Source organism: Azolla caroliniana, unplaced genomic scaffold (assembly GCF_043228905.1).
Source record: "Azolla caroliniana isolate FFs.n. ecotype wild unplaced genomic scaffold, voAzoCaro1.0.p SCAF_21, whole genome shotgun sequence".
In the NCBI taxonomy this organism is placed as follows: domain Eukaryota; kingdom Viridiplantae; phylum Streptophyta; class Polypodiopsida; order Salviniales; family Salviniaceae; genus Azolla; species Azolla caroliniana.
Window position 1 is genome coordinate 12,950,876 of NW_028230456.1, and position 71,857 is coordinate 13,022,732.

Sequence of the window (71,857 nt, forward strand, 5' to 3'; positions counted from 1 at the left end):
AGCAATCGACCTCCATGAACACATCCACCTCATGCTTTAGCAACTACGAAAGACAACGATCAATAAGGCGCCATTTGGATCCGGAGCTAAAGTACAATAGATCACGCCAATCGTACATGAGGAAGTTGAAGACAAGAGCTATTAAAACCTTCAAAGCCTAATAAACAGGTTTCAGGTGGCTTGTTGAAGACTAGATCTAACAGTCTTTTTGACTGAGGTAGAACTATGTTCGTTGTGCACTATAGGGGAGATGTCATCCACGTGGACAATGGCCCTCTTCCACTTATGGATGGAGTACTCGCTACCCCCTGAGGTCAACAATCGGTTTCATATTGTTGATCCATTATGGGTACAACTAGCAAAGCAAAGTGATAAGGTAGAAAACATACTCACTCGGGTCCCTGAACGAGAATGTCTTCATTCCAATATTGCACTCAGGGCATTGGGTGCTTTGGATGAAGATGCGGCAGACTCCTACATGTTTCGATGTCAAGAAGGTGAGGAGCCCAATTGTTTTTTGTGATCCGCTGAATAATCATCCAACTGCCAACATGAAGACATTGGGTGATTTGGTTGTACAACATATCTCTAGCGACACGCACGACCATTGCATCATCAGCAACGAACGGTTCCATGTATTGCATATCCCGGCCCAACCTAATGGGACGGATTGTGGGTATTACGTGATGCAAACGATTCGGATGTTGGTTGAGGTGTTCATTCAAGGATTTGAGTCTAATGATTTTGTAAGTATCCCTTAGGATTGAATATGAGCATTTGTTTTTGTAAGGGCTTAGGATTGATGGCATCTTGTGGTGTAGGGTAAGGAGCAATGGTTTGGATTCGAAGACGTGGAGCTCCTTCGGAAAATCATGGCAAAATGGGCATGGAGGACTTTGTGCTTAGGGTTATTTTAATCATTCGGAGTTGTACTTTGTAACATCAAATATATGATTTTGATGTACTATCTAATGCGGTTGCCATCCTTTTTTGTATATTCTAGAACCAAGGCTGCCAACTTTTTTGTATTTTGGAATCAAGGCGGCCAACCTTTTTTGTATATTCTTGGCCATATCAATATGGTTAATTTTATAATATCAAATCAATATTTTAATCTCATTTTAGTTTTATATGATTCTATGTGAATCTTATTCAATGTGGAGTGCCATGACTTGAGGAGTTTGAGATAATGTTTTAAGCCTTCTATTTTTGAAGCTTTTAGATTCATACGTATATAAATTGTGTATGCAATGCTTTCGTAAAAGCATGTTTCTTGGTTGGGGGTCTTCTTAGATGAGCTTTTTTATCGATTTATGATATTAACGTGGGGGAGCAGATGCTCTCCTAGTGTTGAAATCATTCTCAAAGAGCTGAAATCATGCTCTACTACTGTTGTATATGCCCTAGTAAGTCAATAATGAAGAAGATAGGCTCTGTGAACACTGCACTAAGGTTCAAAGTAATCTACAATAATGTTATATGGGGAGTTGAAGATTATGTTTGAAATCCTCAAAAATCAAGTCGCATTATAAACTTGCTTGAGAGTTATATTGGCAAGGATTCCCACAGTGAGGCCAAATGCGATAGTGATTGATAAATGTTGGACATCATATAATGCCATAACTAATGTGGTTGCAACAGACCGTCAATCTTGGATTGTTGTAAATGGGCAACGGTCGCAAACACATTGTCGACTTTTGTTGTGTCAGTTTCACACCAAAAAATCATGGGTGGACAACTTGTTGCCAAAAGTAATTGCAACTGAGAGAAGCCATCTTTATCAATAAATGTACCAACTGATGCAATTCATTACTAAATCCGCATTCAATGTGATGTGTGAGGAGTTAAAGGTAGAATATGCAAACAAGCCCGATGTTTGACAATATATAAAAGGAGGATGGCGTGGTTTGACAAGTGTGTGGAGGAAACTCTGGGCCAAGTTTGGTAGAATGTTCAACTACGTACATGTTGACACTACTAATATTGTGGAAAGACGTTGATAGTTTATCAAATATACTGCCTTGAGAGGAAGAATAAACCAATCAATTACCAACGTTGTGCATGTCTTAATCGGGGATAGTGAAACATGGAAGATATGACTGAGAAGGTGTATCGTGTTGGTGCACCAAGATCAACCAATGAAGAAGAAGGCAGATCAATAAGTTGTAACCAACAAATCGGTGCCAAAAGAAGTGCAACAATAGACATATCGCAAGAACTTATTGGCAGCTCCCCAAACACTTCTAAATCCCACACCGGAAAACTACAAAGAAGTGCAAGTCGGGCTAGGAGGCGATTGCCAATATGTGACCATGAGAAGGTTCAGTGTTTGCGTTGCGATGGCTTGACCTTGACTTCAAGAGACTCGATTGTTACATGTTGTAAAAATTGTGATTGCATTTTGCCATCATCTAAACATAAGCCACAATTGTTATATGTAATGTGTGTATCCATATTTCATTTTAGGGTTCCAAGGCTTGGCTTATTCCCATTATCAATATTTGACGTTCTAATCTTTTATGTTAGACTTTTTATTTGAATCTTTAAGTTGATTTATTATTTGAAGCTTGGAGATATAAGTTTGTGGGACTTTTGAATGGCAAATATTTGTTGTACACTTACAATTTTTTGGATTTTTTGATGTTTGTTTCTAAGTCGAGCTCCTGGTGACAGAGGTTGTCAGGCAGCGGAGCTCCTTTTGACAGAGTTGAGCTCATAGTTACAGAGGTTGTCAGGCAACGGAGCTCCTTTTGACAGAGTCAAGATCCTAGTTACAGAGGCTGTCAGGCAGCGGGGCTCCTTGTGACAGAGTCAAGCTCCTGGTGACAAAGGTTGTTTGACAACGAGGCTCCTTGTGATAAAGTCAAGCTCCTGGTTACAGAGGTTGTCAGAGAGTCAGGCTCCTTATGACAAAGTCGGGCTCCTGGTGATAGACGTTGGTAGCTTTTTATCCACATTGGACGGTGGAGATCGAATGTGTCATTGACACTGCGACCTGCACCGTCAACGCCAGCGATTCCCTCACTTGCCCTCTTAAATTTTTGGTAGTAGTTAGTCACAAGCGTATGGTATGCTATGGTATGGTATATGTATGTATGTATGTATTTCTCTCAACATTTGTAAAACCATAGATCTTAATAATCAAACCTAGAGCTTTTATTTTCCTAGTATGGTTACCCATACATATATTTATGATCATAATTTGCCTTATAGCCCCATTTTGGCCTCTAATATACTTCACTATGTATATCTTTCATTCCTTCTTTCTCTCACTCACTCTTTGTCACTCTGATTAATGAGACCCTAATATTTGTTAGATCTCATAGGTCATTGTGGTTTTCTAGACACCTTACTATTGCTTCCTTTTATATTTCTAGAGAGACACAGAAGACTACAAAAAATTCATCATAATAATTTATGAGTGTCAATGAAGACTGAGGATAGTACAAAATGAATATGTACGAAATGAATACAAAAGAAACAAATGAAAGAAAAGTTGAGAATGCCCGCGAGCCAGTGTAGCGTGTAGAGTCTAGACTATGCCTCGGTTTTCACATCTAAGATGTGAGAGTAGAGGCCCTTTCATATACATATGTATGTACAACACCATAATGTAACCAGATAGATAGTCACGAGGAGCCACTATTTTTGTTTATTTCAATGACTTGTTTTGTTCTTATTTGCATAGGATAATCATTACACCCAAAATTCCTATGAGTGAAACTGTTCTCTGGAATGTTTGAAGCTCCATCTTGCCATGGTGTCCGATTATGCAGAAAGATAGGGTTTCAATATACAGGAAGGTTGTCCAAAAACATCTGATAACCCTTTGGTATTGATGAAAAATTGGTCACCTTCCAAAAATCTTTATTCCGGCAACTCTCGAGAATTTCTTTGTCCTACATTATGGACATCATTTGAGAGTGAACAATTTGTGAGACTTCAGAAACAAAGAATTATGAATCTCTCCCTATCCCTATCCCTCAAGGGAAAGGAATCAAGATTTAAACCTTGAATAAGACTTGCTCCCATAACCGCTCTAATGCCTGCATTTCATTCATATGATTCTCAGCCTGGAAATTTTCATCTAAGCCTATATTAAATAAAATATTGCTGGTGATAAACTGCACTAAACCTTATCAGTATTTGATGATGAAATCACTACTGGCGATAGCGCTTTTTTCGTTGTTCATCCACTTCTTTTTCTGCCTAACAAGGACCATACAAAAGAAGTGGTAAGTACTTGGATCAACAAATCTCCACAAATCATCACATATACTGGTAAACTTCACAAATTCCCAATATTCTAAATCAGAGCAGAATCTATGAAGACAGAGAGACCAAAACAATAATCCAACGTTGGATTTGAAGAAGCTAGTATCAGGAACAACTCGCTTAATTTTGGCGACGATGAAATTGTTTGGTCATCAATCGGTGCAGAAATAGTAGCTGGTCTGTCTACTTCTATCTTCTATCTCTCACTATTTTCTTGTTGCACGTTCTTTTTAGTATATTCCCAAAAAACAGAAAATAGTTATAATAAGGGTTATGTTTCTAAAAAACCCTTATTACCCCTAAGAAGAACCTATATATGGAAACGTTATTTGGGTCCTTTTTATGAATAAAGTTGAGAGCTTTGCTGTCTTTTGAGCTCTGCACTTCAACACTGGTCACATCAGAATAACCTATCTTCTTTGTTACATCAGAACCACCTCTTCCACCATCAAATGCATGGTACGCTCTGCCATTGATTCTCTCTCTCTCTCTCTCTCTCTCTCTCTCTCTCTCTCTCTATGTGCTGCTAGACAACAACTACCCGTATATACCTAATCTAGATCAACCTCTCAACTCTGATACCATGTTAGAAATATTGAGAATCGATTAGATAGGTATATAGAGTTACAACCACAGAGATGGATCTATGAAAACAAAACTTCTATTACATATGAGAGTAGCTCACAATGGTAGTTCACCCATGCACTCACACATTAGAGCTTAGATGGGATCAGGACCAGCTCACTACAAAATTAGTGGGGACTGATGATCAATACTCCACTGTGTAAGAGAGTGGATTATATTCTCTGTTTGGTCTAAGTGCAACATTAAATGTGTATGTCAATTGATAGTAGTGGAGATATTCCTTTTCTGTCAACTGACTTGTCATTTAATATGACCCAACTCCCTAGATACATGCTAGTGCTAGATAGTACTTATCTTGAGTCAATGGCACATACTTCAAGACTAAGTTATTGCAACTTGCCCACAAAATATTCTAGTTGACTTGATTAGCCAATCCTATTACCTATTTCGCTCTTTCCTAAATCCATTGTGTCCTACGCATCTACGGTTTCCTAGATTAACATCTTATCGACCCATATGGTCGAGTTGCACACTAGATGCTCCTCATTTGGGGCGCTATCACAAAATGTGCACTCTAAGAGCACATATGGGGATAGATTTACAACTTGGGGCTGATCATTGATTATATCTAACAGAAGCTATATTATCTTTTGAGCTACTTTCCTCACCATCTTCTAAAGCACGCATTTTATGATTCTGGCTTCCTTCAGCATCATATACGTCACTGGCATTAACATCGTCGATTGGAGTGTCATAATCACAATCGGTTCTAGACTATTCTAACCTACAGGGATGAATTATTCCCCTAGTTAAAAGGGAGAGAGCCTCTTGTGCAGCATAATCTCTGGCTATCTTCTTAACCCCTGCCTAGTCAGTATTTATGAACACTTCACTACCAAGCCACACTTCAAGCGTAGCTATTGACTTTGAACCATATCTTTCTACCTTCTTCCATTGGAATGGTATTTGCCTTAATTTTCTCAAATCTTGAAGTTCTCTAATGGGATGAGGATACAAAGTCAAGGGTGTTACTAATGGAGATAAAAACCGTTCCATCACTCCATACTTCTTCCAAATCGAATCCATTGTCCACTAATATTGCTCCAGCAATACTCTCAAAAATGTCTCCAAGAACTTTTGGACCTTCAACACCTTCCCAACCAAACAAACACTCACCTGCTTTGTAGAGGCTTGAGTAGCCCTAACAAAATTTGTGATTGGGGAGAGCAACTTTGATCATGCATGACACAAATATCTCTAAAGGTTGTGTTTGATGATGGCTCGAGAAAAGCAATGGTTATTCACAGCTGTTGAACGACGGTCCGAGAAGACACCTAGAGAAAGGCCAAGGTGAGTAAAGAAACGATGGCGCATGATGAGAAAATCAAGCACAACATCACCAAGGAATTCTAAGCATTGATAGCATCATCCTCCACGCAGATCATGATGTGAGGCATGGGTTAATGCCTCAACAAGGAGTGATTTATTGCCAAATTCGTAGCCTAGTTACGCTTTTAGACCAGAGATATTCACTTTGTCCAAATCTATCTGATGAATATTGCATCTATTCCTTGCCATTTCATACCACAACAGGTCGAAATCTATCTCAAGGCCAATCCACTTCATAAAGCCCACTGCAGGGACTACTAAGGCTCCAATCAAAGCATCTATTGCATTAGAAGTAGTTTTGAAGGAAATCCATCAATGCCCTTTACTACAACTCTTTCCAATTTTAAAAACTCTATTACTTTTTTCCTCTTGATGAAGTTCATTTTTCCAACATTAAAAATTCCCTAAGAAGCATTTGCATGGAATTGACTGAGCACAGAGCATTTCAGGAACATACCAATAATCAAGTTGGAATGGCTCATCTCGTATGTGTCCACTCAATTGCCTTTTCATAGCTAGATTATGAAGATTCTCATTACAGATTTGCCAACATCTCCTTGTCGTCAGTTGCCCTTTGTGTTTCTTATCAAATACAAGATAAAGATACCAGCTAGTTGCATATTTTAAGAAAGAATCACCCAGCAATTCCAATTCTTCAGATGCTGAGAACTCCAAGCAGCTCCGAGTCGTGAGAGCCTCCATCGCAAGTGAAGGCTGAATAAGAAAGCATTCAGGGAATTCTTTTGCAATCTTATTCCTCAACTCTGCAGCTGAAATCAATGCATTGAACCGATGCATGACAGATGGTAAAAGATACAATGAGTGCACGACTGCAATTGATATCCCAGTCAACAAACACAATTTAGGTGGAATCTGTACACTGTAATTTTCCTTTGTTTCTTTCACCTTGTTCTTAGAAGGATCTTTTTCTGAGTAGGTTATGTATTCCATGACAGGTGATCATAGCCATACCTCGAACCATCTGATAGGATGCTGATTTATATGCCTTATGCAAGACATCTTTGCCATGACAAATATTCTTTTCATCTGAGGAAGCATTTGTATTTTGGTTTTGGTCACCATTACAAATAGCAAAAAGATCAGAGAATATACTTGCAGCCATTGCGGTGTTTCTTATAGCTTCCCAATCAATAGGTATAACATCAGATTGATCTGAAAGTTCCGTTAAACTCAACAAAAGCAGCATGGTATAAAATGCGTCATTTTGGCCCGCAGCATGCTGCAAGAGAAGAACATGCCCAAGATCTATTGGGCAGAGGCAGCAGTTACAGATGTGTATCTCATCAATAGGTGCACGACCAAGGGTGTCCATGACATCACCCCTCACGAGAAGTATTTTGGGACAAAGCCAGACCTTTCACACTTGAAGGTTTTTGGCAACATTGCATTTGTGCATGTACCCGAAGAGAAGCGGAGAAAGCTTGACCCAAAATTGGAGAAGATGATCCTCGTCAGTTACTCACTTGAGAAAAAGGGTTATAAGTGTTTTAACCCCATCACTTGACAATAAAAGAGTAAGCCGAGATGTGGTATTTGATGAGGGGACATCATGGTATGGCCCGGCATCAGTGACCCCTGTCGTGTTCGAAACAAGCAAATTTGGAGCAGATTCTAAGAGTGAAGAAGAAGAGATGTTGATGACCATTATGGGTGGAGAACCCGCAGAGAGTCTGCCCGCACTCCACCTGACTAGACCTGAGGTGTTGTCCAGCAATCAGAGTCTTCACAGCATGAAGAAACCTCTGATGTGGTGTCACCTTGGTGCTACACCCGTAGAAAGAAAAAAAGGGCAAGAGGCCAAGGCACGACATCCGGTGAAGACTCAGATCATTCACCCCAATTGGTCGACAAGTATGAAATGAAGAAGGCCCCGGTGGTTACCAAAGGAAAACTCCGTCAATCGAACCGACAAAAGAACCCGATAGGTGCAGGTACAATGAGTACATGGCGCACCACTATGCATTCATGATGAAGGTCACAATAGACCAAGAACCCGAGACTTACAAAGAAGCTGCCCAAGATCCCTGTTGGATCGACGCAATGAGGGAGGATATGCGCACTTTGTTTGACAACGTTACTTGGGATTTAGTCCCATCCTCTGAAATGAAGAAAAAGCAAATTGGTTGCCGCTGGGTGTTCAAGATAAAGCATAATACGGATGGCACGGTCAATCGGTTCAAGGCTCGGCTAGTCGCCAAGGGGTATGCTCAAACCCAAGGCATAGATTATGAGGAAACATTTACCCCAGTGGCAAAAATGACCGCCATGAGGATGGTAATTGCACTCGCAGCAACAAAAGGGTGGCACTTGCATCAAATGGATGTGAAGAACGCATTCCTCCAAGGTGAGCTCAAGGAGAAGGTTTACATGATGCAACCCCTTGGCTTCGAATCGAGCAGACATCCACATGTAGTTTGCCAATTGAAGAAGCCACTCTATGGACTGAAGTAAGCCCCAAGAGCATGGCATTCAAAGATCACATCATATCTTCACGACATTGGCTTCCAAATGTCAAAATCTGATAACTCGTTGTATATCCGGAACAATCCCAAAAGCCCTATCTTCTTAATCTTGTATGTCGATGACTTTGTCATCGGTGGAGAAAGCCTCACCGAGACACAAAAGATTAAAAAGCTGCTTTTACAGAAGTTCGAGATCAAGGATCTAAATGACTTACATTATTTTCTCGGCATCAAGGTCATTCAAACTCCAGAAGGGTTTCTACTCTCACAACACTATGTGTTGAACTTGCCCTACAAGTTCGGAATGACCAAGTGTAAGTCCATCTCGACACCCCTTGATCGAAATATGAAGCTAACTGCAGATTCTGGCAAATTTTGCGAGCCGACACAATATCGTTGTCGTAGTGTACTTCGTACACTACATGAAATATGTACTGGGTACCCAATTAAATAAATATAAACAAATAGAAGAAAATACTAAAATATATGTTACATGCATATATGTACCTCCATGTAAACAAACCCAAACCTTACCATTGTACCAACTCATCATGAGTGATATAATTATGGATTTAATATCTAGAAAAGTTATTCTTAAAGTATAAATTCGAGAAAAAGCTACTCATGCACATCTAGCGTGCATGAGCATTATAATTAGAATAAAAAAGCATAACAGAAAAAGCTATTCATGCATGTCTAGTGTGCATGATGCTTGCCATGTGGTAAGCTATACTTAGCCTCTCCCATCACTATATAAGGAGAGGAGAAGGATTTATTGGTGTTTGGATTTTTTGCTATAAGGGTTGATTAATACATTATACACGTGAGATTCACGAGTTTTTGATCACTTTTCTCAATCTACTCTAATCTATTCTAAACTATTCCAACTTATTACTAGGATTTTAAATATTAAGTAAAACTAATTCACTACTTGTGGGATTCACAAGTTTCTATCTCTCTTTCTTACAATCTATTCATATTCTTATTTGCCTCAAATTCTTCATCCTCCTAGTCCAAAACCTCGGCAATTCCCACCCGACTCACGCAACAATCCGGCGCCGAAAGGCACGACATTGCCAAATAATCAAGAGTCTTATCTACTTAACTATCACCCGACCAAACCTCAACTATCCGATCGGGCTTCTCAGCCAGTTCATGCAAACCCCGCGCAACACTCACATGGATTATGCTAAGCGAGTGTTACGCTATGTTAGTGGAACACTTGATTATGGTATCTTCTATAAGCATGGAGTACCACTTCAACTCGAAGGCTTCACGAATGCTAATTGGGTGGGCAATGCATCTGATAGGCGATCCATTTTGAGATTTATGTTTTCACTCGGTAGTGGAGCAATCTCATGGAGCAGCAAGAAACAACCAACAGTCGCTCTATCGCGCACTGAGGCGGAGTATAAGGCTGCAATTGTAGCTGCTTGCAAAGTTGTATGGCTTAAAAGACTGTTGAAAGACTTCAACAAATTGGTGAACAAGCCAATACTGATCCACTGCGATAATCTCAATAGCATCCAGCTCGCAAAGAATCCGGTGTTTCACGCCCGGACTAAGCACATCGAGGTGCACTATCATTACATCCATGAGCACATATTGGTTGGCGACATTGACCTCCAATACATTGGCACCAACGTGCAAGTGGCTGATATTTTCACTAAGCCACTAGGTCTCGACAAGCTACAGCAATTCTTAGTGGATCTAGGCCTTAGACCACTCGATATGCGGAACTTGGGGGAGAGTACAAGTACAAAGAGAAACGAAAACATGGAGAATCAGCACCATACAAGAGGAAGAGTGAGACCGGCATCGACAAAGTAAGGCCGGGACATCTAATCCGACTTGACCCGACAAGTTAGAGGAAGACTTTCCAAAGCCCGGAATTTTTTAAGTTAGAGATAAACCTGCCTTGTCAACACCCTTGACAAGCTCAAAATTTTGGATCGACAAGATCAACATTGCTAGATCAAGATCGGGTACATAGGAACAATGGGAAAACCACGGTCTAGTAGTCCAACAAACTGCAATCGAATCTTCAACTACACCAAGACAACCAAGCTTAAGAGGACACACAATTGACCTTGAGGGGGCGTGTTGAGAATCAAGCTCAACTTGTGTGAACATATGCTTATGAAGAAAAGGACGATGTGTGAAAAAGTGTGTGACCACACTTTATTGTAATCCGTGTGGTTGTCAAGTGTTAATGTGGTCAAAGAATATTAGATATTCCTGTGACAAAATCATACTCAAGTGGATATCTTGGTTAGATTCCACCAACACATTTAATATGACAGTCCCTTGAGGACTTGTATATAAAACCCCCTTTGCCCATTCTGTTTTGTTCATGATCTTTAGTTAATTAATGTAGCTCTCTTCTATGCATAAGTTGTCATCCCCCTACTGTGTATTTTCTTATTCTTTTCTAGTTATTCTCTCTGATTTCTTCTCTTGCTTATACACCCACTCTCTCTCACACACACACTACACTTCTGAATACTCAACTCTACTAGAGTTAGATTCTTTACAGGAGCGAACCAGGCCCCTGCTGGTCCCGTCAACAATGAACCCAAGAGACCGACCTAGTGGGAACCTGTGGCATAACAACAGGGCTGTAGGCGGATGATGGGGCGGATTTGATTAAAGAAATCGCATAGTCATGAGAGTGTTCCATCGAACTTATCGGGAAGGCTGACCTTGGGTTCATAATAGAGTTCTTGGTATGGTGGCAATGGGTTGAGTGTGATGGTTGGGGTAACCGAGGATGTGGCAAACTAAAGCTCAAGTAAAGAGGGGAGTCAATATTCAAACATTGCTTTATTGTTTGAAACTGGCATTGATGGCGATATATTGAACCCTCAAATTCCTCTTTATTTGACGAATGATAGAACTGTAACTGCAGGAATATATGCATCTGGCACCTACTCTTTGAATTCTAGTCAACTTCAAGAGGCGAAGACATATCAGCATTTGATATTCAATGGAATGCTTGGAAGATTGATTTCAGCTGCAAAGTTGAGGGATAAGATTGCAAAAGAATTTCATGAATACTTTCTTATTCAGCCTTCACTTGCGATGGAGGCTCTCACGACTCGGAGTTGCTTGGAGTCCTTCTCATCTGAAGGATTGGAATTGTTGGTTGATTCTTTCTTAAAATATGCAACTAGCCGGTACCTTTATCTTGTGTTTGATAAGAAACACAAAGGGCAATTGGTTGCAAGGAGATGTAGGCTAATTTGTAATGAGAATCTTCATAATCTAGTTATGAAAAGGCAATTGAGTGGACACATATGAGACGAGCCATTCTAGCTTGATTATTGGTATGTTCCCGAAATGCTCTGTGCTTAGTCAATTCCATGCAAATGCAACTAAGGGAACTTGTCATGGAAAAATGAACATCATTAAGAGGAGGAAAAAAGTAACAAAGTTTATCAAATTGGAAAGAGTTGTGGTAAAGGACATCGATGGATTTGCACCAAAACTGTTTCTAATACAATATATGTTTTGATTGGAGTCTTTGTAGTTTCTGGTGGTGTAGGCCCTGCAGTGGGCTTTATGAAGTGGATTGGCCTTGAGATAAATTTCAACCAGTCCTTGTATGAAATGGCAAGGAACAGATGCAATAAATATTCATCAGACAAGTTTGGACAATGTGAATATTTCTGGTCTAGAAGCAAAACTAGGCTACGAATTTGGCAATAAATCACTCCTTGTTGAGGCATTAACACACGCCTCACATCATGATCTGCATGGAGGATGGTGCTATCAATTCTTAGAATTTCTTGGTGATATTGTGCTTGATTTTCTCACCATGCGCCATCTTTTCTTTGCTCACCCTGGCCTTTCTCCAAGTGTCCTCTTGGACCTTTGTTCAGCAAATATGAATAACCATTGCTTTTCTCGAGCCATAATCAAACACAACCTTCAAAGATATTTGCGCCATGCATAATCAGAGTTGCTCTCTTGAATCACAAATTTTGTTAGGGCTACTCAAGCCTCTACAATACAAGGTGACCATGTGTTTGGTTGGGAAGGTGTTGAAGGTGTTTGGTCCAAAAGTTCTTGGAGACTTTTTTGAGAGTACTGTTGGAGCAATATTAGTGGACAATGGATTCGATTTGGAACAAGTATGGAGTGTGATGGAACGGTTATTATCTCCATTAATAACACCCTTGACTTTGCATCTCCATCCCATTAGAGAATTTCAAGAGTTGAGCCAATTAAGGCAAATACCATTCCAATAGAAGGTAGAAAGACATGGTTCAAAGTCAATAGCTACGCTTGAAGTGTGGCTTGGTAGTGAGGTGTTCATAAAGATCAGCTCAACAGGAGTTAAGAAGATAGCCAAAAATTATGCTGCACAAGAGGCTCTCTCCCTTTCAACTACTAAGGGAATAATTCATCCCTATAGGTTAGAACAGTCTAGAACCGATTGTGATTGTGACACTCTAATCAACAACATTAATGCCAGTGACGTATATGATGCTGACGGAAGCCAGAATCATAAAATGCCTGCTTTAGAAGATGGTGAGGAAAGTAACTAAAAAGATAATATAGCTTCTGACCTTGGTGGTGGTTGTAATTAGCAATGGGCCCGATTCGGTTCGGTTTCTTGCCCGTGAAACCAAACCAAACCATTTATTAATAATAAAAACCAAACCAAACCGTTTAAAATTTATGAAACCATTTAAACCAAATTGTTTACAAAAAATTTAAAACCAAACCAAACCATTTTTTATTGATATTAATTATCATATTTATTATAAATTTGTGTGAGAAAATCATCATAAATTTATTTATCATACTTATCATAAATTTTGTCATCATACTTATCATAAATTTTGTCATCATACTGATCATAAATTTTATCATCATACTTATCGTATTTGATCATCATAAATGAAAAAGGATGTTAGATATAATCAATGATCAGCCTGAAATTGTAAATCTATCCCCATATGTGCTCTTAGAGTGCACATTTTGTGATAGTACCCCAAATGAGGAGTGGCTAGTGTGCAACTCGACCATATGGGTTGATAAGGTGTTAATCTAGGAAACCGTAGATGTGTAGGACACAATGTATTTAGGAAAGAGCAAAATAGGTAATAGGATTGGCTAATCAAGTCAACTAGAATATTTTGTGGGCAAGTTACGATGTACTTAGTCTTGAAGTATGTGCCATTGACTCAAGATAAGTACTATCTAGCACTAGCCTATATCTAGGGAATTGGGTCATATTAAATGACAAGTCAGTTGACAAAAAAGGAATATCTCCACTACTATCAACTGACTTCACATTTAATGTTATACTCAGACCAAACATAGAATATAATCCACTTTCTTACACAATGGTTGGATTGATCATGAGTCCCCACTAATTTTGTAGTGAGCTGGTCCAGATCCCATCTAAGCTCTAAGGTGTGAGCGCATGGGTGAGCTACTCTCATATGTAATAGAAGTTTTGTTTTCATATATCCATCTCTGTGGTTGTAACTCTATATACCTATCTAATCGATTCTCAATATTTCTAACAAAGGAGACTCTACATATAATGCATATAAATTTTAATAAGTTATAACTAGAGTTTAAAATTAAAAGTTGAAAGTTAGAGCCTATAGGGAAAATTTATGAGTATTTTTTAACCTATAAACCTATAAACCTTTAAACCGAACCACATAAACAAAAACCGATAAGCCGATAAACCGCTAAACCGCTAAATTCAAAACCGAACCGAAACCAATTAGTAACATTTGAAACCAAACCAAACCATTTATTTATCTTCGAACCTATAAACCGTTAAGCCACGGCTTTTCGGTTCGGTTCGGTATGCCAATGAAGAGAGTAATTCAATGTGTAATAATAAGATCCAAATGTTAGGAAAGCATGTGATTGCGGGTGAACTTGATGAAATAAGGAACATAGCCTCATTTAAAGATTATTATAACACCACAGAACCTAGAAACCATGCATTTGATGGTGGAGAAGATGGTTCTGATGTAACAAAGAAGAGAGCTATTCTGATATGAGCACTCTTGAAGTGCAGTGCTCAAAAGACAACAAAGCTTTAGTGCTTGCAAAACAATGTTGGGTTGTCCCCTCCTACACGGAGGAAGAGGTCCAAAGATTTAATCGGGTCGATGATTTCCCACATTAATATGTGGATATGTATATTTTAATGGGTTCAACTTTATGTAGAAAAAGGGCCCAAATAAAGCTTCCATTTATAGGTTCTTCTTATGGGTAATAAGGGGTTTTCTAGAAACATAACCTTTATTATTACTATTTTCTGTTTTTGGGAGATATACTGAAAAAAACGTGCAGCAAGAAAATAGAGAGAGATAGAAGATAGTGGTGAGACCAGCCACTATTTCTGCCCCGATCGATGACCAAAGAAAACTTCTCTCAAAAAGACCATTTACCTATACATTTTAGCAAAGGTATTTGGGGTTTTTTCTTGCAAGCACATGGGAAGAAAACACTACATAGGAAACCAAGAGACTGATACCTTGCAATGTAGAATCAGCCTGGTTTTCTTGGAAGAGATGATTGAGAGTCTCACTTCGAAAGAGAGAGGAGAGAAGCTTGATGAGCAACTTGAGAAGTCGGATCCAACATCTTGCAGACCAGTGGAGAGAGAGAGAGGGCCAGTTCTCTGTCACTAACCGAGCCAAGCCAGCGCCTCGTACTCCATGCCGATACAGAAGGAGGAGACAGAGATGGAGACGAGATGGAGGTGGAGGTGGAGATGAAGATAGCTGAGGAGGAGGAACAAGAGCCATTTGTGAAATGAAAAGATTTTCCTGTTTTCTGGTGGTAATGCACACATTCTCAAAGTTACTTTCTGACCAGTGGTATTATTTAGTTTCCCCTAATATATATAGATTGTTTACCTGCTCTTCAACTAGAGCCATTTGGATAAAGCACTGAGTAAGCTGCAATTGCCCATTTACTGACAGCATCTACAACATCTTTTTCACTGGAGACGCTAGGTTTCCTCTCAATTACTATGACATCACCATCACGTACAGCTGTATCAGATGATATTGTAGCCAAGTTATCCTTCGAAATGTGGTTGTGAGGGATATCAGCAATGAGCAATCCATTCGAATCTTGTTCAACGTTAACAGATTATAAGCCAGCTGATCTTGCTGACAACCCAGCCAGCATTTCTATTGGCATCGGTGGATAAGTCAAGTCTATGGTGAAACCCGCATTCCCACCTGGACCTGCTGAAATGCCTCTGCATCTCTTCACCTTCCAATGCTGCTGATGCCTAGCTAGCGTTTAGATAATTCAGTACAGAAATGAATAGTGTTAACTTTATTGGGTAAGGAATGAAATTCATTCCAACTCTGCAGTAATATACCTCATAAGGGCTCCATAAAATATGGCTTCTCTATTAACGTGTTGCTCCAATGCTTTTGCAGTTTGTTTCAAATATTTTCCAATTATCTGGAGACAAATAGAAGCAATGAACAGTGAATCTAGGTAAAAAATGCCCATTACAACCATCATAATAACAAATATAATATACTTATGTGGAGTATAAAGCTATATGGCTGTATAGTTATATGGAATACATAGTACATTATATAGTGTATGTAGCTATATATAGTTCTATAGAGTATGTCGCTACATGTGTACAGACTATGTCACTACATAGTTGCATAGGTGATGTTATCGTGATGATCAGAACAGACCTGACTGAAGATAGGAAGGGAGTTTTTATGAGAATTGATAATAAAAAAATTGAAATGAAAACACCAACCTTTACATTTTCAATATAATTCCAGTCATAGTGATACGAGATGTTTTCCCATGTTCATAAAATAAACAAGCAAAATAGGTTCACCCAAATGGAAGGGAAGGAGATGCTGACCGAAAACTACCAAACAAAATCCACTGCAACAGCTGGCCACTAGAAAAAGCCTCTGGTTCTTGTAATAGTAGCAATCTCCCATGGAAGGATAATGAAATGGGGAATGTTCATCCTTCACCACTGTTAATTTCGAATTTTGTTCGGCTTTTACAGACAGAATGGAACTTATCGAGAAACACAAAAGGACATAATACAAAAACATATTGCCGAACTTTCCTTCCCCCATTAACAACCTATCTCTTCCTTTGTCACATAGTTCACACAAAGGGCAGGCAAAGTTATAAAAGAAACAAATAAAGATTCTAAAATATATAATTGTACAAGGCAGATTCAGAAAATATCCATTGTAGTGCAACTCACGAGGAGAGTAAATAATAACCAAAACACTGCATGTGTACATGTAATGTCTATAATCTATATTGATAAATACAGTGTACAGTGGATTCCAATACCTTAAAGCTACGCCGTTTCGAAGCTGCCCGCAATGGTAGCTCTGAGCAAGCCTCATGTAATAACTGTTTTGGTTTCTGCATACTTGCCATTCAAAATTTTAAGCCATTCACAACCACAGTAGAATCAAAAGAAAGAAAGATACATTAACATCTTCTTAGAGACCAAAACAAGAGATTACATCTGAAAATGATGTCTTAACTTGGAAAACAACAAATATAAACACAAATAAATTAGTAAAGCATCGTGAAAGAGTGATTCTCACATGAGTAATGAAGTCTAAAATATAAGAAAGTTCTTGTTGGGCCATTTGCAGATTCTCAACAAGTCCCTGCCATGGCCATTTTGAAGATTCCTGTGCAGCAGCTTCGTTGGTAGTTCTAGCTTTCTGTGCTTAGTAAAGGAAGCCACGAAACAAATGGACAGATCAACCCTGGCACACATGTATATGATGCAATGAGATAGAGACAGATTTTAATAGAGACAAATACTCCATCCAGAATGAATATACCCAAGCACCCATCGTAACCAAATATAGTGCATGCCATTAAGATCGACAAAGTTTGTTAATGCTTTCATACATCACCATATGATGCTATCTACATATCTGGTGTTCCACCTATAGACTCGGCACCGAAGAAAAAAGGTTGGAACAAACCCTCAAAATCTCTATAAGTGGATATCTTTACCTAGGGAGAAGTTCGCCACATGCACCTACCGCAACGAATACAGATCCAATAACTGAAGCCAAAATTATCATTTCCACCACCCAATGGCTTCTACCCTCCGAATCGCCTGCAAGGTACAAAGCACCTTAAAAAAATATCATATTACCGAGAATTTCTTAAAGATCTGAAATCAACAGAATTTTATCAATATCTGGGCTATTTTTTTAGAGTTGCACTTTTGGATTGTCAAGCAAGGGGACAGTTTTTTCTTGTTGGACATCTTGTGATGTCACATCGGATGGGAAAAGATTGGTGAAAGTAGGGATTGTCAAGGGTGGCATGGCATCAACAGGAATAAGAGGTGCATTGTCTGGGGGCATGTACCTAAGAATGAGAATTGAGATCCCCGCGATAGCAAATGCAAGCAATGTGCCCACACTTACCTATTGCCAAAAAAAGTCGAATTGCCTCTAGTTTTATATAGAGATTCATAATTATATGTAGTTTTACATAGAAACTTTGAAACCTTACAAAAACATGATAACAAAGACTATGAGAGCCACCTCCCACTACATTCATATTAGTTGTATGTACAATTTTTCTAAAACGTTGTCTCCACTTGTTTTCATAATTTTGCATTTCCTCAGATATTAGCACACACTTGTTTCAGATCATCACTCTCTCAAATGCTACTAAATATGTACAAACTTGGATTTCCATGATTATTATTAGGGATTTTCAGACCATGAAACAACATCAAATTGATGTTTTCTAGGGTACTATTTAATTAATTTAAGAGAATTAATCATTCAGAACTTTAACCCTTTTGGGTAAAGAATAGAACTATTTAATAGATTACAGAATTTTTAAAAGCATCAAACCTATGAAAACATTCTCACTTTCAGGTAAACAAACAAAACTTTCAATTCAAATCTATTTTTATCTATTGTATCTTATAACTGGTTTATGTTATGTGAGGCAAGAATTTAAGGCATTTAGTATCTTCCTTTCATAATAGCGATGAAATCTTAGTTCGACCAGTATGGCTATAAAGATTTTTTTTCTCTTCTTACCATGCCCGACAAGTCATCCACATCCATGAAAAAACACAAGATCATTGTGGCTAATCCCATCACGATTAGATCTTGCCATTAATGGGAACCCATGTGCTTTGGCTGATAATCTGAAACAAACGTGGGAGTAGTCCATCAGAATTAATGAGAAAAAGGGAATTCATCTGTCTGCCTACAATCAATAGGCACATAGACACACATACCAATTATGTGAACTGTGCACATCAACAGGAAAACATTTGTTTTAAAACCAAAGTAGTCTGGCTGGCTTCTAAGATTACAAATCATGTGTGTGAGAATCTAGGAGAACGAAAGAAAGAAATCTTATTACATCTTAAAATGTTGTCTCGACTTTGAGCGCACCAAACCAACCAAATGTAATTAAACTTGTCGATCTTCTGTGCAGGGAGAAGAGAGGGGGGGGGATGTGATTTCGAAATTCGAAATAGTTTGAAGATTGAAGAGAATGTTAGAGACTGCCAAGAGAGGAAGAATGTCATTGTTTTTTGGCCCTTATTAAAACCCTAAGATTTAACTGATTTAATGAGCTATTCGCATAGTTTATATTACTTACACATAATGGGCTTAATCTTCATCATTGGAGCCCATGATGATAATCATCAATGCTAATAATTAATAATAATCTATCATCATCTCATCATTTATGGGGTTCATAATGGGGTAATCATCAATGAAAATCATCATCATCATCATGGGCCCCACTATTCAAAACTTTCATCGTGCATTCGTTTGGGGCCACATTGTTATAGTGATCTGTTGAGACAATGCCCTCATCCAACGAACCTACATCACACACAAGTGAAATTTAAGTCAGCAAAATGTTGGTAGCCACGATTGATTGTATACCTAATGGAGAGATGGAGAGATGGAGAAAACCAAATGGATTGGATGTCCCCATCAGTCATCGTTCCAAATAATAATGTCAAAATCTGCATACGCATTGACTATCGTCGATTGAACAAAGCTACAGTCCATGACAACTATCTAGTCTCGTACCCGAACATCTATTAGAGAGAATAGAGGGGAAGGTAGACTATAGTCTTATCGACGGATTCTCTAAATATGTACAACCAAATCTCGATAGTGCCCAAAGATCAACATAACATTGCCTTTTTTGCCATTGAATTTGGGATATTCATGTACCAACACATGTCATTTGGTCTGACACACACCTCACCTCTAAGTACCTATCAAGGAACGAGGGGCATACTACATCATTGCATCCAACCTTCACAAATGGTGTTGAATCCTATGTCGATGACCTGTGTTGCCACTCCACGCACAAAGAACACCTCCAACTACTACATACGATGTTCGAGAAATGCCAGGAGTAGCAACTCTCACTTAAATCCCTTGAGTGCTAAATTTGTGTCAAATATAGACTTATCCTTGGGTCAATGTGGTATCGAAAGATGGCGACATCTCTACATATGAAGCAAAAGTCAAGACTAAGCAACTTATACTAAACATTCTCACACCCCACGAATGAAAAACAAGTGCAAGGATTCCTGGGCTATGTGGGATACTACATACGCTTCATCAAGGATGTTCACCGAGAAAGCTTAGTACACATTCGGTTAAGTGTGTGCCCACTTAAGTGCGTTAGTTTTCTATTAAGTGTGTTTATTATTATTATAGAGGTCAAAATCGAAATCAATAAATTTACATTGTTTCATGACGAAATTACATTAAACCAAATTGAAACTATGTTCCACACATTCAGAAACAACAAAAGGAGGTTTTGTGTCTATGTGCGTGTCATGTGTTCTATGTGTGTGTTGTGTGTGTGTTTACAATTACGAGTATGTGATTTTGATTCTTGATTAAAGAACATAAGCAAAGAAGGGCAAACAATTATTGATGATTGTGAATAGTCAAGTTTTTGTAGTGATTAGCCGTGAACGCGAGCTCTCATTCTCCATGTGCAACAAAACTTCCATCTATTGTTCTTCTCTTTCTGTGTGTGCTTGTGCCACGTGCATGCGTGCTCTTTTCCTACACGAGAAAGCCTCTCTCCCTCCCTCTCTCTTTCTGTGCATCTTCTTTATTCTCAAAGATGACAGAAGTTGCAGCCTGTGATTTGTCCATTGCTCCCTCGCACTCCTTTCCTGTCACCTCCATTTGCACTTCGATTCCTCAAACCTGCTGCCACTAGGAAGAAGACGCAAGAAAAAAACTCATTGCATCCAAGGAAGTTCATTAGTTTTGTTGCATAATAGATGTATTCCTCAAGACGTAGCAAAAAGGTGAAAACTAAAGGTAATCTAGAATTGAGAAAGAAACTGAAGAGTGTGTATGCTGAAACCAGAAACGTTTCAGGTCAATTATATCACGTAAATTGATCACTTTCCTTATCAAGAATTGTATGATTGGAGCACAGAAGGAAAATATTTCCGAAAACCCTAAAATGTTTTAGAAAACCTCTAAGTGCGCACTTAACCAAATGTCTATTCTATTGTACATATGTACATACATACATAGCTACGTTACAACGGGTTTTTCTTTTTCTTTTTCCCGGTGTAGTTTTGTCCGGCGTAGTTTTTTTGTCCGGACGGACAGAAAGACCGACCCATCATCATCATCATCATCACCATCCATCCATCCATCGAACTCAGAGATCACACAGACAGACACACAGACACACAGAGAGACAGAAAGACAGAGAGACAGAAAGACAGAGAGAGAGATAGAGAGATCAAGCTATGGCGGAGCACCTGGCTTCCATATTCGGCACGGAGAAGGATCGCGTGAACTGCCCCTTCTACTTCAAGATCGGGGCTTGCCGCCATGGCGACCGCTGCTCCCGCATCCACAACAAACCTACCATCAGCCCCACCATACTGTTCTCCAACATGTACCAGAAGCCCGACTATGGCGCCAGCATCACCCTCGGTCTCGACATGGCTGCCTCCTCCGCCGCCGTCTCTGATCCGCGCAAGATCCAGGAACACTTCGAGGTCACCTCCTCTTCTCTCTCTCTCTCTCTCTCTCTCTCTCTCTCTCTCTTTCTTTCTTTCCTCCCTTCTTTGAGATCCACAGATGTATGGTCGCTTGATTTTTGACTAAAATTATGCTCCTTTCATTCTTTTCTCCATTCCTCGCTAACCATTATTTTCTTTCTTTCATCTTATAGTTTAGTTGTCTTTCTTGCCTCCTCCTCCTCCTTTGCTTTTGTGTGAAGTTGAACCATCCTGTTGCGGGGAATTTTCACTTGATGATCAAGTTTTGTCTCTTCTCCTCTATGTTAAAAAACAGGATTTTTACGAAGACATATTCGAGGAGCTAAGCAAGTATGGGGAGCTGGAAAGCCTAAACGTTTGTGACAATATGGCTGATCATATGGTATATTTATTACTACTATTTTCGATAATCGATTCTCCTTTGTTAATGTATTCTTGGTTTAAATCGTTGTTTATGCTTATCATATAAACTATACAGGTTGGTAATGTCTATGCCCAATTCCGTGAAGAAGAGGAAGCAGCAGCAGCTCTACAAGGAATGAGAGGGAGGTTCTATGCAGGCATGTGTTTTGTACATATATAATGATTTCCGACATCCCGCAATCGATTGTGTTCAAGATTTTGATGAGTTTTTTAGTGGAAAAGGGTAACCTTTTGTATTCGGAATGGATCGATTCTTACTGACTCGTCGTATACACAGGCCGTCCTATCATTCTAGACTTCTCACCAGTTACTGACTTCAGAGAGGCTACATGCAGGCAGTATGAAGAGAATACGTGTAACCGTGGTGGATACTGTAATTTTATGCATTTGAAGAAAACAAGCAGGTTATATCTGAACCCAAACAGGACGTGAACATAATGTGAAATTTGATTGTTCGTCCTTGAAAGAATGAGAATTTATTTGTTCGGCTGCATGAAAGAACATGAAAGTAAATTGATTGGTCATGGAAGAATGTCAACAGAGTATATGTATTGTTTGACTGTGAAACAATGTGAAGAGAATAGGATTTGTTATCTTACCATCGAAGAATGCGAATATAATGTGTGTTGTTTTGATCACATGTAGCAATGGGCATGGTTTCAGCTCAAAGTGAACCGAACCGTTAAGCCATGGTTTAACGGTTTATTGGTTCCAAAAAAATTTAATGGTTTGGTTTGGATTCTCGATAAACGGTTCGGTTCTAAAACTCGGGTTTACAGGTTTATAGGTTTTTGGTTAACTTTTTTTTTACCTTTATAGTTTATTGATTTAATGGTTTTTTATTGATTTAGTTAATTTAACTTAAATTTTTATTTAATTTAATTGTTCAATTAAAGTTTCTTTTATTGATTTAATAAATTTAACTTGAATGCTTATTTAATTTAATGTACTTTTGTTTATTTAGATGTTTAATTTAGTTTGACTTATATGGTTAGGTTTAAATTTTTTATTAAATGGTTCAGTTTGGTTTTAAGTGGTTTGGTTTTGACTTTTTCTTAAATGGTTTGGTTTAAATACTGAGAGTTCATTAACGGTTTGGTTTTGTTTTTGTTTTAAATAAACGGTTCGGTTTCTTTGCCTTGAAACCAAACCAAACCGAAACCGAGCCGTGCCCATTGCTAATCACATGAACATAACGACCAAGTGTCAAAGAACATGAATGTTATATAGATAGTTGTTGAACATGAAAGAATGGGAACATGATTTCATTTGGTTTGACTGTGAAATTATGTAAACATGACGTGAATTGTTTTAAACACGTAAGAAGAATTTGAATGCATTTTAAACAAGAATACCTTACATTATGTTGGCCACAAAAGAGTGAAGATGATGTGAATTGTTTTGACCATGAAAGAATGTGAACATAATGTGACTTGTTTTGCGCATGAAGGAATGTGAACATGGTGTGAACCTTCTTTAAAAAAATCTCAGGGAGATGCGAAGGAAGTTATTTGGGAGGTATCGGAGGAGCAACAAGAGCCGAAGCCGAAGCAGAAGCCGGAGCCAAAGTCGTAGCCCAAGACGAGAGCATGAGAACAAACGCGAAAGGCATTATGGTGACCATCACAGTTATGGCGGACGAGCCATGAAGCATGGGAGTGCCCCAGATGACCGCCGGTATGAACGTGATGACCGTAGGCCTAGAAGAAGAGACGATGATAGAGTTCATAGCCCATCGGTCCGAAGGCGGAGTCCTTCTGGACACAGAGATAGAAACCCTGTGAGAGAGGGAAGTGCTGAACGAAGAGCGAAAATTGAGCAGTGGAATAGAGAGCGAGATGGGCGGCACCAATCCGATGATGGGAATGAAAATGGGCACTAAGAACGTAAGAAATCGTTGTATCATTTTTTATGTGCTGCTTAATGGGTAATCTGGTTTTGGCTTGACTTGGCTAACAAATCTAGGTTACAGGTAGGTTTATGATTTGTGTGGATATGCTAAAGGATCATATAATAGGTCAAAACGATTCGAATATTTGCACTTTCGGGCCTTTCACTATTCTTCTTTGATTAACCCAACAAAATCTTTTGAAGTAGAACAACAGGTAGATCTCACTTTGAGGCTTCCAGAGGCTGCTCACATTGTAGGTTGATTTTGTGGCTACCCTATGTAGCTCACACTATAGCTTGATTTTTGTGCAGGTTTGCAGGTTGAGGATTCCATTCACATTAAAAACTATGTAATTATTAGATAAATGGAATGATTGTTGGATGCAGGCTGCTTGTTATTGTGAATGTGCATATTTTTCTTCTCAAGGCCATTTGATAGGTTGCGATGGAAGACGGCACATAGTCAGTTTTGGCATTTTTTAGGTTGCCGTTCCAGGTGTGTACATCATTGGAATATGCTATGCCAAACTGCTTTCATTCTGAGAAACTTTAGGCATGAGGAAGGGGATGAGGGTAGTGATGGTGAGGATAATGAGAGGTGATGGTGATGCAGTTCCAGGTGTGTACACCGGAATATGCTATATGGTGATCTGCTTTTGAATGTAGAAGCTTTAGATGCGGTGACAATAATGATGGTATGACGTGCAATGATGATGATGGTACATGCATTGCAATATGCTATCCTAATTTGCTTTTCTGCAGAGAAGTGTTAGATATGATGGTGACCATGATGATCCTTTTGATGGTAATGGTGATGGTTGTATGATGGTTTTGTTGGACGAAGATTTACAGGAAGGGTCTTGCGGAAAGATGGCTAGGTTGATGAGGGTTGTTATGTGTAACTTTGTGATAGGTTGGATGCAGGTTTTCGCACCTTGATGATTTGGTTTGACTATATATGTACATTAATATATATATATATATATACACATCTGCAGGGATATGCAAATGCCTTTCTCCCTAATTGCAGCTTTGTGGTACACAGGTGGATAGCTCAAAAATCCATGTTATTCTCAAATCATGATGATGATGCAGGCGCAGGGATGCAATGCATTGCACAGGTTGTTTTTATGATTGATGCTGATGCTGATGTCGATCTACCGGTGTGTCTGTTACTCATGTGGGCAGTTTGATGTTCGAGTTACAGCATGTGCTTTTCTTCAGGGTTGCTTTTTAGTGCAAAAAGCAAGGATTTATTATTATTAGGGATTCTCGAGAGAAGTTTCCGAGAAAAGGAAGCATAATGTGATGATAGATAAAAAAGAGAGTATAACATATCGGCCCTACTTCTATAGGAAGCCGTGGTCTGGAACCTTGTTGGTTAATTTTTTTTCCTCGTTAAAAATCACGAAAACAAATTATACTGAACAATTTGATTGATATTTTTTTTGTTGCTTTTTTCTCATGTAGTCTGTGATAGTTTTCTTGCTTTGGATCCTTCTAAATGCCGTAATGCATACATAAGGTGGTTTCATGAAAAACGATTCGAAACCAGTTTATTTTGTGTTGTGGCATATGTTGATGCACTAAGGGTTTGAGGTTATGAGGTGTGAGAAGGTTATATGTAACATTCTGACGTACCACATCGTTACGTTAAACACACTGATTTAGAGCTTTGCTTTTTTTTAAGTATTATCATTGTGATTAGTGTGAAAAGAAAACGTTATAATAGATCAGTGTGGCCATTAGGTTAAAAGCGCCTCGTATAATGAAAGTAATTTAATATCACCAAGATAATTTGAATGAACTCGTATAATGAAAGTGATTCAGTATCACCAGGATAATTTGAATGAACGGATGTGACAAACAGTGTAAATGAGAAGTTTAGCAACATATGTATTCACCATGGATGTTTGTTTGCTCCATGCTTGTGTAACGATGATGGCTCTCTCTAACGAGGTTTTCCATTAGAGATGTTAACATTCTCATTTGTTGATCTTCAATGCCCCTTTATATGATATAAAATGTGGATTAAACAATTAGCAAGTCATTAAACAATCAATTTCTAGCATTAAAAATCCATGTGGTGAATCTCTCCTTGCGGCAAATAGTTACACATTATAAGAAATGAATATGACGTGTTAGGCTTTACAATTTGTTGGAAATTACCCCCTTCCTCAATAGCGTGGTAGACAAGTCTTCATTTGCAACTCAAGGGAGTTACAAATATGAGGGTTGAGGACAGCTTGTAAAGGGCACTACACTAATCTCACAAAATAAATGTAAAAGGTTGTCCTTATCTCTCTCTCTCTCTCTCTCTCTCTCTATATATATATATATATATATATATATATATATATATACACACACATACTTCCCTTTTTTGTTTGTAAAAGGTTTTATATAGTGTGATTGGGGAACTCCGAGAATATTATGAAAATCCACAACAATGTCCACATGATATGTATAGCTCTCGGAAACCCAAGAAAAAAAGGGGATTCAAATAAAAAACAATTGTCAAAAGACATGTGTGGACATAGATGCATGGACGCTCGCGAGTCACGCACACTTAAACATGCACATGCACATGCTCATGGGCACACACCCATGACCAAAATATCACCCTAGATTCCTCAAGGCTTACCTAGCTTGTATATCATGAGAGAGCTTATGTGGCACGACTCCTCCACTTAACCATTGTCAATATACGTGCATTATCTCAAAAGGTATCCAATGCGCACATGGTAAAGGTGTTCACAACACTTTGTCTTTTTAATTAAAGATATGGATGAATGTAATACGCACAAATCGGATGAGTTCATCTACTACTCCCTTTGAAACTTTGCGATGTATTATGCTTTGTCATGTTAGGCAAGGGTTGCCGTGTTCCCGAATTTCACATAGTTTGCTGGACATGGGATTTGCTTGCAATTCGTACAATATGAGTGGTGCTTGTTTGACTCGAACTCATCCTCCACACTACCCCTCCAGTAACCATTAAACATTGACAATGAACATGTGGAATTACATAGCACTCCCCCCCCCCCAAACACTAGAATTTCCCCATCTCTCTCTCTCTCTCTCTCACTCACTCACACACACTTATATCCACATCTTCACAATGAGATAACTACACATCTAGCTAGACACGCACACATTCAAAGGTCTTTGGGAGTCTTGAAAATCAGCCATTTCATCATCTTTAACCTCCAATTCCAATGCCTTGTCTTTGATCACACATATAGCCGCTAAACACCACTTACTACTTGCTTATTACTTACCACTTCCTTCTTAACAGTACCACTTTTCCACCACTACTAACATTAAGTGCCATACTAAAGGATTAAGCTTGATGGGAATTGGTGGCGGCAGCAATGGAGGCAGTGGCGGCACCACCGATCTTTCACATAATATAGAGTTGCCTGGGGGACATTCAAATCAATTTCAGCAGAAGAATAGGTAATGCTTATATACATGTGCCCAAATGCCAGGTACCACTTCTTTCGTGTCAAATGAAGGTGTACTATACCATGTATACAAGATCATGAAGCATGTCTATGTAATGAGAATATCTCCCTCACACATAGTTGTATGTATGCCATCAAGATGCATAATACATATGGGGACACATAATATATCATGTAGACATGGGGATAACACATGTGAATACATCATATATCATGTAGATGCATATACACATGGGGATATATCATATACCTTCAAGCACAGATGCATGTACATCATCATATACAAGTATACCATCACATCGAGGTCCATATACACATTAGGATTTCACACCCATAAATGTATATGGACCTCGATGTGATGGTATACTTGTATATGTATACCATCACATCGAGGATGGACATATGTATATTATGGGGGATACATCATATACATGTATAACATCATGGACATACATGTATGCTGTTGATCTAGCATGTCACCATGAGAAAATCGATATCCGACATGATACATAACATCGACTTCGCATAACATTGATCTCTCTCCCATAACATTCACACTAGCATGACACTTTTACAACCTCAAGATCTCACATGACACATAACAACATTCAGATCTCGCATAACACATACCCGATCTCGCATAACACATGCACCATTTACCTTGCAGGTCAGGCAATGGCCACATGAATGGATGTGTTTACGACGGCCATACATCACTACATGATCATGACAGCCATCATCTACGGAAAAGACATAATCAACAACAACAACAAAATGACATTGGACAAAATGACTCATCCTCATCATCAAAATGGCCATGGTCACGCCGAAAACACGTCCATATGTCCGACAGGCCAACGGGGACACAAGTCCATGTGCAAGCATTAGACGAGATAGTGTCGGTAAATTCTTTCTTCACCGTGGCAGTGTTTATCGGGTTATCATTCACAAACCCAACATCGCAAGCGAATCTGGTGGCATCATGTGTGGTAGGGAATGAATATCGCAGCTATTTGCTCATCCTAGAAGTTGTAGCTTTCGGTAGCTACCTAATGTCGAGCCTCATTGCGCAAGGTCTCAAATTGCTCATAGTTCTCACCAACGGGAAAGATCATCCCGACCAATCTATGAGTGCCCAAATAAATCCCAAGTTCCTTAGGTTTGGCATGTTTGTCACTGCCCTTGGTACCATTGTGGGTACAATATTTCTTACCACGTCCATGGTCGTTTTGATACAAATAAGGTTGGGTCACCTTGTGTGCGATAGCAGCGATTGGTCCAAATGGGCAATTATCCCTTTGGTGACAATGGTCTTTTCTGGCTTGGTGGCCTTTATGTCAGCTGCCTTGTTTGCTTTCATCACCTAAGATTTAAGCCACATTTCTATGCTATTGTTGCCCTTCATGTGAACTAAGTTCTCTCATGTGTTGGTGAACCATCTCATTCTATCTCAATTCAAGAAGTTTTGGAGTGCTTCTGGTTTCCTCTTGTGGGTGTGTGTTGGGATCAATCCTAGTTTTGACAAGCTCTTTCGTATATTTGGTTTCTTGGGGGCGATGACTCTAAAACCATATTTTTCGACCTCATTAAATTGAGCCAAACTCTAGGCTTTGCGGACATACTAGTTGTCCCTCGGTCAAGTCCATCATGGTAGCAACTAACCACTGATCCATGAAATGCCTTCCAAGCATCATTGGGTTTGTCTCTTCATGCTCATTATACTTCTCATGACATCCAGAGCATCCTAATGTGCCCTTTTCATTGAATGTTTCTAGTTAATCGAGTATAGGAAACCTCTAGCTCTCTATCTTTGTATCGATTCTTTGTGGGGTTTCACCTCTCTTACATGTGATATAATTTATCTCAGACATCAAGTGTGTTGGGGTTGTATGTCTTCTTGTTGGATTGATTGGCACACGACATATAAAACATCCCTATTATATAAAAAAGCTCAAATAATCACACCTTCATATGTTGTTGACAAAAAATCTCCCATCATGACTTTATGGCAACATAAGTATGTGTAAGTTTTTAAGATAAAGTAGTGAGATCACGTGAAAAGTGGTTTGTTTCATAATGAAAATTTCTAGCCTTTACAATGCCCTAAATAGTTAAGTTCCCCAATGTTTGTTTTCATTAAGAGTGTCAATACGAATTCTAGGATGTCATATTGTTATAAGCATGAGACATATTCTCAATGGTAACAAGACAATGTGTGCTAGAACATACCCCCCACCAATTTGATCTAATGAACTATCGCTTATAAAAATTCATGGCCTTACCCTATTAAAATAATTAGGTTGTATATGGCTTCAAGTATGATAATGTGGTGTTGAAGCTTGGGAACCTTAAGATTGTGGATGATCAAGTATCCAATAAATGTGTCTAATGTTGAATCATGCCCACTTGTATTTTGCTTCTAGAACAATGTTGAGCTACAAATTCACTTTTCCACAAGTTGAGGGTTGCTTATTTGATATCATCAACTTATAGCAAACTTTATAAATGTCTATTCTCACAACACTTCCCCTCAAATATTGTGGTTCCAACCATAAATATGTCAAAGAAAATGCAAGAGTACCTCGGTTCTAATTCCATACAAAAATAGATAAGAGAGTTATGAACAACTAGTGTTTTCTATATAGAAAGCAAATCATCGTTTTAACACACACATGTTTCCAGCATTTATTATTGTATCATAGACATTCTTATTATGCAGCTTTAGAGGGTTTTCATTATCATAATCCTACATTTCTCCACGCTCGAATAATTAATCACTAACGACAACCAAAGCTATAAGAACTTAGAAGTTTTGATGACTTTACGGACTTGTACTCGGATGTGGGTTTCTTTGAGTATTTTAATACATCTTACTTTTTATCAATCTAAAACCAAAATAGTAGAGACGTGTGCATTTGGATTGGAATTTTCATATGAAGATTGATATTTGACATTTTAGAGATGAATGGTCTAGTGCATACGACAAGCGCAATATGCTCATAAATAACTTGCAAATTTCCTCTTTTCTTGTGAATTTTTAAAACTATACAAACTTTTTGCATTGTACTTATTCAATTGAACCAGGGCTTCGTATTTTGAAGGTTGACATAAATGAAGCTCGAAACATCTAATACTTGTGTGCCATCACTTCTCAAGTGAAGAATCAAATAGTTATTTGTATCCATTTGCTTCCGTGCCATAGGAAATGTCGTTTCATACAATAAGAAACTTCATTTTTTAAGTGTTACAATGAGATGTTTCACCGCTAGGCCTAATACATACATCAAACATTTGAATCTAAACCATCAACGTTTAAACAATAATGACCGAAAAAGATAGATATATATTGGAATGAAAATTCTCTTTCTAATTATAGATAGAATCTACCTTTACATATTTATTAATTAAAATTAATCCATAAGTTATAAAACACGTCCATAATAGAGGTTTGCTAAGAATTTGCATGAACAAATGAGAAAGATGGAGTTAGTGAGATGTTATAGAAGTCCCCATAGATAAAGAGCAAAGCCAATATGTAAATGATAGAAACTTTCATATGCGATTTGGAGAGGACAAATCAATACATGATTGAAAGAAGAAAAAGGAAAGGAATTTTCAAGTTCTTATTTTTCTCTAAGAAGAATAAATACATTGACCTTTCAAAATTTCAAAAACTACTCTCTTTCAGAATTCCTATTTTTATATTTGTTGCTGCCACCATAATTTAGGAAAGCCCAAATAACCTATGATCATTCAAATACAAGAGAACTAAAGAGAATATTGCGACATAACTTGCATTTATGTTCATATGTGCAACATGTTGGACAAACCATGAATGATATTAATGATATTAATATAAAATGGGTAATATGAGACAGACTAGCCTTAACATAAAATAGTCCTAAATGAAACGAGAGTTCATTTTCCATTGGAATATAATAGCTAACTTTATATTCCTACATTATAGTATGTACTATGTATAACAAAAGAGTTTCTCTTTTCTATGTTTAGAAACTGTGTGCACCTTAACAAAAAGTATAATAACTTAATGATTGATCGATTCTTTCTTGTCAAGTTTTTCTATCTTTAGGTAGGAAAGCTTAAGAAAGTTAACTATAACACCAATCCAGCTAAATTTCAATGACAATTATATGTGACACCATGATTATTGAATCTAAAATTTCCACTTTGATGCATGGATGCAATGTTGTCTTTTGATGGCTAACATTGCCTGTCATGAGAACGGTATTCCAAAAATTTTGCCTGTCAAATGACGTTTTGACAAAAAAATTGCCCTTCAAAAAGTAAATATGTCGAATATTCGTACTAAACAATATATTATGCCCTTCTATCCTTTGCATCTTTCCAAATTTCATATACATGATCCGATTGTATTTCTTCAATGTGTGGCCCATTCAATAAGACTCACATTAAATCATCTAAATGTTCTATATTCAATCGTTTTCTTTTCATCTCTTTGATGAGATTTTGCTTAGAGAACCCTCTCTCACACGAAACCGTGCTAGATGGAATAACCAAAGTAGCATGCCATAATTTCATCAAATGAGGGAAACTATCTTGCCAATCCTTCATTTTGCAAAACATACGCCAAGCTTCACGCATAGTATAGCCTTCACAATTTAAATGTAAAGTGTCAACAAGCCTAAAGAGTTCCATTTCACAAGCCTTTGTATCATGTAAAATTTGAAGACATGCATTGACATCAACATTTGGTTGTAAGTGAGAAATCAAAATTCCCAACCATGTCTTTGCTTTACTATCCCTAATCACATCATCCTCTGCATAATGGCATGGGTTGAATAATTTTGTTGCATTGAAGAGGCTTAAGCTTAAATCGGGGAACCTTGCATTTAGTCCATCAATAATCTTTTGCAAATAATTTTGAGATAGTTGAATACAACTTTCAAGCATAGATTGACACATGTGCGAAATTCGTCATATTCTCCATGCGTGATATTCTCAATATTCGAGAATACGAAATGGCCCCAAGAATATTATAAAACCATTCGTTTTACAAAAATATATAAAATATTAATTAATTCATTTTTTAAAATAAATTTAATTCATTAAAAAAAGAACAATCATTCATTAATAGATTATATACATATGATTAGTATTAACTCTCTTTTATAGTGTCAAATAAAAAATGGGGAAGTTTATGAACCTTTATTTTAATTAATTATTTAAAAAAAACGAATATTTGTATATTTATTATAGAAATATAATTAGTGTGAAGTCCAATTTTTAATATCAAAATAAAAATATCTATAATTTTTGAGAGAATAAAAAGTGAGGAATTAATGAACCTTTATTGTATTTTATTTATTTATTAAAAATAAAACGAATACTTTTATATTTATTATAAAAATTTATTAGTGTCAAGTCCCTCTTTTAATGCCCCTTTTTATTGTGAAGTCCCCTTTTTTTTATCCCAGTAAACTAAAAAAGGAGGGAGTTCTTGGACTCTCTTTTTTGGGGGGGGGGGATAAACGAATACTTGACCATGCATTCGTATGCGTATTCGTATGCATTCAAATGGGAAACCCCACAAATGCGAATATGTCAATCTATGCTTTCAAGTGATCCATCTATAAATGGCGTCATTCCCTTAGATTTTTCAATATTGAGATTCTTATCATTATGACTTGCTTTATTCATGGGAATTTGTTTGAAGTATAGTTCATGTCTATATGTAATGCCATCTTTATCCTCTATGGAAAAAAAAAACAAGAAAGACCTCCGCAAATTAGAAATAGTAATATCAATTTTTGCACCAATTGAAGTTACATCCAAATTTTCATTTTGAAGTTTCATTCTCAAAATATTCATCAAATGTAACACATCAGCCATCATACAAAAGCAAAATTGTACACTATAGATACAAGCTTAATTATACCACTCTTTTAAGTTCTCTTTCTTCCAAACAGTAAGTATTGAAAGCATTATACTCACTAGTCTTTCCATGACTTGACCACATGACAACCAACGAATATTATGAATTTGTAAGGGTCTATGAGCATCCAATTGCATTTTCTCCAAGAGCTCTAAAATTTCATGTGTTTGGTACTATTGTTAGCCCATGCATATACCGTATTTGCAATTTTTTCTACAAGAATGAGCTCACAGATATCTCTAGATATATCTAAAATAACCAATGCTTCTCTATGAGCAATACAATGTACACCAACCAAATTTGGGATATCATTTTTCATTAATGTTACTTTTCCAATTTCACTACCAATCATTGATGACGCACCATTAGTGGTTAATCTAATCAACTTGTTCATGTTGAGGCATCAATCCCCTAATATGTTTAACATGTGTTCATATATAGTTCTACCTTTACCATTGGGAATTTTCAACAAACCCATATATTCAATTTCCTTAGGCCCACAACCACCACATTGCAAGTATGTAATATACACAATGAGGTGCAACTCTAATCCATTGTCAATACTTTCATCTAGCATCAAAGAGTAGATGGGGAATTTATTACGTTTGAGCTTTGAATTTCTAGAAGATATTTCCCAAAGGCAACCAAAAATTCATATCCTCCATATCCACTAGTATAAGATATATAATCATGTTGCTTAGGCATATTAGGCACCTCTAGTAGCATACCCAAATCACATAATTCTTGGTATGTAGCAATAGCCTATACTATATGCCATAGCCTATGAATTGTAATTTGTAACTACTAATACATGTACAATTGTTTTGGCCTTAGCAAAATTTGACGGTATTAACAAAATTAAAACCTTCATTTTTACGTTTTTATAAAATCTATGCCCGTCAAGATTGACGGTTTCATTTTTCAATCAACCTTCATATATGGTTAAATTTGCCAAAAAGGACCAAAAAGGCCGTCAAAAGACAACACTGCATGTATGTGCACGATCTATTTGTATACTTGATGTTTAATGGCATTGCTATCAAATCTAACACATATTATTATCATAGACATGCCTCTTATCGTATTTTATATTAAATAGATGAAGTAAAATGTAGGGATCTTTTTTTTTCCCCCCAAAAAAGAGCTACTTTCCCACTTGTTAGGAGAGATTTTTACTAAAAGACTATACAAGATGGCTTATATATAAATCGGAGAATCATCCCCCTAGCTAACTTCAAGAATAGGAGACCACTGATTCCCAGATGAGTTCAAGAATATGAGACTATGTACATATCCTCTCCTACTTTCTACTTAATGCAAGTAGGTACCTAGAGCTATAAACTAGTGGCAAACATTGCCGGCCAGCACGAGCCTGATCCTCTGGCCTTCAATGGAGGGAGGGTGGGAGGTGATGTTTCCTAAATTCTAGGCATGTTATGTCAAATGATGTGGATATGTATGGAAGGATTAGGTGTCTATACTTGAATAACTCTAGCTATTACAAAACTCTAAATCATTCCCTTATTAGTTGTACAAATGCCATCTAGTGAAGTGACCTTGAAAATTATTTGTTTAACCACACAACTAGAGGTCATTTGAAAATTCCATGATTCCAACATAGTTAAGGGGCATAAGCAAGTAAAGATATCAAAATATTTTGTTATCTTGGATCACAAATATGGCCTATAGGACAAAAGAAAAATATTTCAAATAGAGTATGTGCAGTTGATAATTTGCAATTGATGTTCAAGAATTCCACGAATGAATGTTGCAATTGAGAGCGCACACTGTGATGGAGAGGGAGGTTAGATTTGAAAATGTTGAGAATGTAAACTTGAATATAATAAAAGATGGAGAATTGTAGGAGAGTCTAATAAACAAAATCTCAATCAATGCCAATGGATCTCCTCAATAATGGCCCCAATGTATTGTCTCACATCAAGAAAATGGGAGTTCAGTATCATGATGAGAAGGGATGGAAGAACTACCATGTATTTATTGGTTTGCCCATTCGAAAAAGCATATGGTTTTTGTAGTTTGGTGCATACATATGTAAAATATTGGGAAACATGAGTCTCCACATCTCAATATATGCAATTACCTTTATTGAACGCCTTTATAAGCATAACCTTTGTTTTGGAGATATATATATATATATATATATATATTTCATTCCATTAGTTATAAAATTTTACAAATGAGACAATTATGTACAAATCCATGAAGGGACGCGATAGTTCCATCTTATGTGGATGCCCCATGACGGGATCTTGTAGTGGCAGTGACATAAATCGTCACCAACATTCTATACTTTTTCCTAGACCTTCTGCAATGTATCCCCATGACAACCCCTTATGTGATCCCAATAGTTGATTAGATTCATCCTTGATACATGCATGCAAACATTTTCCAAGACACTCGTATGTTTCGACATATCTTTTAAAGTACATGGCTAAAACGTCCCATTATATGCACATAGCAAAAAAGCATGATTATTCCCCTGTCAATGGTAACTTTGTCATGTTTTCTAGCTATAAAAGTTCATTAACAAATTAATCTAAGTTACCAACCTCAACCTTGATTAACACTTACAAGTTCTAGTGAAGACATTTGAAACTCAATATCCTATAAGCCAATGGTAACTTTTTCATGTTTTCTAACTATAAAAATTCATTAACAAATTAATCTAAGTTACCAACCTCAACCTTGATTAACACTTACAGGTTCTAGTGAAGACATTTGAAACTCCATATCCTATAAGCACACAACATTTTACTTTCTTGTAGATGCAAGAAGTTGCCAACATATACTCATTTGATACTTCTAGTGAAGTGATTACAAACTCTTGTACTTAGGGAATTGATATGATAATACAAACCCTAGAGAATATAGGTGAAGCCAATCCAAGAGAAAAAGGCCAAGAACTTTCAATTTGAACTTATCAACTTCAAGAGGAAATGTTGAGCTTTTCCAATCAAAGTTTTAAACACTTTCCCTCATTCATTTTATTAATAGATTTGTTAGTGTGCGCCCATTCATAATCCAATAAAGAAATTGATAAGTACATGTTACATTGGCAAGCTAACACATCTATCATATTCATGTAGATTGTTTTTGTTTTATATTGAAGAAATAAAACAATCAACTTACAAGAGGTTCTACATCTTGGCCTATAATTGGATGTGCTTGTTTATCGGAAGAAGAAAAGCTTTAAAACCATATATATAGCAATGACCAATTCCTCTCATGAAAAGGTGCAAATCAAGAATGAATGGGACTTTAAATTGAATGAATGCTATACCTGTACAAATTTTATGTTTCATCGCAAATAAGATGAATAAACCAAATTATGAACAATTGAATGAATGCTATAGGACAGGAGTGTGATTTATGCACCAATCATCCATCTTGTTGTCACATGCCAAGTTGATTGATTGGTAAGAATCTTTGAGAAAGTGGCCTAGTCTAAGCAACAGTTCCCGAAAGAATTGAATCCTCATCCAGGGTAGCTTCACGCTTGTCTTCGGAGAGCATGCTATGTTTCATCCCATATAACAAATATATAAATACACCCACTATCAACCATATGCCTACTTTTAGCCATGTTGAGAGCCTGCAAAAGTATATGTCATCATTAACACACACAAGATTGGTTATGGCTACTAATAATTAATCAACATGGTTGATTAGTGGATCTGCCTTCCTCAGATGAAGAGATAATGCACTCACAGTTACCATTCCTTGATTAGATTACTTACCCAAGATTGGCAAGAAGGTAAATATTGATCAAGATGCTTAGTAAAGGAAGCCATGGAACAAATGGACAAATAAACCCTGGCACACATGTATATGATCCAGTGAGATAGAGACAGATTTTAATAGATAAAATACTCCATCCAGAATGAATAGACTTTCAAAATACTACCTCCAGAATGTCCAAATGTATGCCTTCCCTTGCTTTGATCCAAAAGACCCAACACTACTGAACCGCTGATGAAGACACAAGCACCCATGGACCCAAGCACCCATCTTAACCAACTATAGTGCACACCATTAAGATCAATAAAGTTGGTTAATGTTTTCATATGTAACCATATGATGCTATCTACATATCTAGTGATCCACCTATAGACTCAGCGCCGAAAAAAAATTCAGAACAAACCCTAAAAAACTCAGTGGATAGATATCTTTACCTGGGGAGAAGTTCACCACATGCACCAACCGCAATGAGAACAGATCCAATAACTGAAGCCAAAATGCTCATTTCCCCCACCCAATGGCTTGTACCCTTCTCATCGCCTGCAAGGTACAAAGCACCTTAAAAAATATCATATTACTGAGAATTTGTTAAAGATTCGAAATCAACAGAATTTTACCGATATCTAGGCTTTTATTTGCAAGTTTCTCTTTTGGATTGTTGAGCAAGGGGACAGTTTTTTCTTGTTGGGCATCTTGTGATGTCACATCGAATGGGAAAAGATTGGTGAAAGTAGGGATTGTTGAGGGTGGCGTGGCATCAAAGGGAATAAGAGGTTCATTGTCTGGGGGTATGTACCTAAGAATGAGAATTGAGATTCCCACGATAGCAAATGCAAGCAATGTGCCCACACTTACCTATTGCCAAAAAAAGTCAAATTGCCTCTAGTTTTATATAGAGATTCAGAATTATATGTAGTTTTACATAGAAACTTGTATGTACAACGTTTTTAAGAGCATGAAACCAATGAAAACATTCTCACTATCAGGTTAACAAACAAAAATTCCAATTCAAATCTATTTTTCTCTATTGTATCTTATAACTGGTTTATGCTATGTGAGGCAAGAATTTAAAGCATATTTAGTATCTTCCTTTCATAATAGCTATGAAATCTTAGTTCGACCAAGGTGGCTATAAAGACCTTTTTCTCTTCTTACCATGCCCGACAACTCATCCACATCCATGAAAAAACACAAGATCATTGCAGCGAATCCTGTCATGATTGTGCCATTAATGGGAACCCATGTGCGTTGGCTGATATTCTGAAAAAAACGTGGGAGCAGTCCATCTCGTGCCATAGCCAGTAGGATTCTGGGCTGCAAAGATGGGTACAAATAAGCTGAAGAATTTCCAAAACCTGCATCATATCATTTAACATGATCCTACTTTGGACAAGGGTGTGGTTCAATATTTTTAAATCTGATAAAGGTTGTTTGGCATATACCACCCAATATCTAAGGGTATTTTTTATCAGAAACTTCTTGTATGCTGCCCAATATTTAAGGGTATTTTGAACATTATCACAATATTATACCCTAAATGTTAAGACCATGACCAGGTTGGTCAAAGGCTTTTTGTGTCGATTCCCAAAGTTTAAGGACTGTTTGTGCTCATCTAGTCAAAACCTAAGGGCTTACCTGTGGAAGAAGAGAACCCATGAGTGTGGAGCATAGAGCAGACACAGCACCAGCAGACACTATATACCTACAAAAAACCCATATCAAGGGAAAAAACAACAGTGTTCTACTAGCTGCACAATTTTGTTTCAAATCTTATATGCCCTGATGAGTCAATTTTTCTAGATGGCCTCTATCGAGATCTTCCATCGTCAATCTACATGAATTTAGAATAACAACACTGGATCCTAACGATGATTAAATTAAACAGGGGTAAAAAACTATAATTACATTGCCCAATTGATTCCGTAGCGTGAGAAAGCAGACGAGATGGGCGTGTTTGAATCCATCTCATCATAAGGCACAATTCCAACAATGACAGCTGATACAAGCATATAAAGGCATCCACATATTGACAGTGAAATACCAATCCCAAGAGGCAAGTCTCTTCGAGGGTTTTTAACCTATATCAAAAAAACCAAAATTTAAGGTTATTTTCTTTTAAAAGATTTCCATTGAATTCAAAGTCAAAATAATACCTCTTCAGCAGTGCTCGCCACAGTATCAAAACCGATGTAGGAGAAAAAGACTGTTGCTGCACCTCCAAGCATTCCATTAATTCCAAATGGTAGATATCTGCAAACAAAAGCATTCAAAGTTAAATTCTCTGAATTAAAAAAACATCCTTCAAACCAACTCATTTCTCCATTTAATAATTACAAGCATTATTCTAGAGAATATGCTTATTTTTAGTATTTCAAATATCACTGGATTGATTTTAAAACATAGTTTATATAATACACATATTATCTGCTCAATGTCAATGATTAGCAGTAAGGCCAAACCTGACAGGAAAAGAAAGGATACTACCTAAAGAAGGAAGACATGAAACGCATACAATCCACCACCATGGTTTCTTTTAGTGTGCTAAATAATTCCAGCATTTTGGTTTTTTAGCTTGTATATGTTCTGCTAAAGTAACCTTATTCAATTACTCATAGAAAAGATACCCTGCAAAAGGTTTTTTTAAATCAACATATGAAGGCTCAGAGGAGTAAAGAGTTCGAGATGAAGGATTTGGGGGAAGCCAAGAAGATTCTCGGCATGGAGATAAGTAGGGACAGATAGAGGAACAAACTTTGGCTGTCACAGAAGCAGTATTTGAAGAAGATACTACAACGTTTTGGTATGTACGATGATACAAAACCTGTAAGTACTCCACTTGCTCCTCATTTGAAACTGAGTAGCCGATTATCTCCAACAACTGATGAAGGGCGAGAATGCATGGCGAAAGTCCTGTATGCAAATGCAGTTGGAAGCTTGATGTATGCGATGGTGTGTACAAGACCCGAAATTTCGCAAGCTGTTAGTATTGTTCGCAGGTATATGCATGATCCAGGCAAGGGTCATTGGCAAGCTGTGAAATGGATTCTGCAGTATCTTCAAAATACCATGGATGTTGGCAGAGTATATGGCAATTACAGAGGCTGTGAAGGAGGCAATTTGGCTTCATGGGCTGCTTAAAGACTTGGGAGTTGGTCAGAAACAACTTGATGTGTATTCTGACAGTCAGTGCTATTCATTTAGCAAAGAACCAAGTCTTTCACGCACGGAAGAAGCACATTGATGTTCACTATCATTTTGTGCAGGAAATTCTAGAAGAGGAGGAGATACTTCTCTAGAAGATTCATACTACGGAGAATCCTGCAGATATGCTGACCAAGGTGGTTACAAGGGTCAAGTTTGAACACTGTTTAGACTTGGTTAATATCATGCACATTTTAAGTTGGCGCCTCACGGCGCAAATTTGGAAGCTCCGCAAAGACTGTTTTATTATTTGTTTGTTTGAGAAGATTTGTATTTGGTAGGATAGGAGATTGGGCCAAGGTGGAGATTTGTTGATTCTTCGGCCCATTCTTTTACCCTTCATAGGAAATGGGGTATTTGGGGAGGTGGTTTGGGAGTTATAAATAAGCTCCTCTTCCTCTTAGTTTTTGAATCCCAATCCCAATCTTGTATTCTTTTCTCCCAATTTTAATAGAGCAGGCTGCTTTGGAGGACGTAGGCTTAATTGGACGAACTCGTTAAATTCTGGTTTGTTTTTTTCTCTATTTAATAGCTTTATTTTTTGGTTATAATTAGTTAGTTATTTTGCTATAAATAACTAAGAATATTTTGACGCTTCTGCAACACCTCCAACAGCCATCTGCCATTTCCATCTTCTCTTGAATGTGATACAAATCATTTGTAAAAGATGCTATATCAATTTCAGTAATAAATTGCACATAAGTTTCCTGTACAATGTGCATACACACGAATCCAAGTTCAAACAAACATTGAAAACATATATAAAAAGATAAAAAAGCAATGAGAAGTAAATGAAGTATTGGAAATGATGTAAAAAACATATACCAAGCCTTACCCATCTCCTACTCTGTAACCGATCCAATCTGTTTTGAAACCAATTGCAGATCCAGCAGCAATGACAAATACAAGAACTAGGACATTCGCAGAAGTAATGATTGATTGCACTGTTACACTCTGTCATTGAAAACCAGGATAGTCCTAATGTCATTTTCTTACAGAAATTACTTAAGGGGCAGGTGAAATACATACATACATACATACATACATACATACATATATATATACCCCAAGGGACTTAGTGGAATGAATAGTTCTCTTTTTCATTTTCACACCAACTATCAATATACATGCATGCATGTTTTTCCACAGCACTGAATTAGGAACATAATAGTGTAACTTATATAATAAAATATGCAACAGCTAAATTTGATCATCTCAACAATCAGAAAGAGTCCTTACCGACATTGAACTATTTGATCATATATATATATATATATATATATATATATATATAGGACTTAGTGGAATGAATAGTTCTCATTTTCATTTTCACACCAAGTATCAACACCCATGCATGCATGTTTTCTCACAGCATTGAATTAGGAACATAATAGTGTAACTTATATAATAAAATATGCAACAGCTAAATTTGATCATCTCAACAATCAGAAAGCGTCCTTACCAACATTGAACAATTTGATCATATATATATATATACCCCAAGGGACTTAGTGGAATGAATAGTTATTTTTTTCATTTTCACACCAACTATCAATACACATGCATGCATGTTTTTTCACAGCACTGAATTAGGAACATAATAGTGTAACTTATATAATAAAATATGCAACAGCTAAATTTGATCATCTCAAATATCAGAAAGAGTCCTTACTGACATTGAGCAATTTGTATTTAAGCATCAAATATTTTGATGGAATGGTTTTTGGCTTTGACATGCATGCTTTTCACATTGTTCAATAGGATGCATGTTTTTGCAAAAATTTACATAGGAACAAAATATTTTAGACCTGCAAATATTCTCAGCACGTGCATAAGAGCGATACCAATGGAACCAACCATCTACACCAAAAGATGATTATAATATACGGATTTAATCATTTCCTAATGGTAAAGAAATCAAGAGGGATTCCATATAGAATGCATACGTGTGTGTAGAGAATGCAAAGTGAATGTAAATAATACTCACGAAAGATCAAACTAAGTGAAACTATGAAGGAGGAAAAAACCAATCATGGAAATACTTATATATATCAGAAAACTGTTTTAGTAACCATCAAACCCCCATAGATTGTTAGAAAATATGGTTTCTTTGTGCATAAATCTGTATGCATGAGAGGAAAAGGAATATATACAAGCACCTTAAAGAGGAATTGACACCCAAAACATGACTACAAGTGATATTGGGTATCTATCTCACGAGTGCAGAATAAAGAACAAAATAACTTGAGAAAAATTTGATTTGATATGCTGGTCTAGATCTGCACTTATAAGGGCTGTACGTGAAGTTTCTCCTAAACCATACTATGAAATCATTTCCTATGTCATAACCCATCTCCTCTCTACATGATTCACCTCGTTGTAAATTGAATGAGTAATCCAATTTCAAAATAACATTGCATACCTCCCTGGTTAATTATTATGGGCAGCTTGTGCATCAACAGTTCCCAATAGGATTATCACCTACCAATTGGTGTCTCCTAAAGGATTCCGAATAATTTGGACTTCGTAAACTTCAATGTCAATACATCACGTGGATACTCTTTCAATAGCTTTACCATATAAGTTGGATGTTCAATTCTCAGTTGGATTATCATTTAAATATTGGTGCCTCATAAAGATTGCCTTATAATCTGACCTTAACAGATTTGAAAGTCAATGCAACACGCAATTACTCTTTCAATATATTTAAACCATAGAAGTTGCTGTAACATGGCCTTAATAAACTTGACAGGTAGTATTTATTGACATATGCTTCTCACATTCGATTTATCTTTTAGGTTTCCTTTTGCTTTTTGTAAGATCATTTTCACATCTACAATCAAGTTTCTTCTGTTTTCACAAAAAAATTCTCTTTTGCCTAATTCTACAATTCACAGTTACTCATAGGAAGCTGAGTTCTATGTGTCTCCAATGTAACAACAAGCTGTTAAAAGCTACTTGTCATAGTTGCTTTTGGCTGCAGAGAGCTTTCAAGAATCAAAATGCCATCAGATGCAATCACTCATCTTCAGCTTTGACACTAAGAACCTTGGAAAGCTTCCTCTGGCCTCAGATTCCATGAGATGCATACCTCTTCCAAAAACTAATAAGAGAGGTAACAATTCCAACCTTGGAATATTCTCTGATTAACTTCCAAGGAAGGAATATCAAATATCTTTCACTGTTTGGGATGTCTGTACTCTAGAATAGTCTGGGCCTTATTCGGATACCTTTATCCAGTAATTTCTCATGGATACCAGTCAAATAATATGTTGATCCTCTTCTCTTTAAGAGAAAATCAGGATGTCATCAAGATAAATCATTGGTGTTTAAAAGACAACAAATTTTGTTAATGAATTTTCATCAGCGAAAAGATACAGGGATGCTATGAATTGCATCCTTTGGGAAGTTCAATTGCATTATTATGATCATTCTGAATAGTCCAGATGACAATTTTGCCGAGCAACCAATAATGCCAAAAGAAAGCAAACAGTGGAAATATAAAAAAGCTTCCTGGAATGCAACCAGAGACGACATACTTTTCCTTGTAAACATTCACAAAATAATTCCCTAATCAATAAAACCACGAATTCAAGTAAAACACAAAATTTTCACATACGATAATCATAAAAAAATACCTCTTTTACACCTGCACATAAGAGAGTTGTAGCAATTATGACTATAATAGCAGCACAAGGATCAATCACGATCTCTGTTCCAGGTATGGTTGTTCTTGACAGCCATACAGGCAGGTTATCTTCCCCACCAATCAGCACTGCCTGTGGACCATGTAAGCACATTATTTTAGTCTAATTAAGTTATAGAATCGCATGTAATAGTATCATGAACTCACTGGAAACACCGAGTAACCACATTGATCTTTATTATTTCACTAAAATAATCAATACGTGCATGCAAACAACAGCTAGAAAATCATATCGCTCAAATTCAATATCTCAGAGGATTGTCAGCCTTTGTCCAGATACATACCACATTTGGAGATATGCCTCGTGCTACTGCCGCTCCACCCACAGTATACTCTAATATCAAAGCCCAGCCAATAAGCCATGCGACCCTATAAAAGAACACCCTTCCCTTTTGGAAAAAACAGATATATAGAAAACCTGACATTCCAATCTCGTGTGTTTTGGTTAAAAGTAAATTTATTTTACAATCCTGTACCAAATTTTGGTTTAGAAAACCACTCAACATTCCAATGAGAGGTTATTTAACAGAATTGAGGTTATAAACAATCTTATATAGCTCTTACCCCTCCCCGACACAAAGATATGCATAATGGTATGCACTGCCAGCAGATGGGCATCGGCTTGCAAGCTCAGCATAGCATAAGGCAGAAAGAGCTGCCGCAATGCCCGCAATGAGAAAACATAGTGTTAATGCTGGTCCAGAGTGCTCTCTAGCGACAGTCCCCACAAGAACATATACACCTGCTCCTAATGTCGATCCCACGCCTGCATCGAAGGACGAGGAAACCAAGCAGAATGAGACTCCCCACATTTCTCAAAAAGTTTTCATATTTCAAACAAGACTTTTTGGGGGGTCGGGGGGATGAGATCTTTTTTCCCTGCTTTAATTTTAAAAAGATGATTGCCATTTGACGTTGATGATGTTCAAAGTTTTACAACTAGAGAAGAAGTACATCTTGATTGCGAACTTCATACTCTTTTTTCAACATGCATAATATATATTCAGTGTTTTAAGTCATTTATGGAGGGTATACCATACCAGTTGCTCTTATCCATGGATGCACCACTCTCTACATGGTTGGTATGGATGGTTATGCCCCTCATGCACAATTTGATCCCATCCCAGAATTCAATAGCACGAGTTTAAATGTTGGGGCCAAGGGATTATGAATGCACGCACACACAATTTTAAATTTTAATAGTATTTCATAATGGCTATCCTTTTAGGCTAGTTAGGTGCACAAAGACCTTAAAATGGATATGTAAAAGGCTAGTTACTCTAGTGTACATTTTTTTTCTTCATTGGTTATTCTTCTTAATCACACTATAGTTATTTCCTTTCTTTGGACAGTGCCTCCTCTATCTTTTCTAGCTACATGTAGGCTCATCGCATTATCCATGTTTCAAAGCCTATATATCTGAAGCTAGTCTCAAAATGAATGTAACGAGATCAATTAATATCTTAAGAATTTTGGTACCATGACTGTATCCAAATATATGATCATGAACCAAGTTCGTTGATCCTCTTGTGACCTACCCACAAACTGAACTTGTCAATACTAGGAATTAGGGTTATGAGATGGGAAATGTCCGCTAAGTTTTTTCTTTGATTTTCCTTGGCCGAGAATGAAAGAGTGTATGCTGTAAGGGAACAATAGAACGAACTAATTGAAATTCTATCTTCATAGATAAATAAATTGATCACTGTTGATTGATTCTTATTTTCCTAGATAAATAAACTAAAAATCATTGACTGATTAAGAAATATGTGTTGGGTTTATGGGAGCTCTTACCAATGGGGATGAGCTGAAAGATAGAGAGGTTCTTGGCAAGTTCAGTGTAGTGTCTATGCGATGCATCCACACGTTTGCGTCTCCCAAGCTTCCCGATGATCGAATCTCCACTGAAAATTTCATAACCCATCAGATCCAATTGATCAAACCATCGATCCTAAACCATATAACACCAGAAGAAAGAATAGGAAATATTGTTCTCTTCCCTTCCCTTCTCTTCTCTTCTATTCTAATGATCTCTATCTTATTCTCTCTCTCTCTCTCTCTCTCTCTCTCTCTCTCTCTCTCTGTCTCTCTGTCTCTCGGACTTCTACATTAAGTGAAATTGGGCATTTATTTGAAACGTCAAAAAAGTCTCTCTTTGTCTGTTTCTCCCTTCCTCGATTGTCTGTTCAACAGTATCTCTCTGTCTTCTGTCTTCTGTCTTCTTACATGCATGCATGTATGTATGTATGTATGTACATATATATGTATGTATTGTATTGTATTGCATTGCATCTTCTGTCTTCTTACATGTATGTATGTATGTATGTATGTATGTATGTATGTATGTATGTATGTATGTATGTATGTATGTATGTATGTATGTATGTATGTATGTATGTATGTATGTATGCATGTATGTATGCATTGCATTGCATTGCATTGTATATTTGTCTCACTTGCTAACATGTACCCATCGGTTTCGTGTTCTTCCCTGTGACATCGCTCTCAAAGTGTCTCAATGACGAGTTCCGAAATTTGGTTTGTTACACATCATTTATGTGCATGTACTTTTGTGCCTGCATTGAATGTAAAAAAGCATGTGAACCCAAACCCCATGATGTTATGGCATTGGGATGAGCCCTATTCATGATTTAGTTGGTTGACCATAGAACATGGATTCATTCATGAGAAGTTGATTGTGGAGCATAATAGATTTGTATGCGAGAACATGTCAAAGTAGGATCTTCGACATGATCCTAACAAACTGATGTGTGAACAATTCGACCTATGATAGTATCTCTTGTTCCTTTCGTAACAAATCATGGCGTTTTCTCAAGCCGATTATGGAAGTATTCTCGTCAAATTTATGCAAATTATTGCGCATAACAATAATTTCTATAACATTTTATGTATGATACTATCTACAACTCCTTACTATAAAAGTGCTTGTGCCTTACACCACAAAATCAAGCCTATCATGAGAGCATTGTGGTCCAACATTATACGAATTATTGCTCATAGCAATAGGATGTTATAATTGAAATTATATCATTTAAATATATGAACATTTTACTTTGTGAATATGTGGTTTGTGATGTAAAGGTTATGAGTTTGGTTGTCATTTTATTAAAAAGGAGATTTAATGACATTCATATTCAACAAAAGCATATATATGCCTAACAACTAATTTCTTGTCCATTTGACAAGTACGTCTTATGTGGAATTTTATCACTCGGTTGATCTCGCTTTGCCTATGATCCATGTACTTCATTTGTTTACGCTTTGTGGATGGCATACCCCCTCCCCCCCCCCTAGTAAATGGCATGTGCAAATCCCAACCGAGAAATTGTTGAACATTTCATAATAGCTTAATCACATGCAAGTGTTGGAAGTTGATCAATATACAAGTGATTCTTGGTTAATCTCGAGGATTTGATTGAACATTAGATATGTCATTTGTAACATTTAATGTGATTAAATCAATTCTCTTGCAAAATGTAGAAAGATCAATGAAATTCTTGACAAAAATGGTACTCCAAATAGGACAAATGGGGTCAAGTTGTCATGGTGGACCCAAAATTAAGGCACCTCAATGATATAATGGGGCGTATATTATATTATTTCCAAGCCCTTTGTTATGATAACCACTTTTTGTTTTCATCTTTATGTGAGTTGATCAAGTGCACGCAATGTATTACACTCTCTTGTTTCTACACGCATTTCTCGTGAATATTTAGTTGATACATTTTATGTGGATAGAGCTTGATGAAATCAAAAGCAATCACTCATTTGCAACACGCCTTCTATTCACATTGACTCTACAAAAGACTCCTTGGATTATGGAAAAATAAATTTCTAAAACCATTTTTTCAACTAGAGAAGGTTGAGGAATGCAAATGCAAATGCAATCAATTGATAGTTATACATTGTTAGAATATCCACAAATTTTCAAGACAATGTTGTCATTCTCAACATCAATTTATGGAAAACTAGTTGTAAAGTTACTTTTCTCAATAACCAAGTGCTTTCGCATCTTTTTGACAAGAAAGTATTAATTAATCGTCAATTAAGGACATGTCGAGAATAACTATTCTAAGTGGACATATGTAAGGTAATGATTATATTGCATTATGTTGGATAGTAAAAAAACAAAACAAAACAAAGTAAGCAATATATATGAGATCCGTAATTCCATGCGGATATAGAAAAGCAATAATTTCATACCTCATCCTTCGTTCAAGCCTTCACATTGTGAAAAACAAAAACGAAGCCACCTATTGGACATGATACTTTATAGACATTATATAAAGTAATGGGCGACATCACACGACTCTTGGTATAAATAGTTACAAGAAGGGGAATATGTTTCAACATGTGTGTACTCTATTGTGTTGATTTTGTCTCTTTGTCAATATTTTGTGTTTGTGCACATATCTATGTAGATGGACGTGTTTTCACTTGTACATGCACCTACATATGTGCCATATGTGTATGTTGTTTGCATAAAACATATTTGATAAATGTGCGTTCAATAATAGTTATATACATGTATTTCCCTATTGATTATTATGTGCATCTTGAATATCTTGCTATTAATGTGTATGGCTTCCCATTAGACAATGTTGATGCTTTGACTACATAAACAAGTTTGGTCATGTTTAGGGAGTGTCATTGATAATGTTTATAGCGATAACTTGTATTAGTCGCATGACTCCATGATATGAGGTTGAAAACTCATAAATTTTGTTAGTGTATGCGCTATATTTAACATCCATATTTGTCATATTTTTTATTTTGTGATATAAGATACAATAAGTCGATGTTCTGGTGGTGTTGGAGCCCTCAAATATTGATGAAATCGAGTTGTTTGCATGTTGTTCTACATATCGAAGCTCACATTTTTTCACTTGTTATTGTTCACAAACCTACTACACTCCATGATAGAACTCATCATGAATAAATCCAAGTCTTACGCAAAGATGAGTCCACATATCTATTTAGCCCCACAAAAGAACTCATCATGAATAAATCCATCTTACACAAAGATAAGTCCACATATCTATTTAGCGTCACAAAAGAACTCATCATGAATAAATACAAGTCTTATGGAAATATTAGTTTTCTTATCTTTTGGTTCACTTATATATGCTCCATTCTCATAGTTACCTCAATGTTGTGTTGCCTTGTTCTTGACGTCACTTCCTGTACAATGGCAAGAGCATGGACCAAGATGGATTTGAAATAATATAACTATTTCTATTTGCATCGTATTTCAATGCTTTTTGCATGACGAAAGCATTAACATTGAGCAATTTTCTTTTTAGACCCTACTCAAATTAAAGAAGAAAAATGGCAATGATCAAAAGAAATCTAGCACATTATTAGAAAACTACAAGAGTAGATTTACTTTTTGTACCTTTACTAAAGATTTTTGTTTGTTGTGGGATATTTGATAGATATGCCGTACTTTTTACGCAAATGGCTATATTACTTCTTACCAGAGAAATCTTAGCATTTGCAAGCCAATGAAATGGACATACTACAAAGATAAACATAACGATTATCATTGGATTCTTGTTTAAAATTGATTAGATGAGCATAACTTATCTACATCAAGAGAATGGACATATTGTTAATGATTGGTTGTGGCACACTACAAAATTGGGAAGATGGTAATAGGTTGCATTGTCCATGTTACTAGCTCACTAAGGCCATGTTGGCACCGTAGTTAGCTTAAGCAATTGTTCATGTGCTAAAAAGGTTGCATGAATACATCCACAATTGTATAATACTTAACATAAAATACATGCAGAATATGTAGGCCAAGTATTCTACCTTTTTATTAAAAATACTCTGAATATGTATTCTATAGATAAAATACATAAGATATGTTTAGAATACCTTAAATACTTCTTAATGTTTAAAGTTTTATTTTAAAAACCTTGTGGAAATGTTTAAATAGTTTTTAAATACGTATAATATATGAGAGATATACATATATTCCAAAAAACAAAACTCCTTCCATTAGTTATAAAACTTTATAGCTGTGAATGTTATATATAAATCCCAGAAGGGACTCGATAATTCCATCTTATGTGGAGGCCCACTGTCTCAAGAAAGGGAGAGGAAAACCATTGTCGGATGAAGGCTAATCATTGTCTTTAAGCCCCCAATGTCTCAAGAAAGGGAGAGGAAAACCATTGTCGGATGAAGGCTAATCATTGTCTTTAAGCTCCCAATGTCTCAAGAAAGGGAGAGGAAAACCATTGTCGCATGAAGGCTAATCATTGCCTTTAAGCTCCACTAGATCGGTCCATGATGCCATCGTATTGGCTCTTTAGCGTGGTTATAACTTCATTACATATCTCCTACAATAACGATTCCTAGTGCACGGGTTTTTTGGAGAAAACCCGCTTGCATCGTTGTTTCTAGAGAGTCCATAGTGTTATTGGACAAACCAATTCTTGCACGACTTGATCTTTGACATTGATGGGAGTTAAGTGATAATATATTTTAAAATGGAAGTTCTAAAATGTAGAAAGCGTTGTCATGGAGGATTCCGGCCACTAGGAGAAAGGTCCATCGAATGCGTGTGAACAAGGGTGTGCATGTATGCACATGAACTAGGTCTCATGTACAAACAAGTGTAAATAACGTAGTATTGATATGTAAAAGGAAAGATATCAAAGCGAGAATGCAGAGGGCAACGATGATTACAGAACAGGCTACGGGAGGCGCGAACAGTGCAACAACCGCGACATGTAAGTATCAAATGAACAAGAGGTCGGCTACAAAACAACCACAAACGCCATCTGCGGCTGGACTGTACATGCGAACAGGGGAGTCCAATGCACCCCCCCAATCATTGCCTCATTTGTGTGATGAGATAGTCGACCTCGTGTTATCAGAGGAGGATAAAGTCACGGTGATAGGTGAGGTACATAGGTTGGAGGCGCCTTGCTTGTGCAGGTGTAGGGTTCAAGACCTAATCGATTGGAACTCCGTCATATTCCATATGCTGCTTTTTCGAAGGAAGTGGATAACATTCTTAACATTCAATTTATGTCCAGAGGATGTTACCATGTGGAATTGGCAGATGAGGAGTTTGTCAACAAGCTTTTAGCGATTAAGGAGGCGGGTGTGGAAGGTGCATGGATTTCCTTTCACAAATGGTCGCATAATGTTAAGGTGGATGAGATTTTACAGGATCAGGAAACTAGCATGGTTTTTTCGGCGATATTCCCTGGTTTGAGGAAGGAGTGGAGGAACGTTCTTCCTCGCATTGGGGCTTTACTAGGTAAAGTCATTGCTACACGCGATGGACAGGTTGTCGCGTCAGATAGAGGGGTTGGGGTTCCAACAGTTCAGTTGATCGCACCAAGAAATGTTCGGTTGCCTACAACGATAAGTTTACCTAATTTACTTAATAATAAACCTCCGGTGCTACAAAAGGTGTATTATCAATGTTTTCCTGATCAATGTTTTGTGTGCCATCAATTTGGTCATTTAGGTCGAGATTGTCAGAAGCGACATCCGAATGTAGAAGCCCATATGCCTAATCGAGTAGTGGTTAATAATGATGGCTAGTCTATGGTCTCAGCAAAACATGTTTTAAAACTGACTAATACAGTGATTAATCTAGTCTTATTACTTGAAGCTAACCCTTTTCACTATTTGCAGGAAGTGGAAAAGGATGCTAGTAAATTTAAAATGGATATAGTGGACTTGCTCCATCAGTTTTTACAAAGGAACATCATGTGGCACATAAGTCCACGGACATCCTTTCATAGGACTTCAGTGGAAAACAAACAGACGGTTGATGTGGAAAACAAAGAAAATTGTAAAGGATGAGTGACGATGGTGTCAGGGGAAGAAGCGGAATTTCATGAGGGAATTAAGAGAGTAGTGTCATTATGTTTTTGTTGGTATGTACAGGTACAAGATTTGCTATACTATGGCGAGATGGTTGGTGTGGACGAAAAGGAAGCATGTTTTCTTTGTTTGATAAGGACGAGTGATGACGTTGTTGGGGGCTGAAGCTGACTTTCATGAGGGGATGAGGAAAGTGTTGGGAAATTGGTCCCTCCAGATGGGATCCGGTTATGAATGAAGAGGACTTGGTGAGAACCGAAAGATATCCGGAAACCGGATCGGATGGACCCAGTGAGAACTGGAAGAGAAGACATATTTGTAAATATGTTTTAAGTAAGCCTATTGAGGCTATATTTGTAAATAGCCCTAAGTTCATATAAGTATAAATATGACTTAGGGCAATCACTTTAGTGAGTTGTTGTCATATTGTTGTATGTGCATAACTGCTGTATATATAGAGAGAGAGAGATACAAAGCGATACTCTGTTGTAACCGCCGCTTGGCGAAGAAACAGAGCTCAAGGTCGTTGCCTCTGAGTCTTTGATTGTACCCTTTTTTCTTCATAGTGATAGTTGGAGTCTGTGAGCTCCCGTGGTTTTTTCCCATTCAGGGTTTTCCACGTAAACATCTTGTTTACTCTCTATTTCCCATTTCTGTGTTTTTCCTTCTCATTGAAGTGATTCAAGACTCGGTTGTGGCCGAGCAGTATTCCACGCTATTCCTCTCAATATGTATCAGAGCGAACAACCTAGGAAATGGAAGAATCGTTCGGTAGCATGTTCAAGCTCACCGGCTCCAACTACTCAGTGTGGAAGTTGAAGATGAGGGATATGCTGGTGGTTAAAGATCTTTGGTTGCCGGTTCAGTTTGGGGACAAGAGACATGATAAGATTGACGCCACAATATGGGAGGTGATGCACACGAAGACGACGTCATACATCCGGTGCTTCATCGACATGAGCATGTACAACAACTTCAATGAAGACAACAAGGCTCATGAACTCTGGGAGAAGATCGACATCATGTTCTAGAACAAGAATACCGTTAATCGGGTTTTGGTATTCCGGAAGCTAGTGAGGCTCTAGTACCAAGAAGGTTCCAGTATGGCGGAGCACATGAATGCCTTCCAGGGGCTTATACACCAAGCCACCTCGTTGGAAGTACCTCTCGCCGATGAGATACTCGCATTGCTCCTGCTCGGTTCCATCCTGGATAGTTGGGAGACGTTAGTTGTCACGTTGGGCAACGCCCGACCGGAAGGAAAATAGTTGTCCCTAGCAAGAGTAAAGTCAAGCTTGCTAGATGAAGAAGCTCGCCGGAAGGACCGGGAGTCCGGAACTGATCCGAAGGCCTTGGTCATGGAATATGACCACAACCGGGGAAGAGGCTGGTATCGGAGTCCCCAAAACCGGGACAAATTAGGGATGAGGTCAAAGTCAAGGGGGAGGCCCACGTGCTTCTATTGCGGGAAGTTGGGACACTTCCAGAAGAACTATCGGCATTTCTGGAAAGAGAAAGAAACCGGCACTATCTATTTGAAGAAGAGTTCGAACCGAAACGGTTCGGACCAGATTGGAAAGGAGCGTCGACGATCGCAACAAGTGAAGAGGAACTGATGCTCATTATTGAGGAGAATGAGTTAAACCTTGTCGGCGACGAGACAACATGGGTTGTCGATTCCGGAGCGTCGTTCCACCTGACACCGGATTGGAAATGCTTCTCATCCTACACAGCCGACAATCATGGTTGTGTCCGGATGGGGAATGAAGGTACATGCCAAATTGTCGGCATAGGAGATGTGCCGTTGACGACATCAACCAGGTGCAAGTTGTTGTTGAAGGATGTCCGACACGTTCCGGAGGTTCGACTGAACTTGATATCAGCCGATCGGCTAGATGATGAAGGTTACACGGGTAGCATCCGGAACAGAGTTATGAAGTTCGGCAAAGGGAGCCTAATAGTGGCTCGAGCTCGGAAGGTCAACACGCTATATCTAATGCATGACCGGATATGCCGGGAAGAAGTGAATGTAGCATCCGACACTACTAGTGAGCTGTGGCACAAGAGGTTGTGTCACATGAGTCAGAAGGGGATGAAGAGACTTGCCGAAGACAATCTCATTCCGGTGAAGGACGTGCATCTTGAGAAGTGCACCGATTGCTTGGCCGGCAAGAAAAACCCAACCTCCTTCCGGTCAAGACCATCGATGAGACGGAATGCACCACTAGAGCTGGTGCATATCGATGTGTGTCAAGTGGACATGAAGTCACATGCCGGATCACAGTACTTTGTGATGTTCATAGATGACCATAGCCGGAAGCTATGGGTCTCACCGTTGAAGAAGAAGGATTAGGTGCTATCCTTCTTCAAGGAGCTCCACGCGAGAGTGGAAAGAGAAACCAGCCGGAAGCTGTAGGCGGTTCGGGCGGACAACAGAGGAGAATACCGGGGGCAGTTCAAGGAGTACTACTGGTCGAAGGGAATCTGGCTTGAGTTTACTGTGCCGAAGACGCCAGAATTGAACGAGCTGGCTGAATGGCTGAACCAGACCATAATGGAGAGAGTCCGGAGCATGCTTGCACATGCCAAGTTACCCAATACGTTTTGGGCTGAGGCATTGACGATGATGACCTATGTGATAAACAAATCACCCTCAGTACCCTTGGGAGGAGACTCACCTTGGAAAGTATGGACCAGTAAAGATGTAACTTACCAGCATTTGAAGGTGTTCGGGTGTCTCGCATTCGTGCATGTGGCGAAGGACAAGAGAGAAAAGCTGGATCCGAAGTCCCGGCCATGCATATTTCTTGGATACGGCGATGATGAGTTCGGTTACCGGGTGTGGGATCTGGTCGACAAGAAGGTGTTCCGGAGCCAGGACATAATCTTCATGGAAGACAGGACCATTGCCGATTAGGAGTCGGAGAAGAAGATGATGAACTCTGGATCATCCAATGAAAACCGTCTTGAGGACACAAGGATATACCCAGTTGAAAACTGGACGCTAGCCAGTAACCGGATGACACTCGACGAACCGGCTGGATACGGACAAGAAACCGAGCCGACCGAAGAAGAAGAAGAAGAAGACACCGGAACTAGACAAGATCCCGAATCAGATTCGGATTCGGAACAAATGGAGGAACCTGTTGGGAGACAGGTCCCTCCGGATGGGAAGGGAGAAGAACAGTGCTGATGAACAAACTCTGGGAGAGCCGAATGATGCAGACCCGGTGAGGAGTACCCGGCTACGGAGAGCCGGATGATGCAAACCTGGTGAGGACCGGATGAGGAGTACCCGACTACGGAGAGCCGGATGGTGCAGACCCGGTGAGGAGTGCTCACCGGATGAAGAGACATGTTAGTAAATATGTTTATGAGAGTCCATCATGGCTATATTTGTAAATAGCCGAAAAGTCATATTAGTATAAATATGACTTAGGGCTAACTTTTAGTTAGTTGTTGTTATTCTTGTTGGTGCAAGGAGAGAGAGAGCGTGGAACTGTGTACAGAGAGAGAGAGAGAGAGAGAAAGAGGTCGTTGCCTCTGTTGTAACCGCCGCCTGTGGCGAGGATCGTGAGCACGAGGTCATTGCCTCTGTGAACTCATTGTTGTACATTCTAGCATAGTGATAGTTTGCAGCCTGTGGGCTGCCGTGGTTTTTCCCTTAGTTTGGGTTTTCCACGTAAACATCCTGCGTACTCGTCTCTTCTCTTGTGTCGTGCATTCATTCCCGTTTTCTGTGTATGATTTTAAGTTCGGTTGTGGCCGAGCATTGCGCATAAGGAGCGTTGAGTTCCCGTCAGAACCGATTGTCAAAAACCAGGGACGAAGATATCCTAATTGATGAGGGGGAGTCGGAAAGCTTCGAAGAAGCAAATAGAGACACCCACAACCGCAAGTGGTTGAGTGCCATGCAGGATGAGATGGATTCCTTGCATGAAACCCACCCGTATGAATTGACGGAGTTGCCGAAAGGAAAGAGGGAACTCCGGAACAAGTGGGTGTACAAGTTGAAACCGGGAGATGCTAGAAACCAGCCGAGATACAAAGCCTGAATTGTAGTGAAGGGTTTTCAATAGAAGAAGGGAGTGGACTTCGATGAGATCTTTGCCCCGGTAGTAAAGATGACATCCATCCAGACGGTACTGAGCATAGTGGCAAGCATGCACCTCAACATTCCTACATGGCGACCTTGAAGAAGAGATCTACATGCATCAATCAGAATGATTTGAGAAGAAGGGGAAGGAGCACCTGGTGTGCCGGCTGAAGAAGAGCTTATAGGGATTGAAGAAGAGCTCCCTGACAATGGTACCGGAAGTTCGACTCCTTCATGACCGACCAAGGGTACCACAAGACGCTGGCTGATCACTGCATGTTTGTAAAGAAATTTGATGGAGGAGACTTCTTGATACTTCTCCTATATGCGGATAATATGCTGATCGTCGGACGTGACCAAGGCAAGATTCAGATGCTGAAGAAGGCTCTGAACCGAACCTTCTCAATGAAAGACTTGGGTCCGGCAAGACAAATATTGGGAATGCACATCATCTGGGACCGGTCGAAGAAGCTGTTGTGGGTGTCACAAGAGAAGTACATTGTCGTGAAGATTCCGGGCCATGGTGAGAAACCGGGGAATATCGGAAGAATCAATAGGGTGGAGCATGTGCACTCACCCTTGTAAAAACGTGTGAACAATAGGGGTGCCTTTATGGCGTCGAGTAGGAGTTAATTTGGGGTAGAGAATCCCATGTAAGTCGGGATTTATCCCACATAGTCACGCAACCCTCACCTTGCTCTATAAAAGGGAGGGCGCACCCCTTGTAAAAGGGTTCCCCTTCGTGGGTTCCATTTTGGTGTTAATAAACTTATGTGTATAACGTTGATTCCTGTTTTCTCTTCATCTTGGGGGGTGTTGTCTCTATTCTCTGTTAGGGTTTCGGTGTCATCTAGGTGCGTGCGTTGGCGGTGTGGTCGGGTGTGGCAGGCAACGTGCAGACTGTCTGCACCTTTCTTGAGTTCCTGCTTGTTGGTTCTCAGCACTCCATGGTTCGACATGTCTGTGTGTGTGTGGGTGTTGGCTTTGTTGCTTGTGATGAGCTCGCGCGCTAGGTGGTTCGTTGGTAGGTTTCCCCTCCTTGGTGCGCAAGACCCAACTTGAGTCGGCGAGCTCGTGCGCTCCCTGTAGGCGGCTTGGCGACAGGAGGTGGTCGTTCTAGAAGAGGCATGCCCTGCACGAGGGTCCCATCGCACGAACGAGCCTGGGAGCTCCCCGACCGGCCCTAGGATGCAGGCTCCCTCTTCCTCTCCGTGTGGAACTAGCGTCGCGTATGTATGTGTGTGTGTGTTTCTGGTTAGCGTAGGGTCTGAGAGCGGGTGCATGCGTGGTCGCCGGTGTAGAGGTGCCGGTGGTAACCGGGTGTGTATATGTGTGTGTGTGCATGGGCATGGTTAACCGGGCCATGTCCCGTGCCTCTTTTGGGTCCCTTGTACATACGGGCGAAAGGGGCGGCACGGACGAGGGCGCACTCTCTCACTTCCCGTGCGATTACTGGTCGCGTCCGGAGAGTATCTAGGATGGAACCGGCCGACAACGTGGCAAGCTCCGGAGGATTCGGGTTCCCGACAACTCCTCCCCTCCTGGTCCATGACCCCGGTGGTCCCTGCCTGGATCCGACATGCAAGCGCAGATTACTGCGACATCTTTGGTGAACCCGACGTGAAGGGCAGCAAGGTAGGATGGAGTTCGAGGCCGAAGACTTTGAGAAGGAGAGTCGAGAAGAGGCGCATCGAGATGGGCAAGGTCGAAGAAGTCAACTGTTACAGCGGGGACCGAGTCCCATGAGTTTCGCCGAAGGCTCGACCGTCCAACATAAAGAGGAGGAGCTCCGAGCAGCTCACAAAGTGTGGTCACCTAGAAGTGAAACGAAGGTGGCGTGCGACGACACGACATCACAGTAGGAAGGGGGCTTGCGGACAAGACAAACGTGGTCGAGCCGGAGGCCACGCGGGGCACGACGGTGCCGATACAGGAGAGGGTGTGGGACGAGCCGCCCTCTTTTACATGGGGAGAAAGACCGACCGGGCGAAGGTCGGGAATCAGGAAGAAGATGATCGAGAGTACAAAACGAGTCTGGTAGGATCGTCATCAGAGCTGAAACTCCAGACATTGGAGAATCAAGCCCAGGCGGGGCTTGATCGATCATAGAGCGGATGCTTTCCACCGACACCACTAAAAGGGTTAGTGGCCTGGGACAAGTCGTCAGGAGTCGTGACGAAATCGGTGTCCCCACATCTTGACCTGAGACTTCGGTAGTTCGAGCCGAAGTGGCGACGTGAGACCGAGTGAGAAGGATGGTGGCAGCAGGAAACGGGAACCAGTGATGCGGGAAGTGTGGATGAGCGATCCTACGACGATCCTCACACTGATCCAGAGACTCTGGTAGTCGGCCCAAGAGCCAGTGTGAGACCTAGAGAGAAGGTCGGTGGCAACAGGTGAACGGGATTAGAAAAAGCAAGGGCCGAAAGAGTGGAATGAGGTATCAGGCCGGCGACGCAACCACAAACCGGATACAGACCCGATTGGCAGAGTCAGCAAGACAAAGATCGGACGCACTCGGTACACGAGTCAGTGACCCAACAAATCGGGGGCCCAAGAAGGATCCTTCACACCTGTCCGGAGACCCCAGCAGTTCGGCCGACGTGGCAACATGAGACTGAGGGTAATGGAAGGTGGCGGCAAGGGGACGAAGGCGGCAACAACAGAAGCACCAAATAACCGAGGCGTCACGCGAACGAAGGAGGCCATGCGGGCCGGAACATGGCAAGGGTGATTTTCTTGTAAGCTGCCGAGGACACCCGGTCAAGGAGCGGTGCGCCAAGCCGGAAAGGGCCCACCTGAAAGTAGATCGGAAGACTTGTGTGTGGCCATCGAGGGCCAAAGCAAAGCACGAGTACGGGACGACGTTCGTCATAGGCAGTGCCGAACAAGGAAGGCAGAAGACGGCACACGGAGGTGCCGAGAACGAGAGCACATGCACGTTACAGACTACGCGGATTGGAGGCCGAAAACAAGATCGAGGGCCGGAGAAGGATCCTCCACACCCGATTCGGAGATCTCAACGGCTTAGTCGGAGTGGCAACGACTGGCGTGGCAAGCCAAACCCGAGGTAACAAGCTAGTGGGGGCAAGGGGACGACGCCAAGCGGAAGGCTCTAAACTGGTGGCAACAACACAAGACAAGAGTGGCCAAGCGGGCTACTACGGGGTGTTCCGCGGACGCGGAGGACACCGGTACGCAGAGAGGCGGCGATGCACGATCTGGCTGGGCGAGGGCAGACGACACGTGCATGGGAAGTAACTGGATTTCGGCATGGGCGGAGCCGAACACGAGAAGGGGATGCGTGGCAAACAGAGGTGCCAGAGCGGGACTACAGGCGCGAAGATGGGTTGCCGGTCTAGGTGATCTCGCGTAGAAGGCCGGAGAGGGATCCTCCACACTGGTTCTGGAGACCTTGGCAGTTCGGTCGCCATGGCAACGTAAGACCAATCGTATCCAGTACGGTCCTGTCCAGTGCCAAAAGTTATGTGAAGCATTCCTCAAACTCCCAGAGGAGCATCGATGCATTCCTCCCCTTCCCGGGGGTCTCTACCCAATCCACAAAGTCCCGCTTCATTAACCGAAGCGCGTCATCAAGACCATACCGTTTGAGGAGCCGCGCTTCGAATTCTCCCTAGGACCGCCATCCAGCTTGCACCTTGAGCACCTCTACGTGGATGCCCAACCAGACGCCTTTCCTCCGGGATATACCTCATCACCATTTCGGCTCGGTAGACCACCAAATCGAACCGGCCTATTGTGCTGACAATTGCTTCAATGGCCCTATCGAGGGCGCCCATGCCCTCACAAGCACTTACTATCTGATCGACTGCTGCCGCCATGGCTTCGACAAGCTTTGATGCCCTCATCTTCGATTCCTCTGCCGCCTTGTTTCACATCGGGTTCACCAAATAGTTTCTTCTTATTCTGCATGTGCAGGCGAAACCAAGGTGGGACTGCGGGGGCCCTGAACCGGGGAATAGTCGGATAGAAGGAGCACCACGAACCCACGGCCTAGTCACGCACACACAGATACACAAAGACCTCACAAACAGGGTTGAACAACGAGTGAGGTGAATGTATATATATATATAATCAAGATTACAGTCGGCTAGCCGGCAAGTGCCAACTCGCTGACACCAACTTACACAACACACACAACAACAAGAGATGGAGCCTCTACCGAAAGCACTCAGGCTTTCCATGAAGCAGAGGCAGCCTCCCAAACCCTGTAGAAAATGATGAAAGACAAAGCAGAAGAGCTCGGTTCCAGTCCGACAACACTTAGTCCTCGACAAAAGCGATCCCTCTCTTAGACTTCTCCCCTCCCTTTTATAGGCCCCCCGGGGACAAACCGTTATACCCTGGTTACATCATCTTTATTCCCTGTCACCTTGGACAAAGATACGCTACGATTTCTTAAACAATAAATGCATACTACCTAGTTGTTGGGATTACGGTCCCTCCTGATGGGATGGTCGGATGTCCGGGAATCTGGAATGAAGACCCGGTTCCGGAGCCGGATGATGAAGACCCGGTTCCGGATCCGGATGATGAAGACCCCGGCTACGGAGCCGGATGACGAATGTACCCGGAGAGAGATCCGGATGCGGGGACATATTTGTGAATATGTTTTCCAAGAGCCCTTTGAGGCTATATTTGTAAATAGTCCGAAAGTCATATGTGTATAAATATGACTTAGGGCAAACTGTTTAGTGCCGCTGGCTGTATGTAGTTGCCTATTGTGTATTGCCACTCTTATGTGTGTGCAAGAGTGAAGAGAGCAGCCGAGAGAGGGAGAGAGTGAGAGAGAGACGAAGAGGTCGTTGCCTCTGTGTATCACCGCCGCCTGTGGCGAAGACAGTGAGCTCAAGGTTGTTGCCTTGTAGCTTCACCATTGTACATCTCTGTTTATAGTGATAGTTGGAGTCTGAGGACTCCCGTGGTTTTTCCCATTTAGGGCTTTCCACGTAAAACATCCTGTGTACTCTTCTCTCTATTGTCTTCGTGCATTTTGTATTTCCTGTTTTCTGTGAGTTGATCCTATTCCTCGGTTGTGGCCGAGCACTGTTTTCTATCAATCTGGTATCAGAGCAAGGTTAACACAGAAAATGGAAGGCGGCGGTAGTGGGCCTCCGGGCATGATGGTGTTGAACTCACAGAACTACGCCGACTGGAAGATAAAGATGGAAGACCTTCTCATTGTCCGAGACCTGTACGAACCGATCGACAATGCCGAGATACCCAAGGGGGTAATAGAGTCGGAGTGGAAGCTCCTGAACCGGAAAGCCGTAGCGACGATCCGACAATATGTCGATGTAAGTGTTCTGCAACATGTGGCGAACGATACGAACGCCTATGAGATGTGGCAGAAGCTGTCCGGACTGTATGAGAGGAAGAATGCTCTGACCCGGACCTCCCTGATGAGGAAGATAGTGAATCTTAAGTACCGGGACGGCGAGAGCATGGTCGAACACGTCAGCACGTTCATGGGATTCGTGAACCAGCTTGCGGTGATCAAGTTCTCGTTGGATGACGCAATGCAAGCCATCATGCTGATGTGTACCCTTCCGGAGAGCTGGGAGAACTTGGTAGTTACTCTCAGCACCTCCTGTAAGGAAGAGAACTTGTCTTTACTAACGGTAAAGACAAGTATTCTAAATGAAGAAGCGCGTCGGAGAGATAAAGAACCGGCCTCCGACTCGAAGGCGCTGCTTACCGAATCGGAACGGGGAAGACAACGGAACCGGAGTCCGCAAAGACGGGAGAAGTCGGGGACACGGTCACAGTCGAGGGGAAGACCTACATGCTTCTACTGTGGGAAGCCGGGGCACTTCCAAAAGAACTGTCGGCATTTCCGGAAAGACAACGGAACCGACGGTACCGATTCGAAGAAGTCACCGGAGCGAAACGGTGCATACCGGGGAGCCACGGACCGGAGAGGTCCGGATCGGCGAGGGCAGGACCGGAAAGGAACGACGGCACTCGCGGCAAGTGAAGAAGAGATAATGCTCATTACCGAAGAGAGGGAGCTGAACCTTGCCGGTGAAGAGATGACCTGGGTGGTCGATTCCGGAGCGTCGTTCCACCTGACCCCGGAGAAGAAATACTTCTCATCCTACACAGCCGGTGAGCACGGCTGTGTCCGGATGGGAAATGAAGGTACATGCCGGATTGCCGGCATAGGAGACGTGTGGCTGATGACATCAACCGGATGCAAGATGCTGCTGAAGGATGTTCGACATGTTCCGGAGGTTCGATTGAACCTGATTTCGGCCGGGAGGCTAGACGATGAAGGCTACACGGGTAGCATCCGGAACGGTGTCATGAAGTTCAGCAAAGGGAGCTTGATAGTGGCTCGGGCCAGGAAGGTCAACACACTGTACCTGATGAATTCCCGGCTATGTCCGGAGGAGCTGAACGTGGCAGCTGACACTACCGGTGAGCTGTGGCACAAGAGACTGTGCCACATGAGCGAGAAGGGGATGAAGAGGCTTGCCAAAGACAACCTGATACCGGTAAAGCACGTACACCTGGGGAAGTGTACCGACTGTCTGGCCGGTAAGCAAAACCGGACCTCCTTCCGCTCAAGACCACCGATGAGACGTAGTGTACCATTGGAGTTGGTACACACTGATGTGTGTCAGGTAGAAACGAAGTCACATGGCGGAGCCCAGTACTTCGTAACATTCATAGATGACCATAGCCGGAAGCTGTGGACGGCACCGTTGAAGACAAAGGACCAAGTATTGTCCGTCTTCAAAGAACTCCACGCGAGAGTGGAAAGAGAATCCGGCAAGAAGCTGAAAGCACTACGAGCGGATAACGGAGGAGAATACCGAGGGCAATTCGAGGAGTATTGCCGTTCGATGGGAATCTAGCTCGAGTTTACTGTGCCGAAGACGCCGGAACTGAACGGGCTGGCCGAGAGGATGAACCGGACCATAATGGAGAGGGTCCGGAGCATGCTAGCACATGCGAAATTACCCAAGGGATTTTGGGCTGAGGCAATGTCGACGGCGACATATGTGATAAATAGATCACCCTCAGTACCCCTGGATGGAGACACGCCACAGAGAGTGTGGACCGGTAAGGAAGTGTCCTACCGGCATCTGAAGGTGTTTGGGTGTCTCGCATACGTGCATGTGGCAAAGGACCGGAGAGGAAAGTTAGATCCAAAGACCCGGCCATGCATATTCCTCGGTTACGGCGACGACGAGTTCGGCTACCGAGTATGGGACCCGGTCGACAAAAAGATATTCCGGAGTCGTGATATCATCTTCATGGAGGACAAGACACTCGCCGACTGGGAGTCGGAGAAGAAGATGAAGAGCTCCAAGTCGACCGGTGAGGATCAACTCTACAAGGAGCAGTCCCGACCGGCAAGGGACCGGTTAGCACTCGAGGATCCGGCCGAAGACGGTGAAGAAACAGAACCGGCCGAGGAAGATGAAACTGATACCGGAACCGGCCCCGATCCCGAAATGGATTCGGATGAAGAGGAAACGGAGGAGCCGGTTACCGAAACTCCGGAACGGAGATATCCTCTAAGAGAGAGAAGGGCCCCCCGGAGATTTCCGGAACCAGAGCACGTGCTGCTAACCGACGAGGGGGAGCCGGAGAGTTTTGAAGAAGCAAAGCTTGACACCCATAGCCGCAGGTGGTTAAGTGCCATGCAGGAGGAGATGGATTCCCTGCATGAGAACCACACATATGAACTTGTGGAGTTGCCGAAAGGAAAGCGGGCACTTCGAAACAAGTGGGTGTTCAAGCTGAAACCGGGAGATGCCGGAAACCCCCCGAGATACAAAGCCAGGATCGTGGTGAAAGGGTTCCAGCAGAAGAAGGGCGTCGACTTCGACGAGATATTTGCCCCGGTAGTGAAGATGACCTCCATCCGGACGGTGCTGAGTATAGCGGCAAGCATGGACCTCGAGGTAGAACAGATGGACGTGAAGACGACATTCCTTCACGGTGACCTCGAAGAAGAGATCTACATGCAGCAACCGGAAGGATTCGAGAAGAAAGGGAAGGAGCACCTGGTATGCCGGTTGAAGAAGAGCCTTTACGGACTGAAGCAGGCTCCCCGGCAATGGTACCGGAAGTTCGACTCTTTCATGACCAACGAAGGGTACCACAAAACGCAGTCCGATCACTGCGTGTTTGTGAAGAAGTTCGAAGGAGGAGACTCTCTAATACTCCTCCTGTACGTGGACGACATGTTGATCGTCGGACGGGACCAGGTCAAGATACGGATGCTGAAGAAAGCGCTTCACCGAACCTTCTCAATGAAGGACCTGGGTCCGGCGAGGCAAATACTAGGGATGCACATCATCCGGGACCGGAAGAAGAAGCAGTTGTGGCTGTCACAGGAGAAGTACGTGACAAAGGTGCTTCACCGGTTCAACATGTCGGAAGCAAGACCGGTCGGGTCAACCCTCCCGGCAAACTGCAGGTTGTCCAGCAAGCAAAGCCCCAAGACAAAGGCTGAGAAGGAGGACATGACGAAAGTACCATATGCCTCTGCCGTCGGAAGCTTGATGTACGCAATGGTGTGTACAAGACCGGACATAGGATATGCAGTCGGAGTGGTGAGCCGGTACATGAGTAATCCCGGCAAAGAGCACTGGAACGCGGTCAAGTGGATACTCCGATACCTGAAGGGCACGACAAACGTGTGCCTCCGATTCGGCTCCGGTAAGCCCGAACTCGACGGCTTTACCGATTCGGATATGTCGGCTGATGCAGATACCAGCTGGTCCACATCAGGGTATGTGATGACGTATGCAGGGGGAGCTGTTTCGTGGCAGTCGAGGCTGCAGAAGACGGTTGCGTTGTCAACCACGGAGGCGGAGTACATGGCGGCTGTTGAAGCCGGCAAGGAAATAATATGGATGAAGGACTTCATTAGAGAGCTCGGTATCCGGCAGGAGGAGTACCGACTCTTCTGCGACAGTCAGAGTGCCATCCACCTTGCGAAGAACGCGGCCTATCACTCCCGGACGAAGCACATCTAACGAAGATATCACTGGATCCGGGAAAGGATGGAAGACCAGGAGTTCGTGCTGACGAAGATCCACACGGACGAGAACGGGTCAGATATGCTGACCAAAGTGCTCACACCCGACAAGCTGGAAGCGTGCCGGAAGAGGGTCGGACTGGAAAGACATCCCATGCCGAAGTGAAGGGGGAGTTTGTTGGGATTACGGTCCCTCCGGATGGGATGGTCGGATGTCCGGGAATCTGGAATGAAGACCCGGTTCCGGAGCCGGATGATGAAGACCCGGTTCCGGATCCGGATGATGAAGACCCCGGCTATGGAGCCGGATGATGAAGACCCCGGCTACGGAGCCGGATGACGAATGTACCCGGAGAGAGATCCGGATGCGGGGACATATTTGTGAATATGTTTTCCAAGAGCCCTTTGAGGCTATATTTGTAAATAGTCCGAAAGTCATATGTGTATAAATATGACTTAGGGCAAACTGTTTAGTGCCGCTGGCTGTATGTAGTTGCCTATTGTGTATTGCCACTCTTATGTGTGTGCAAGAGTGAAGAGAGCAGCCGAGAGAGGGAGAGAGTGAGAGAGAGACGAAGAGGTCGTTGCCTCTGTGTATCACCGCCGCCTGTGGCGAAGACAGTGAGCTCAAGGTTGTTGCCTTGTAGCTTCACCATTGTACATCTCTGTTTATAGTGATAGTTGGAGTCTGAGGACTCCCGTGGTTTTTCCCATTTAGGGCTTTCCACGTAAAACATCCTGTGTACTCTTCTCTCTATTGTCTTCGTGCATTTTGTATTTCCTGTTTTCTGTGAGTTGATCCTATTCCTCGGTTGTGGCCGAGCACTGTTTTCTATCACTAGTATCTTCACATAAACCGAATTGCTCCTAAGTATGTACAAGTTATTAAATAGCGTGCCCACATGTAAGGGCCAATTCTTGCGCATATTTCCCTGATCCCTCCTAGGGGCGGTTTTCTCCATGACAACGTGCAGTTTGGTGGGGGCGGATGTTGTGAAGATTCCGGGCCATGGTGAGAAACTGGGGAATATTGGAAGAATCAGCGGGGTGGAGCACGTGCACTCACCCTTGTAAAAACGTGTGAACAATAGGGGTGCCTTTATGGCGCCGAGTAGGAGTTAATTTGGGACAGAGAATCCCATGTAAGTCAGGATTTATCCCACATAGTCACGCGATCCTCACCTTGCTCTATAAAAGGGAGGGCACGCCCTTGTAAAAGGGTTCCCCTTCGTGGGTTCCATTTTGGTGTTAATAATCTTCTGTGTATAATGTCGATTTTTGTCTTCTCTTCATCTTGGGGTGTGTTGTCTCTATTCTCTGTTAGGGTTTCGGTGTCATTTGGGTGCGTTCGTTGGCGGTGTGGTTGTTGTCTGGCGGAATAGTAACCGACGGACAAGAGCGCAAAAATATAGAATATAGTAATATTGTAACACATGTAAACGGTTCATGCGGGAAGCGTGAACGGTAAAAGACCCCCTGCGTATATAAAGGACAGAAATCCTCTGATAGAGGTAGCGTGTATATTTTGGTGCATAGAGCGTAGCTTAATAGAGTTGTATCTTCTTTGATATCTTGTGCATATTTGTGGTTAATCTACTATGTGTCTGTGATTCTTGGTTGCGTATTGTAAGCGTAAGTGTGAGTGGTGTGACGAGTACGCTGCCTAGGGAGTTCGGTTGTAGCCATTTCTCTTATATGCGACTAGGATATAGAGAGGTATCCCATTACGCTTAACGGCACAACGGTACCATTCAGAGCTACGCAGTCACCTTGAGGTCTAGGTTGAAGGGCTGACTGAAGACCGTGTTCCTAACCGGTAACACTTTTGGCACGCCTGGTGATCTGTGTCTTCTCATAGACGAACAACGACGAATGGATGTTTAGCCATAGACACCCTAGAGAACCAACATGACAAGGCCGACCAATCACAAGGTCCATCACACGCCAGGCAGAGGAACGCGCACGGCAAAAGCCTCGCCTTAGTGACCTCAGTGATACCTGCCGGGACCACAAAGACGATTTCTCGCTCCCTAAATACCTCGGCGACACGCAGGAAGCATGTTCACCACAAAAGCACTGTGGTCTTTCCCGGCCCGCTGTAGCATCCAACATGGCCTTTTCTTATCCTTGCTTCAACGATGAAACCGACGCCGTAACCCACATTCGACTGTTCCTAAATGTCTGGAATGCAAACCGCATGGCGCAGAGCCTTTCTGAAGTAGTAGCGCACCAGTCCAAAATGAAGGAGTTCGGATCAACCTTGGATGGGAGAGCGGCATTTTGGCATTCGCAGATGGATTTGGCAGCAATCATGACCTTCAACCAGCTGCAGTCAGCCTTTCTGCGGTTTTTTCATCGAAGGGTGCCGCAACGCGAAATCATCGGGCAGTTTTACACAATTAAACAATTGCCGGCCGACACAGTAGTGGATTTCAGTTCATGCTTCCAAAACCTACGACGGAAATTAGAACGGGGCTCGACGGAGGACGAGGCTCGGGAGACATTTCTAGCAACATTACGACGACCCATATGGATAACGCTCAACAACAATAGTGTGAAAGGGGAAACAACCGATATGGTCATAGAACGAGCGCTACAGCTCAAGCTGGACGAAGAAGAGGAAAGGTTTTCCATGTCCTCATTACGACAAGCGTTACCTCAGGAAGAGGAACGACATTTTCGCTAGGCGATCCAGTGCACGATTAGCTTAAATTCGGGGCATTCCGCAGTTGAATGCAACATGCGAATCCTCTGCCCAATCTGTTAGTCGAAAGCTCACACAGTTGAGCAGTGCGAGTACAATATGTTGAACAGATCCACACCCACAGTACGTGGAAACACAACGTCCCCCTCGCCGTAACGAGCAAAGGCGGCAAGAAGAACGACCCCGGTATATGGAGCGGAATCCACGCGACGACCGGCACTACTGGAATCACCGGAATAACAATGATTCCGAGGAAGACGAGCTGGAGGATGAAGAATACCATGGCAACCACAGAAATACGAAAGGGGGCCGACGCTATGAGAATTACCATCCAACGAACAAATGTGGCAACTTCAATGGGCCTCACGGAAAACATCGTTAGTATCGGGACCAACGGCGGTACGACGAAAGTTTGGATGATGACCGGCACCAGGAACCGTGCCTGGACCAACAACAACCACCGCGTATGCTCTGACGAACGAACCAGGACCGGGAAGAGCAGGGCAAATACGGAACGCATGCGGAAGGAGTCCGCAAACACGGTGGAGCCATTGGAGGAAGATTGAATATCTCCGTATCCCATATGGCAAGCATTGGCAGGCTGTGGGATAACGCCAACCATGGAGAAGCTACTTCAACTAGTCCCACGGTTCTGCCAGACCGTGGAGGATCGGATAATGGGTAGACTTGGGGTAGGCATCTCCGCGAATTTTACGGACATCAGTGCCGAACCAACAGTGGTGGATCACCACAATCCGGCTTTTAAGTTGATACTACACGTTCAGGAAATCCCAGGATGCGTAATCGACGACGGCTCGGGCGTTAATGTAATTAGCGTGAAGACATGCGAACAATTGGGAATTTCAGAATGGGAAGCTTGCCCGTTTTGGCTTTGCATGGCGGATACCCGCTCAGTACGGCCATTGGGTTTGATACGCAAGATAGGCATTATCGTGGGAGGACATTGCTTTGACATCTCGACGGTCGTCCTCGCCCTTGACGCCCTAGGAGTGTATCATATGGTTCTAGGCAGACCATGGCTTCGTTCAACGAATATCAAGCAGAGTTGGCAACATAAGTGTATCAGCTTTCGATGCGGACGCACCAAGGTTCGCGTACCAACAAAAGAAATGGCAGCACAACCCAAGGGCATAACACCATTGTACGCGGAGGATATAAATATGCTGGTTGGGATGGATGATATAAAATTAGAGGTATACCTAGACGAACACCCCCGGATCATCCCGCTATTCGAAATCGACGTCATCGAAACCGCGACAGAGTATGCCATGCCTGCTATGCTCCACGACGAGGCTTACGAACCAAACCTGGAGTCAATATAAGAACTAAACAGAGCACGAGCAGCGTTCGAGAGGGAAATGGAAATTTCACGACGGGTCACTGCCTCAGCCCTGGAAGAAGTAAACGTGGGTACGACGTCAGAACCCCGATTCCTCTCCATCGCAAAAGAATTACTGCCGGATCAGGGAGACGTGATGATAGCACTACTCAGGAACTATAAAGATGTGTTCGCCTAGTCCCATAAGGACATGAAGGGGCTAGATCTGAAGTTCTATGAACATAAGATCAATTTAGCGACCGATGCAAAACTGGTTCAGCAGCGTCGATACCGCATGAACCCAAACTACGTGGCTCGTGTAAAAGAAGAAATTGACAAACTCCTTAAGGTTGGATTCATACGACCAGTCAAACAAGCTACATGATTAAGCCCGATAGTAGTCGTACCAAAGAAAAATAGCAAAATCCGTGTATGCGTGGACTACCGGAAAATGAACGCCGTAACCATTACTGACGCATTCCCTTTACCGTTCACCAATAGCGTACTGGATGCCGTCGCAGGGCATGACATGTACAACTTTTTAGATGGCTTCAGTGGGTACAATCAAGTACGCATGCACCCCGACCAAGAGAAGACGGCGTTTGTCACGGACTGGGGAGTCTATGTCGCAATCATCATGATGTTCGGGCTAAAGACGACGCTAACTACATTTCAACGGACAATCACGGAGATTTTTGGGGAATATATTCCGGCCTTCATGCAAGTTTTTTTAGACGATTTTGCAGTATATGGGACAACAATCGACCATTTTACGCATCTGCAACTTTGCCTGGAGCGTTGCTGAACCACACGCTTAAGCTTGAATCTCGCCAAATGCGCCTTCGGCGTTACCAGCGGGGCTCTCCTTGGCCACATCGTCAGTAAGGAAGGGACAACGGTCGATCCGAATAAAATCTTCGTGATTACTCATGCGAAAAGACCGACAAACGCGAAAGCACTCAACCAGTTTTTGGGACAAATACGATGGCATAGTCGGATGATACGCTACTTGGCGAACTTCGCCACGCCGTTACATGCCGCCGTTCATCGGACTCCTTTCAAATGGACAACAACGGAAAAGAAGGCATATGATGCGCTAAAGGTAATGCTAACACAGGCACCCGTCGTACAACCACCAGTTTGAGCGAAGCCATTCCACGTGTTCGTAGATGCCTCAGATATAGCAATAGGTAATGTGCTAATGCAGCTCACGGAGCCGAATTGGTACCGGCCAGTGTACTATGATAGTCAGAAACTATTAACAGCGGAGCGTAACTATTCCACAACGGAACGTGAGGCATTGGGGATGATATACAACATCAATAAGTTTCGGCATTATCTACTAGGGTGGAAATTCACATTTCACGTGGATCATTCGGCATTGTTATATTTGGTAGGGAAACAAGCGCTGACAGGGAAATTGGCTAGATGGATGCTGTTGCTTCAGGAATTCAACTTTGTAATTCTGGATCGGTGGCTGATGGAAATGACCTACTTCTTGACCACGGGGTTACCGCCACCCCAATTACGGATGGACGAGAAAAAACGGCTAGCCGTATGAAGTTGAAATTTTTGTTTAGTAGAAGACATACTATACCACAAGGGCAGTGACGACATCTGGAGGCGCGGAATACGACAAGATGAGAAGGCCGCGGTTCTACGCGAAGCCCACTATGGTACGGTGGGAGGATATTACGCGGGTGATGTTATGGCCCGGAAAATTTGGCAAGCAGGACTTTGGTGGCCGATGACGCAAAAGGACGCGTATGCATATTGCAAACAGTGTGATTTATGCCAATGACTGGGCCAGCCCACGGAAGTCACAAGAATGCCACATCAACCAGTGTTGCCACTAGATCCTTTCCAAAAGTGGGGGTTAGATTTCGTGGGACCCTTTACCCCGGTGGCCACTCGAACAGGTAATAGGTACATCCTGGTGGCTACAGATTACTATACCAAGTGGGTAGAAGCAAAACCACTACGTGAGAATACTGCGACAGTCACGATGAAATTCCTTTATGAACACATCTGGTGTCGTTTCGGCTGAACTATCAAGCTCATTAGTGACCAAGGGAGTCACTTTCTCAATACGGTCATCAACGAATTGACCCAACATTACGTTGTCGTGAAGAATTTCGGCCAGAAGTGGAAACCGGGGAATATCGGCTACATCGGCGGAGTGCACCATGTGCACTCACCCTCATATAATTATGTGAATAATAGGAGTTAAGTCGGGACAAAGAATCCCATGTAAATCGGGATTTATCCCACATTGTAACGCATCCCTCCCCTTGTTCTATAAAAGGAAGGGATGGTCCCTTGTAGAGGGGTTGCCCATTTTGTATTAGTAGGGTATACTGTTAGATGGAGAGACGTTCTCTCTCTCTCTCTCTCTCGCTTGTTTTAGGGTTCTTCTTCTTGCTCTCCTCTGCTTCTTCTTCTTCGTCCTTCTGTGCATCGAGCCTTGGCATCTAGCGTTCCGGTTTTCTGCCCTGTACTCTATGCAAGACCCCGCTCGGCTCGACAAGCCTGAGAGCTCCCCGACCGGCGCCATGGCAGTAGACAACGGTTGTATCTCATGCGACCTAGGTCCGGCTTGAAGTCGGTGTTGAATCTCGTTGTCTTGTAAATACACATACATTGGGATGTGCATATTCGGGTCTCTGTTGGTGTGCGTG

General features: G+C 41.0%; 6 protein-coding genes across 9 annotated transcripts; 2 read left to right on the plus strand and 4 right to left on the minus strand.

Moving 5' to 3' along the window:
* Window positions 1–6,632: 6,632 nt before the first annotated feature.
* LOC147850662 (endoribonuclease Dicer homolog 3-like) lies at window positions 6,633–7,736 on the minus strand. The gene has a single exon (XM_087336603.1). It carries the CDS (start codon window positions 7,198–7,200, stop codon window positions 6,643–6,645), a length of 558 nt encoding a protein of 185 aa, XP_087192729.1. The 5' UTR covers window positions 7,201–7,736; the 3' UTR covers window positions 6,633–6,642.
* A 7,399-nt stretch (window positions 7,737–15,135) lies between these two features.
* LOC147850663 (mediator of RNA polymerase II transcription subunit 17-like) lies at window positions 15,136–17,152 on the minus strand. Its single transcript, XM_087336569.1, has 4 exons — window positions 17,070–17,152; window positions 16,105–16,190; window positions 15,629–16,011; window positions 15,136–15,493 (listed from the first exon to the last, which is right to left on the minus strand). Exons 1-3 carry the CDS (start codon window positions 17,148–17,150, stop codon window positions 15,867–15,869), a joined length of 312 nt encoding a protein of 103 aa, XP_087192695.1. The 5' UTR covers window positions 17,151–17,152; the 3' UTR covers window positions 15,136–15,493; window positions 15,629–15,866.
* Window positions 17,153–17,868: 716 nt separating this feature from the next.
* LOC147850664 (cationic amino acid transporter 2, vacuolar-like) lies at window positions 17,869–18,939 on the minus strand. The gene is made up of 2 exons (XM_087336862.1): window positions 18,809–18,939; window positions 17,869–18,178 (listed from the first exon to the last, which is right to left on the minus strand). The coding sequence occupies exons 1-2, from the start codon at window positions 18,866–18,868 to the stop codon at window positions 17,960–17,962; spliced, it is 279 nt and encodes a 92-aa protein (XP_087192988.1). The 5' UTR covers window positions 18,869–18,939; the 3' UTR covers window positions 17,869–17,959.
* Window positions 18,940–21,487: 2,548 nt separating this feature from the next.
* LOC147850665 (splicing factor U2af small subunit B-like) lies at window positions 21,488–25,551 on the plus strand. 4 transcript variants are annotated; one of them, XM_087336858.1, is made up of 6 exons: window positions 21,488–21,786; window positions 22,085–22,171; window positions 22,268–22,349; window positions 22,490–22,616; window positions 23,704–24,098; window positions 24,185–25,551. In XM_087336858.1, the coding sequence occupies exons 1-5, from the start codon at window positions 21,532–21,534 to the stop codon at window positions 24,092–24,094; spliced, it is 942 nt and encodes a 313-aa protein (XP_087192984.1). In that variant the 5' UTR covers window positions 21,488–21,531; the 3' UTR covers window positions 24,095–24,098; window positions 24,185–25,551. The 4 variants fall into 4 exon arrangements, 3 of the variants coding, with proteins under 3 accessions (XP_087192984.1, XP_087192986.1, XP_087192983.1); XM_087336860.1 differs by having other exon boundaries at window positions 21,489–21,786; window positions 25,148–25,551; XR_015531700.1 differs by having other exon boundaries at window positions 21,490–21,786; window positions 23,704–24,317; window positions 24,415–25,551.
* A 1,711-nt stretch (window positions 25,552–27,262) lies between these two features.
* LOC147850666 (uncharacterized) lies at window positions 27,263–29,053 on the plus strand. Its single transcript, XM_087336861.1, has 2 exons — window positions 27,263–27,561; window positions 28,237–29,053. The coding sequence occupies exons 1-2, from the start codon at window positions 27,455–27,457 to the stop codon at window positions 28,934–28,936; spliced, it is 807 nt and encodes a 268-aa protein (XP_087192987.1). The 5' UTR covers window positions 27,263–27,454; the 3' UTR covers window positions 28,937–29,053.
* Window positions 29,054–36,744: 7,691 nt separating this feature from the next.
* LOC147850667 (cationic amino acid transporter 3, mitochondrial-like) lies at window positions 36,745–46,144 on the minus strand. Its single transcript, XM_087336856.1, has 14 exons — window positions 45,944–46,144; window positions 44,714–44,915; window positions 44,434–44,518; window positions 44,082–44,222; window positions 41,279–41,397; window positions 39,396–39,492; window positions 39,148–39,320; window positions 38,878–38,944; window positions 38,398–38,556; window positions 37,860–38,097; window positions 37,677–37,782; window positions 37,409–37,521; window positions 37,242–37,317; window positions 36,745–37,096 (listed from the first exon to the last, which is right to left on the minus strand). The coding sequence occupies exons 1-14, from the start codon at window positions 46,071–46,073 to the stop codon at window positions 36,949–36,951; spliced, it is 1,854 nt and encodes a 617-aa protein (XP_087192982.1). The 5' UTR covers window positions 46,074–46,144; the 3' UTR covers window positions 36,745–36,948.
* Between the last annotated feature and the right edge of the window lie 25,713 nt (window positions 46,145–71,857).

Coding starts and splice junctions, on each gene's coding strand:
- LOC147850664 (XM_087336862.1), bottom strand. CDS start 18,868: ATGGGATTAGCCACAATGATCTTGTGTTTTTTCATGGATGTGGATGAC. Junction 18,179..18,808: donor TGGATGACTTGTCGGGCATG/GTAAGAAGAGAA, acceptor TTTTGGCAATAG/GTAAGTGTGGGCACATTGCT.
- LOC147850666 (XM_087336861.1), top strand. CDS start 27,455: ATGGGAATTGGTGGCGGCAGCAATGGAGGCAGTGGCGGCACCACCGAT. Junction 27,562..28,236: donor CAATTTCAGCAGAAGAATAG/GTAATGCTTATA, acceptor TTTACCTTGCAG/GTCAGGCAATGGCCACATGA.
- LOC147850663 (XM_087336569.1), bottom strand. CDS start 17,150: ATGCAGAAACCAAAACAGTTATTACATGAGGCTTGCTCAGAGCTACCA. Junction 16,191..17,069: donor CGAAACGGCGTAGCTTTAAG/GTATTGGAATCC, acceptor ATTTGTCTCCAG/ATAATTGGAAAATATTTGAA. Junction 16,012..16,104: donor TTTTATGGAGCCCTTATGAG/GTATATTACTGC, acceptor AACGCTAGCTAG/GCATCAGCAGCATTGGAAGG.
- LOC147850662 (XM_087336603.1), bottom strand. CDS start 7,200: ATGGAATACATAACCTACTCAGAAAAAGATCCTTCTAAGAACAAGGTG.
- LOC147850665 (XM_087336858.1), top strand. CDS start 21,532: ATGGCGGAGCACCTGGCTTCCATATTCGGCACGGAGAAGGATCGCGTG. Junction 22,172..22,267: donor ACAATATGGCTGATCATATG/GTATATTTATTA, acceptor TAAACTATACAG/GTTGGTAATGTCTATGCCCA. Junction 22,350..22,489: donor GAGAGGGAGGTTCTATGCAG/GCATGTGTTTTG, acceptor TCGTATACACAG/GCCGTCCTATCATTCTAGAC.
- LOC147850667 (XM_087336856.1), bottom strand. CDS start 46,073: ATGGGTTATGAAATTTTCAGTGGAGATTCGATCATCGGGAAGCTTGGG. Junction 44,519..44,713: donor TATCTTTGTGTCGGGGAGGG/GTAAGAGCTATA, acceptor GTTCTTTTATAG/GGTCGCATGGCTTATTGGCT. Junction 37,522..37,676: donor TGTGGTGAACTTCTCCCCAG/GTAAAGATATCT, acceptor TGTGCACTATAG/TTGGTTAAGATGGGTGCTTG.